We start from the raw sequence: 72089 nt of genomic DNA on the forward strand, positions 1-72089 counted from the left end.
TTTACCCCCTTCTTTTTTGTACCATGAACCTTTTATTCTTATCCTGCCTACATGTATTTACTGTTGCTACACTTGTCGTTTCTTTGCCTCATGCAGGATTCTTTTGGATGTTTAGTTTTTTTTTTGACTCACGCTTTAGTATCTAATCTTATTATTATTGTTATTTTTACACTGACCACAAATAAATACATTATCCATATAAATGCAATTTGATGATAATAATAAGCAATTCATCTTGACTATTTATATTGTTTTGCTTTGTGTTATAAAAAACTCCAAAATCAATCATTGGTTCTGAAAATTATTACTCTTATCATCTTAAGCCTCTAATTCTCTGTAATACTATGAAATTTCAGAATAAAGAAGGTGTTTTTCCCTGAGATGAAAAAAATTGGGTCATTACTAGTTGCAATTTACTTTGTAAAAGCTTAAAAGACAAATCAGGGGTTTTTTTTTTAATTTCACTAGAAATGCACTTAGTGCTATCGGTCCCAATTCCCAAAAAAGAAAAAAGGGCAGTTAGATAATTATATAATAATTAATGGTAAGAATTGAAGTTTTGGTATAAATTCATATACTAATATTTGAAGTCGAAAGTCGATATCTATGGTGTATTGTACTATCTCAAAATCTTTTGCCAAAATTGAAGTTTTGGTATGAATTTTTATACTTATAATATGTAGTAGGTTTATTCATTAGCTTCAATAATTAGATATTTACTTATAATATGTAGTAGGTTTATTCATTAGCTTCAATAATTAGATATCATAGTTCTTTCTTTTGCGTTATATAAAAAGAGCACATGTTTACAGCATGCTTCCATAAACTAAACACCCTATATTAAAAGATTACAAAAATAAGGTTTCCAATGTGTTAATTAACAAAAACAAGAAGAATATAACACAAAAGTGATAAGCTACGATAGTCAACTTTATGGGGATAAAAAGAAAAACAGTAGAAGCATAGAATAAACGCTACTTTTAGTTATATTTATAAATTTTCTTTGTATTCTTCTGTGCCATTTTATGTAATTTTTTTTAACTGGTGCCTGTTTACTGTTAGTAGTAATGATTAATTCTGCTATTAATTCTGCTACTGTGAAAATTCTTCACAAAGGTAAATGATAAATTACAAAAAGTACTTTATTTTTGTGAATGGGACTGAATTTTGATTTTTTTATTAGGTGAGTGATGTTAGTAAAGAGCCCTCTAGCAGGTTCCTGAAGAAAAATCAATAGCCGTCTGCTTGTATTACAGAGCACCAACCCACATTTCCGTTGTTCTCCACAATCCAGTACCGCACCTGTCTCTAACACCTCCTCCTAGAGCGACTCTATCCTTATTATTCCTAGTAGCTTCGTACATATTGACTTTAACCCTTATTATTCCTAGTAGCTTCGTACATATTGACTTTAACCCGACCACTATTCGCAGTCTGGTATTATTGTAAATACGGACAATAATAATATGTCGAGTGTAATTGAGTGATGATAAAATATTCTTATTAGTATAAGATATCAAGTCACGTATTAGAGTGTATTGGTAGAACAGTGTGCTAAGTTGATGTGCCGCTAGAGAAGGCTAAAATTTGACACAACATTCATGCTTGTTTAATGTATATGGTGGATCCAATGATTCATATATTTTAAATTGAAAAAAATCTATTTACTAATTTTACTAGTATTTAATAAAAATCTGCTAAAATGTAATTTATAAATTTTAAAATAATAAAAAATTTTATGTGTTGGCCTGATGGTTAGGGTGTTACTGTTCTAGGTATGGCCTGAATTTGAGTTGTGCTAGTCGCGTTGTTGTTAGGGTTTTGCTATTCCTATATCTCATTCTTTTATACAACTAAAATTTTTTCGCTAGCATCAAGAGAATTTTGAAACTATGTTTAAATGTCCTATTTCATTCGTTCCGACTGAGTGAATATAGTAAAGTTGTGGTTGCGACTTGTTTGTGCGTTGAAAATACTCTATCAGACTCGATCTTGTCTATTCATATGGGAACATTTTCGCACGTAATAAATTCGTAGTGTGGGATTGAAAATCCACCAGAAGTGTCCATTGCTATCATGCTGAACAAGGTTAAAGCTCCTAGCCATCATTAGCACAATAGTTCCCACACCATCAAATGATACCAAACATAGGGCCCAACCCATCCTTATTAGAGTTAACCATATCTAAAATTTGAATATTATCAACCCGAAAGCTGAAAAGAAAAGAACTTGACGGAAACAACCTTCTCCACGCCAACGAACCAACCTCTCTTGGAACATGCAGTACTTTCCCAACAGCTACCACTTATTTGACGCCATCCATCCTCTCACAGTCCATCAACATTTGTCAACAACTTCTCCCATAGAAACTGGCCAACATGCTAGGTAGAATTATCAAATTTTACAAAAGCAACAGGGGCCATTTCAAATTTTTGAGTGATGTGAGGGAGCAGACCAAGTTGTAAGTTAGTTAATTTCCACTTATTCGATACTTTTAAGAAAAAGAAAGTAAAAAGATTCTTCCCCGTGAGTTTCGTATTGAGAGTTTCAAAGGTTTTAATTTTGTTGGGCATAAGTTGGTGTTGTGTAAGAGGAGACTGTGAGAAGAAGACAAAAACAAATGTATGGTTATGTCGGTGGGAAGGACACGAGGGTGATCATTCAATATTCCCTGTCTCATCATCCCAACACATGGCTCCCTCTCTTCATCCATCTTTACTCTTCTTATTATGTCACCCTTTATTTTATTTTTAATTTCATTGAAATATATCAACTGATGGTATATCTTTACTGTTGTTTTTATTTGGCATGGGTTCTGACGGGATTTTTTAATGCTGGACTTAGAAATTATGATCACTTATCATGCAGACACTGCTAGAAATTCTAAACGTTTCACGTAATTCACAGTAACAATTTATGAACGCTGTTTGACATTTGAAAAAAAAAATTGATATCTAAATTCCAAATATTCTTACAACATTAAATTCACAGGAGGTATCATTAGAGGAAGTTTTGCTTGGTTCACTGCTCTCACAAACCTTTGTTCAACGATATCTACACTTTAAGACATCTGTTACAGAGCACCAAATGATCTAATGAAAGATATGACACTTTAGAGCGGACGAAGAAAACGAGCCAAGGTCATATTAGCCAACCATACGAAGAAGACATGGCGTGGCATGAGAACGTTAAGGGGATGTGGTTTAAGACTTCACAAAGGGGTCTTATTTAGTGGGAATAGATGTTTATGCTTCAATCTCAGGGTTTTAGGGTTCTAATTTTAAAAAGAGTTAAAAAGGAGTTCACCGAGTTCATCGAGAGAGCCTAAGGTCCATCAAGGAAATGTTTTATCATTTGGTTTTGATAGGGTTTGAACCAATATCCTTAAAGGATCTTAGTAGGTAGAAAACTACCAAGGCCAAATGATAAACCATTTTCTTGGTGGATCTTAGTCGCTCCTGATAAACTCTATGGACTCCTTTTAAGCTTTTCTCAGAGTTGAGAGATAAAACCCTTAGACTAAAATCAAACATAGACATTCTGAGTACAATATTTTCGCTATTTGAGGTCCAAATTGATGCTCAAAAAAGATACTTCAAAGACTTCTCCCAATTAGAAAGTCGATTCGCTCTCAACAGGTCTAAGAAGATCCTTATTAACGGTTAAGATTGAAAACTATAGTGTAAAGCAAGGAAATACATGGGCTTTTTTACATACATAATACAAACAAATTAAATATTTAAATGGTATGTTGGCAATAGTACCAAGGGGTGGAGGGAAAGAGATAGGCCGCACTTATTTTTTTCTGACACAACCATTGACACATCATTACAAAATGATATGTTTATATATATTTTTAAGAATGGAGGGAGAGAGATAGGTGTCACTAGTATTTTCTAGTGTAGAAATACTGTTTAATTGGTGGAGGGTGTGAGAGAGATGACATTGGTGAGAGAAAGGCGGCATTGGTGGCAGTGGAGGGTGAGAGAGAGACAGCACCCGTGCTGTACCTATTTAAAAGCAGTGTTTTCTTAATGTTTTTGAAGGAAGAGTAGAAGGGAAAACAAATTGGTTGTAGAAGAAGAGAAAACAACGAAGAATTTAAGGTTAGTATATATGAGTTTTTTTAGTATATATATATTTGAAATAAAATATTTAAAAATTTAATTATTGTTACAAATTTATTATTGAAGATAGATAATCAATTTTTCGTATGCGTTTATTTCGATGGAGTAACTCCCCTCACCCTTGGTACTGAGTATTTAAAATCTTTTCTTGTATTATATATGTAAAAAAACCAAATATATAGAAAAGGAGGAGATAGAGTTTTACTTTGCATTACTTTAAAACTCGAATATATTCAAATGTAGTCTATTAACTCTTAAATCGAAAATTTCAACTCACATATAACATTTGTGTATGATGAACTCGAAAATTTTAAAATTTCAACCATTACCGAGATGTTGAAGTTAGAAAAGATTGGGTGGGTCTGAAGGATTTGGGGTGATTTGGATGAAGCAAACCAAGTTTAAAGGAGTAAATGGGCTTTGTTCAGCCACTACTAAAAACCCTTCCAGTTCCAATTCATATATAATGGTATGTAACACATTATTGACCATCTCAATACATCATTGAATTAATATATATTATACACAATAATATTTTAATTAAGTACTCTAAAATTGTTTTAAATATATATTATTAAACAGATTTAGGGTCATATTTGTTTTTATTATCATCGATATTTTTACATTAATTACAAATAAGCATACCAACCAATGTGCTGCAAAATTGACAAGTGGAGGAATCTCTACTAGTCATTAAACAAAGACAAAGTCAAAAAGTTAATGTCTTAATAAAAGATGTAAGCTAATATTATTGTGTTGACTCAAAGCAGTTAAAAGAGTATGATGATCTTGTCTTGTACTTTATTAAATCAGTTGACATTTCTTTCTTTTAACATCAAAGGCCAGAAGCTTCATTTAGCTGAATTTCTAGGTTACATCTCTTGCTTATATATTATATTGTATCAATTTATCCTTGTGTGTGATTCTTGTTGAAGTATACACTCGGGGGTGAGTGCAGGGCGAACGATTTCAAAGCGGACTCCCCAATCATTAGATAGAGAAGATCGCCAAGATCTCGTGATCCGCTACCGAATTTATTCCAATTCAATGAGCATTTTCAATATTATGCCTTGAAGAGGACTCGAACCTTCACGCTCTTTAGCACGAGATTTTGAGTCTCTAGTGTCTATCGTTTCACCACCAAGACATCTTAAAAGTGAATCGTATTTCATGAGTATAATATCCATCTAATGTGATGTATGGAATATATGACAAAGGTGGAGTGTTGGAGTATTTCTATTGATATATCATGTTGAAACCAACTCAAATGTTTATTATTTAAGATAAACACATACTCCCAAGGAAAACATAAGGAAACTTCCTTTGTGATAAAGTGTTGATTACCCCTCTTTTTTTTTTTACTATTATTTATATAATTTGTTTTCATGTCCTTAGCAATTTAGTCAACTAGATACAATTTCCATAGAGATTGATGACTAAACCACGCAAATTATCTTCTCAATGGATTAAAATATGCCATATATATATTTGTAGTTTTTGTAAATTTGAAGTTTAGTCCCTATATTTTTATTTTTTAGATTTTAAATTTCAAGTTCAGCTGTTAATGTTGTTAAATTCATTTTGCTAAATTTAGGTTCATTACAATGTTGTCCTTTTAGTTACATGGTTATTAAGGATGGGTTTGGATGGGTTTGGATGGAGGTGGAGTGTGTTTAGCTTACTTTTTTGTCTCACGCTATAGTATCTAATCTCAACGCCACCACTATTTTTACACAAACCGCAGTTAAACTCGCCCTAAGTTTTTTATCTCATGCTATTGTATTTAATCTCAACGCCGCCACTGTTTTTACACAAACCGCAGTGTACTTTTGAAAATTTCAAAATTTAATCCTTGTACTTTTGAAATTTCATAGCAACTAATTATATTTCAAAATTTCAAATATATATTTCAAAATTTCATAGCAACTAATTATGCCTCCAATCTTCTACTCCTTGTACTTTTGAAATTTAATCCTTCTACTACTCTTAATTATAGGAATTTAATCCCTCTACTTATTTAATATCTATTTAATTAATTTCATTTAAATTTATAAATCAGACCTTTGAAAATGTTTAATTTAACAAAAAATTATTAAAATTTTTATCATTTGGACTTTAATTTTCACATCGAACGAGTAAAGGGGCTAAATTTCAAAATGTCTAAAAATATAGACCTGAAACAAAGTTAAACCAAAAAAAAAAGTGTTCAATGGTTCATAGTTGACCAATAATTTCTAGTGGAAAATGCCATTGGAAAACCTGCTAAAGGTCATAAGAAAACTTCCAACCAATTCCATGGTAGTTGCCAAATTATTTTCTAGATTGACTATCAATATTTTAGGTCTTCTTTATTAGGTTGATTTGTTTTAGCATAATTACTAATTTGATCCTTCAATTTTATAAAAAAATTATTTTAAATCCTCTATTCAAATTTTTTTGTCTCTTTTAATTTTTAAACTTATGTTTTTTTGTCAAATTACCCAAAATGAATGGAGAAGTTAACGTTTTGTTAACTTTGTTTGCGTGATATATACATAGACTGTCATGTGGATGATATATCAATATTTAATTAATTCTGTAAAATTTAAAAATTAAAAAAAATATAAGAACTATTTTTAAAAAATTAAGAATCATTAAAATTATTTTAAAAAGTTATAAAAACATGTTTTTTAATAATTTTATTTTTAAAAAATTAATTAAAAAGCAAATTTAAGTACTAAAAATGACGAAAAATTAAATGAAATGTTAAAATAAGTTTTTTTGAAAATTTAGAGGGCTAAAAACGTGATTATGTCATTGGTTTTATATATAATATATATTTACGACGGCAATAAGCACTTCAATTCAAGCTCCTTTAATGGCACCACCATCCCCAAAGGAATTCATAGAAGCAGCTCTTGTTGCCGCCACCACCCCTTATGCTTTATCCTACACAGACTCTAAACAGAAATGGGTTATATTAAGACACCTCCTTTCGTTGCTTCAAGAATTCCCTGGTTTCAAGCCCTCAACTGGTAGATTCATGCATAACGATGGCACCGAAGTTAACCTTCTACGAGCTACCGGCTGCGTCCATGTCGCCAATAGTACAACACCCACCATTCCTCTCGTCATTTGGCTCCATGAAAACTACCCTCAAAAGGCACCTTTGGTCTTTGTTTCACTCCACCCCATGACCCCAATTCATCGCCATCATCCTTTTGTGGATAACACCACCGGTGCCACTTCCCCACCTTATATCCTTACCTGGAAATACCCACCGTGCAACCTCTCTGAACTTCTGCGAAACCTCGTCCAACTTTTTAGCATCGATCATCCTTTCTCGTACACGCTGACGACTCCGGCGTGTCTCACTCACCCTTGGCTCGTTTCTACAAAGGAAGCTCTGGATAGACTCGTGGGTATGCTTCACTACGACATGGTTGCTTTGCGGGCAAGCACGTCTGATGAAATAGAGAAGCTGTCGTTATTGCAGGAAGAACTTAAGAGGCGTGATCGTTTCATCACCAGCATGGTTGCCGAGTTGGGTGAGGAAAGGATGAGGCTGGAAGAGAGAGTCAAGAATTGGGCGGAAGAAACTGATAGGGTGGAGAATTGGTTGAGAGTTAATGATGGAAGGTCGATAATGGACTTAAATGCAGGGGATGTTGAAATTGAGGATGCATTTGAAATGGACGAAACGTCAAGAGCCAGACTAGAATCCTCGGCTGCGGATTTGGCTATTGAAGAAGTAATGTATAAATTGGACAAGGCACTTGAACATGAAGCAGTAAGTTTCGATTCATATATTAAACAAGTGAGGAGCTTAGCCAGACAACAGTTCTTTCATAGATGTAATGAAATGGCCTCAACCTCATCCCCCACCTCTGTATAAACCTAAGGGACTATATTGATGGAATTTGCAGACTTTTTAAGTTCCAAGCAATAATGTGTTTGTTTTGTTTTATTATAGACACTAATTTTGTAATCAGAAAACTCGATAATACACATATATGTATATATATATTAAAGGAGAAATGAATGTTTATAACTGCTAATTTTGTAATGAGAAAACTCGATAATACATATGTATTAATTAAAAGAGAATAAATTGTATTAAACTGTGATTCCACGCTATTTTTATCTCTTTTCAATAATCAAATTTTTATTCCTAATTTTCAGCTTCTTTCTCCTGAACAAAATTTAAATCTAACTAAAAATGTTAAAAATTAGGAGAAAAAATTTGATTTCTTATTCTCCTAATGAAAAGGGATATGAATGATGTAGAATCACAGTTTCATACAATCCATTCTCTTAATTAAAATATGTTAAAATTGTTGATATTATAAAGAAAATTTAAATTTCTTATGACAAATTTTTTCAAAATAAATTATTCGGGGAAGTTTTAATATTTAAATATATTTTTATTAAATATTTGATTATTCAGATTTATTGTTTTTTAGATAATATAAATATATATAAAAATATTTTTTAAATTAATGATAAAATCTAATGAATAGATAAAATATGCAATAAAAAATTATTTCTTCTAAAAATGTGATAATATTTTTTAATTTTTTTATGTTAAATTCAAAAATTAAATTAAATAATAATATAGGTAATATAAAAATAAATAATGTAACGACCCGATTTTTAGTGATGCCAAAAAATGCGGTTTCGGATTCTATTTTTGTTAACCAAGTTTGTAATTATTAAATAAAAATATTTACGGAGTTATTATATAGGTGAATTAAATTTTGGGTAGTTAATTTACTCGAAGTTGTGATTAACTAGGGCTCAGAGATTAAATTGTAAAGTCTAATCGCTACACATTTTTAATTAGATAATGGCTTGAGGATGTAAATAGCAATTAGAACCTATTATAATGAGATTTAGTAGACGGTGTGTGGTTGGATGATTAATTAAACAAATAATTATAATTAACTTAATTAAGGTTAATTCTAAAATAAACCAAGTATAAAAGATAAAATGAATAGAATGTTGTCATCTTTTTCGTTTAGCAAAACCAAACAAGAAAGAAAGAAAAGAAGGGACGCCATATTCATGAAGTTTAAGCTTTTAGCTTAAAATTTCAAGTAAGTCCTTAATTATTTTCTTGTAATTTTTATAAATTTGAGTTCATGGGAGCTTGATTTAGCTAGCCCATCTACCAATATGTAAAACTATTAAAAATTTGAAAGTTGCCTTAGTTGAGAATCAAAAGTTTTAGGTGTTAAGATGATAGATTTTAAGCTTAGATGTGAAAAAGAACTAAATTGTAAAGCTAATTGATAGTTTCATACAATATAGGCTAAACTACATAAAATGTAAAATCTACAATAGGAATAAGAAATAGGAGGTTCCTAATGGATAATAGTGAAATTGTATTTCAATTTGGAGCTTTAAATTGAAAGTTATATTGTCTCGGTTCTAGGGGCTAAATTGAATAAATTGTAAAATTTTTATAAATTGACAATTGATTGTGAATTGGATGGTTTTTTATAGCGCCATATGTTTTATGTTAATCCGTAGCTAACATCGATCCGGATTTGTCGAGACGGAAAGGAAAATCCAAAGTTGTCGACGAGTAGCTCGAAATTCTAGTTTGTATTTCTATGATTCAAGACCTATTTAATTTCTGCAGAATCATGTTATTTTACATAATATATTGTCGAGGTGAGTTGTTACTGAATTATTGAATCAGACTGCTATGGTTTCGATTGAATATCGAGATAGGAACTAAATTGAATAGAATAGAAAGTGATATGAACTAATTGGTATGTGATAATTGGTTTGAAATTGAGTTGATATATATTGTTTAAACGGTGTTCTATAACGAATTGGATTGTGGTTGTGAATGTGATTGAGAACATGTATTGAATTAAATGGTGACGGTATTAAATGTCGAAACCATGTATTGATTAAGTATAAGAAAATTGAGTACGATACACCCCTGACCCATCTCTGTCATTGTATTAGGGTTATGAGATGCTACAGTAAATAACAAAACCAACGTAAACAATTTTAATTCAAAAAAAATTTAAACATTCATTAAAACCCAATTATTCAAATAAAACATGTAATATGTACGAGTTCAAGCTTAAATCGAGCTTACAAAAACTCTAAAAACAATTTGGAACTAACTAGGGACTAATTTGAAACTTTACATAAAAGTGAGGTAAAAACACAAAACATGGGTCATATGGTCGTGTTGTTAGGCCGTGTGACAGATTGAAGCCGTGTGGCATTGAAATCACATGGTTGTGTCTTCAAACCGTGAACAAGATTGATGCCGTGTAATGCAGAGTCACATGACTGTGTCACCAGGCCTTGTAACAAACAGAGACCGTGTACAATATACCACACAGGTGTGTGGCCAACCCGTGTAACCTATTGAACCCATGTTACCCTGAAATCACCTAATTCATTTAGAACACACAACCGTGTCATCTGCTCGGGTATGACACATGGTCATGTGTTAGACCGTGTGAGCAACAAAATGAACCTTTACACTCGGAATGACATAGTGAATATAGGTAGTGAAAGTCATTATTATCCGGTCACTCGAGATGATAAAAAAAGTATAAGATGATATGGAATGTTGATGAATTGGTGTATTGTGCTTATATGTGTGATATGATAAATAAGGAATTTTTATATGAATCAGTTGATAACGAGCCTTGGGGATCGAATGAATACGAAAGAGTCACAAACTCTAGGAAACGATTGAATGGTGGGTTAGGCTATATATATAAATAGATGTTAAATGAAAATAGAATTAAATGTATTGAACTTTGTAAATGATTTAAAGATAGGTTGCTAATACATAAATTGAATTGTTTTATCATTGGCATTATATACCTCGTGACAATTTACTAATGCATATGTTATTATGTCTTAATTCATGGATTTACCATTGAGCGACTTCACTTAGCGTACGATTTGTTTTCTTTGTGCGCCAATATAGTTGATCTGTGAGAGTGCTAGCAATAAGCCCAGCATCTAGGCGAAGATCCCCGACTCAACAAAGTTCGTACAATTCCTATAATGTTCAAAGTTTAGCATGTACCTAGGTTGAGTCTTTTTGATATTTAACTATGTTTATATGCCGTTATAGTTGTAAAGGTTAATGTATAAGCTTGGTTAATTGAATGTCTTGTAAAGAGAATTAAATTTGGTTTCGTGTGATATGTTATAATACTAATGATCTTGATGGAATAGTTAGAAATGTGCATGATTTGGCATGAAATGCAATAGGCAGTTAGCTTATAGTATATAAGGTGTAAGCTTAGTTTTGGTTGAGGTTTTGATGTGTATAATCTGATGCTAGTTATTGAATATATTGGATGAACGTAATATGAATGTATTTAGAATTGATTTGGAAAATTACAGGTTGTTAAATAATGAGAAATTGTAGAAACAATATGTGATGTCGTGAAGTCAAATGTACCACGTCGCAACAAGAAATAACCTATAATGTCATAGCAAGATGAGGAACCCTGTCGTCTCAACAAGGCCAAAATAATTAGTAGCTTGATGTCGTGACGTGACAAATTGTATGGCGACATCACAACGTCGAAGTGATGATGTCACGAAATCAACCATGTATTTTGAAGTTTTTACAATTTAGTCCTAATTAGATCTAGGGTTAGCTTTAAGGCTTTCGTAAGCTCGTATAAAACCTAAGAATAATTGTGTATTGTATCGTTTGCGTATAATTCTTATGGTTGCATGCTTTTTAATGAGAATTCATATTAAATTTGATCGTAGTTGCTCCGGCAACGAATGTGACACCTTATAACTTAGACCTGGCGATTGGGTCAAGTATGGGGTATTATAAATAATTTAAGTTAAATCAAATGGATAAATTATATAATTAATTTTTATTTAATTAAATATATTAATTATTTTAGAAATATTTTAAAATAATGATTAGATAAATTACATAATTTAAAAATTATTTTTAGAAATGTGGTAAATAATTTTAATATTTGTTATGTTAAAATCAAAATTTAAAATAGATAATAAATAAACATTTAAGTTAAATAAAATGAATAAATTATCTAATTAATTTTTATTTAATTAAATATGTATCTAAGTACTTGACACAATTTTAATATTTGTGTCTCGTGTCAACATGCAATCAGATTTATCACATTATGATTATACTCTCTAATTGGCCCCTCATTGATATCCCTAATTAATTTTGGTGACTACTAACAATATTTCTTTTAATAATGATTTATTTTACTATTTTTTATAATAAAATTTATAATAATAGTATTTTTTATGGGATAGATTTATATTTTGTAGATCAAACATATTTTGTAGATCAAACATAATATTAAATAAATAAATAAATTTTGGTATTAATTTTTTTTAAAAATTATTATTCACTCAAATATACAAAAAATAATTTATCGAGTTGACTTTAAAAAAATTAATTAAAAAAAAAGAAAAACAGAAAAAAGAGACGTGCCACTTATCGCACATTTAATTTATGTAGGTTGTTATATTATTTATATATATAAGATATATATTTTTAATATTTACTATATATTTAAATTTTATATAATATAAAATACATAACGTATAAAAATAAAAATAAAATATTTTAAAAAATAGAAAATATTCAAGTAGGTTGGGTAAGACCTTAAATATTGAAATTCAAGCCCACTCATTATTGAATCGGATTTTTTTTACTCAAATCTATTTTTTTTCATTTACATAACGGTTCTTAGTCTTTATTTTTTTAATACAATGTCTAAAACTATTCATAATTTCTCCCAACTCTTAAATAAGAGCATAATGCATTTCAGCGCACTCTAACTCACATCCTCTTGTACTAACAACATACTGATGCCAACTGAACTAAGATTCATCGACTACTCAAATCTATATTTTAGATATTATATTTTTCAAAATTTTCTAAACAAACTTTCGAAATTTGAATAAATAATCCAACCCTTCAACGGATTCAATTTATCATAGTTCAAGGATAATTGACAATAGTAATGGTAAAGTTTTAATATTCAGTAATCGAGTTTATCAAGTCTTTCTTTTAATTAAAATCTTAAATTTGTTTTATCATTTTATCATTCTCAAGTCCAGGGACTAATTTGGATAAAGATTTAGATTATAATGTCGAATCAATTGTCAAATTTAAAATTTTACTTGGATAAAAAATGTTCAAGTCCCAATATAAAATTAGTTGACAAATTCAGATCCAAAAAGTGATGTAACCTTATACGTTTTTATCATTATTCAAAAATATTATATTTATTTAAGCTTTGAAGATAACATTATTAATAAGGATAACTACAAACTAAACCGTAAAATGTAAAAGAAAAATGATAAAAATAAAAAGTATTTCCAATATAAATATAAGATAGGTTGATTATGTTTTTCAAATTATTGTTTTGTGAGATTAATTTTTTTAAATTTAATCGTTAATTAAGCCACGTGAAAAATTAAGAAATGTGATGATAATTTGAATTTTGTTAAATCGGCTATTAAATATGGCGTTTTTTTCTTTTTAAAAAACAATTTTTTTCCTTCTTTTAATGTTAAAATTAGTTGAATCGATTAAACAGTCAACTCATGTCTCTCAATGCAAATCTTGAATTAATATTTTTTTTCTTTTTTTATGTCAAATATTAATTTTAAAAAATCTAATCATAATAAAATATTTAAATTTATATTTAAAAATAATCACACCATGGTTGAACTTTTCTCAATTGACTTTGCAAGTCACTGTCAGATTAATTTTTTTCTTCTAAAATGATATAAAATAGAGACACCACATTTTGTTGTTAAGTCTTCTTTAACAAACAGTTTACTTGTTAGCGAAAATAAATAATATTTTTTAAACAGTAAAAGTTAATTCTATTCTTATTTGACCTAATTTGATTCCTATTAATAATAGGACTACATTGATCCAATTAATAGTAGAGGGACTAATTTGACAAGTTCCTATAATAAAGGGAGCTCTTAAGTACATTCACCTTACAAAAGTGTCAAACGTTATCAAGGTGCCTTCTCGAAAAGCACTTTCAAGTCAATAGTGGTTTTTTTCACCGTTGAAGTAACGAAGAACACTTGATTTTTAGAGTCAAAAGTGCAGTAAAAAATTGATTTAAGTGTTTTTGGCTTTTGTATTTATAAGTGAAAACGATTAAAATACCTTTATTTATATTAAGTATTTAAAAGATATATAAAAAAATTAGATTAATTTATATTTTATATATTATTATATTAAATTATTTATATCTTATTTATTATTATATTTATTTTTAAAATATTTTACATATCATTAGTTTTATATTCTATATTAATTACTTAAGAGATATTTAAAATTTATATTTCATATATCATTATATTAAATTATTTAAATATCATATATCTTAACTGATTTTTTACTTTCTACCATCATGTCTGAAAATGAGCTTTTAGCTTTCAACTGTAATTTTTGATAGCAATAAAGAACATTAAAAATTAACAAACGCACACTTTTCAAAGTACTTCTCTACCATGCTTTTCAAAAACACTTCTTCTAACATCACTTTTCGATTGCAACCATAGTGTTTTTGTCCTAGGCGGTAGAGTCGTAGTGCAGAGAAGTATCAAGCAAGGTTGTACTGCCAACTCCACTATTGAGGCCGAATACGTGGTTGCTTTTGAGGTAACAAAAAAAGCAATATCGCTTTGAAAGTTCCTTACATATCTCGAACTCGTTCTTGGTATAGAAAAACTATCCCATTGTATTGTGATAATTGTGCGGCAATAGCCAACACCAAAGAGACCAGAACCACAAGCGGACAAAACACATGGATAAAAAATATCATAAGATACGGGAGGCGTAGCAGATGGAATAGTGGATGTAGTCAAAGTTGCATGAGAGCGCAACCTTGCGGATTTGTTTACCAAGACTCTAGTGGTTAGGAGTTTTGAGAAACATGTAGAGGCTATGAGAATGTGAAATATGAATAATCTACTTCACTAGAGCAAGTGAGAGACTATTGGGATCTGGTGTCTTTAGTGTAGTTACATTGTCCGTATACTTGTAATTTTTTCAACAAATTGGTCTAATAAAATTCCATCATTATCATTAAATATCTTTTGAATAATGTCTTGAACTGTAGTTACATTGTCCGTATACTTGTAATTTTTTCAACAAATTGGTCTAATAAAATTCCATCATTATCATTAAATATCTTTTGAATAATGTCTTAAACGGTTTTTGTATACAAAGCAAAATGAAAGAAATATTGGCTCATTGATTATCTAATGTTTAACTAATACTAAGTTGCATTACATGGTTGAGTTATTGTTGAATTTGGTACCCTAAGTGTAGTATTTTCGTCTATGTACACCTGTATTTTTTGAAAAAATTTGTTTAATAATATTCATTATTTACATTAATATTCTTTATATATTATCCTCATTTTTTTGCACACAAAGCAAAATAGAAGCAAATTTTGTCTCACTAGTTATCTAATGTTTAATTAATACTAAGCGGTATTACGTAGTCGGATCGTAATACAAAAATACAACTTGTATTAATAGATGAACCTAAATATGTCTTTAATCTAATAAAAAATGAGCAAACCGATTGCAAAACTAATATGTTGTCTATCAAGTAAAATATTTTAGGTACCAGAGCGGAAGACTCCTAGAAGATAGAGATATAGAGGTGATTGACTGGACTGACTATACATCTAACATGACACAAGTAGAATAGATCCTAAACCTTTTTATAAATTTATTCACTTGTGACGTTCACAATGTGACATGCCTTAATCCTGAGTAGATAATAGGCTATGTATGTGTAACTTGTATACTTTGATGTAAGTAAAAGTTTGAGTTCAAATAGATAAGAAATTGAAAGTTGGTGCGTTGGATATACGACTTTTGCAGTATGTAGCATCAATAACAATAATGTAATTCATAGCTTAATTAATGGGTAAAATGATATCCTATCATTGACATTACATGGTAGATGACAAATAAACATGGTCATGGGTCGTTTGTCTTTGTGATAAATGACTCAATTACTATTTGATAGTAATTGACTTTTCATGAAGGAAGATATAATGGTTACCATGAGATAAAATAGGATCATATTGGAAGAACGGATTTATCTCAAAGTGATTAATGATATCCTATGAGGGTAACACTTTAATGACAAGGTCATTGGACAATCACTGATTGAGTAGCTTTCGTAATGGTTTGTAACTAGGGAGAGCTCCCTTATGATACTATATGACTAAATAAGTTAATAATTAATAGGTGAAAAGTTGAAATTTGATTATAAATTATTTAAGCCCTAATTATATATATTCAATTGGTCTCTCTGCTAGCTTGTTGAAACTAGAAATGGATTGCATATATAATCAAATGAACAGAAATGAATAAAATGAAGTTAGAAAAATGGGCCAAATTCACAAATAAATATGTTTTCTCACTAAGTATAGAAATGACTTGAGAATTACTTTAAGTTTTTCGAATTATTATTTAATTAAATAATTGAATTTTGAAAATGGAATTAAATTAATTAGTTATTGTGAATCTGTTGAATATGGAAATTAAATTTATTTCCTCATATATTCTTTTACGGTAAAGTTGTCATGACTTTAACGGTATTAAAATTGGATTGAAAAAATTATTTAATTGGAAAATTAATTTATCTAATTAAATCAATTAATTAAATAAAATTTATTTTAAGAAATAGAAAACATGTATTAGGTTGGATTAAATTATAAAGTGTTGGGTTAAAAATCTAGAAAACACATAATACTGGGGTGTGTCGCCCACCCCATTCTATTTAGAGTAAAATATTGTTTTCTATTAAATAAATATTATTTATGTTTTACTAATTCAATCAGGATTCTTCTATCTTTTCCTATAAATAAATGACACTGGTAGAGCTATTTACATAAGTTTTTTACACACGAGTTTCAGATATTGTTATTATGCTAGAAAGTAGTGAGTTTTTATTTTCTTAGAATATATATATATTTTTGGAAATGATAAATTTATCGATTTCAATTGAGAGAAAATTACTTTTCTACTAAAAGTAATAAATCGTTTTTGGTTCTGTGCTTGGTTCGTAATTGTTTGAGCCCACACTCGAAGCAATTCATGGTACGAGAATAGCGAAGAAGGCCATTCGGTTGAAAGTCATGAACGTTTAGGATCCGTCTCACACAAAGCACAAGTATTTTTCAGAAAAAAGTTTATTACTATAAATATCACAAATCGACTTAATTTTCAAAATTTTAATTTTCCACTGTGATTATTATGTTGATAATCTAAATAGTCCATGGTCTAATTTGAAATTGAGCAAGTTGATTAAAAGACTATTATGTTGTTTCTTAAATTCAATTAGGGAAATACCTTGTCTTGGACATTAGAACGGATGAATCTCTGAAGATAAAGACATATATGTGATTGTTTAGATTGACAGTACATTAGACAGAACCCAAGTAAAATGAATCCTAGATCGATTTATGAATTTATTCACTTGTGACATTCATAGAGTGGCTTATATCAATCCTGATATATTTTGATGAATTATTTTTGACAGTACATTTATGAATTATTTTTGTGTGACTTGTATATTTTGATGTATTAAAAGCCTAAGTCCAATTGATAATAGAGTTGAGAGTTGGTATGTTGGGTATACGACTTTTGCATGACATAACTTCACTTACAATAGCGAAATTCATAGCACAAATAAGGGTAAATGATATACCTTGATCAGCGGTAGATGATATATATGGAAAAGTAACACGATCACGGGTCATTTGTCTTAAGACGAATAATTTAATTACGATGTGTTAGTAATTAAATTTTTCATGAAAAAAGATGCAATAATTATCATGAGATAAAAATAAGATCATATTGAAAAAAACAGATTTCATTTTAAAGAGATTAATGATATCTTATGAGAGTAGAACATATATAGCAAGGTCATTGGACGAACACTTCATAAGTAGCTCTCATAATGGTATATAATGGAGAGAGCTCAATCATGGTACTTTAGTGGAATGATTACATGACTAACTAATTTTATAATTAATAGATAAAAAATCATAACTTAATTTGTAAATTATTTGAGCCTTAATTATATTTGTCCAATCGGCCCCTCCATTAGCTCAGTATAACATTGATGGTTTGCATTAAATTAATTAATTCATAATTAAATAATTGGAGTTCGATGTGAAAATTAAATTAATTCAAATCATCAAAGTTCCATAAAAACAAGTTAATAAAATTAATTTCCTCGTAGATTCTAGTATGGTAAAGTCATTCTGACTTTAATGAGATTAGAATTAGGCTGAGAAAATAATTTAATTAATTAAACGAATAATTAATATTTTAGGCATAAGAAAAATATTTATTGAGTTGGATAAATTATATGAGTTGATTTAAAAGACTAGATAACACATAATTGGACCCAATATATGACAAAGCCCAAACTAGGCTCTTGCCTGAGTCCCATAACAAGGAGTTGCTATTTGCAGCCGCCTTTATAAGCATTCCTAGTGGTGGTGTGTTTTTTCTATTTAAATATTATTATTCGGTTATATCTTCTTTGATTGAGACTCTTACTATTTTCTCTATAAATAGAGACTAAGGGCTTGAGCAAAATAGAGATTACTTTTGCATTGATATTCTATCAAAGTATAGTTGAATTATTTTTTTAAAAATAAATTCTATATTCTAATAGAGTTCTTCTTTCGGTTTAAATAACATTATACCAAATAAGGTGAACCACACATCCCCACTGCCTTACCTTGATTATAACAATATTATGAAACTATGCAAAACAATCCATCTTTATGTGCAAACCTATTTAAATAACATGCACGCATATAAAAATAGTAGGCTTAAACAATAAAATGGTACTTAAATTATACTACTTATTTCAATTTATTACCCAAATTATATCAATTTTTTCAGATTAATACTTAAATATTTTTTTGTCATAATCTGTATTTAAACTATTAAATGATGGCCCGTTTTATCCAATCTTTAGTCCTGTTAGTAAAATATCTTACGTGGCAAGTTGTGATTTGGTACAATAATTGTTTTTTTTTTGTTGTTGTTGTTAAATTTGCCATAAAGGAGAGAGACCTAGTTTTTTTATGCTTGAAAAACTGAGAGGGTGATTGAGAAATTCCATTCACACCAATTGATTCGTGCTAAACAAAGCCAAAAAATATCATTGTCATATGATCCCAAAAAATCACCTTGCTTATATATTATGAGATAACGAGGTTGGGAATAATTATATGGAAATAGTTGAATTTACTGAATAATCAATAATATAAAAGTTATGTTTAGAATCAGTTTTAAAGTAGTATGTAATTTTACCAATTGAGTTTTAGTTCGGTTAATATTTGTGTTGTTGATAATGTAAGAAAACGTGGGTTCGACTGTACTAAAGCGTGTTTATTCTCCTATTTAAGGGTTGAGATGGATTATGAGTAGTTCTAAACATTGTATCAATTTAGAAAATCAGAATATATTAAATATATACCAATCATCTTAATATATAGGGTAAATACACTCAAGGTCATCAAACTATTAGTATGTTTATGTTTTGGTCACTTAGCTTTAAAAAGTGACAAAATGGTCATTGAATTATTCAAAAGTTTTCATTCAAGTTATTGAATTGTTGAAATCTTTGATCTCCGACTGTAACCGTCAGATTAGCTTGAGTATAAGATATGTTCTTCTACTTATAGTTAGATACTGATCCCCATTAATTTATTAATAATTCAATGAATTTACCTTAATATATATACATACAAAAATCTTATTAGTATATATTAAATATATCTGCATCAGCTTCAAAGATGAAACAATCCACAAACGATTTATCATAGCTAACTAATTGTTGGAACCATTTTAATGGCATTCAACATGCAGTATTATAGAATTAAGCAATGTTACTAATTTATCAATATCGTAATTTATTAGAATAATATTACATTATAGCATATTTACTATTCATGCAATAAATATATGTAAAAATTAATATAAATTTTTAATATTTTTAATGAGATTTGTAAAGAAAAATTGAGAGAAGTACTTTAGTCAACTTACCAATAAAAACAAGACACGTATACATTTGACCTCCGAGTGTTCCCAACTTGACGGTTAACATCACCGTTAATTTATAGATTCCACCCTTCTTCTTTCATTTTAACCCTATTTACCACACCCTTCCACTTCCCCAACATAGAAAATAACAAGAAAAATTTGAAAAAAAATCTCTGATCCCTGAAGGCACGGATCCCCTGCTCTACACTCCAAATTTCATGTCCTGTTTCTTCATTTTTGTTTCTTTTGGGTTTCATATGTAGTTTTTCTCCCTGAAATTTCCTCTCATGCGGGTTTACGATGCTTAACGTACACCCTTCTACAGGGTCTTGTTAGATCCCATTCTTGCCGTTTCCTTTTTATGTCTTTCCTTTAAATCTTTCTTTCTTTCTTTTCATGTTTGCCTTATTCGTATAGTTCTTCTATCTGCATTGGGAAAATAGCGATCTTTGCTAACAATGGAGATTTCTTATTGGATCTTTGTTTTTTCGATCCTTCTCTTCTTTTTGGTATCTGGGTCTTCCTCAATTGATAATTTTCATCAACCGTAAGTTCCCTTTGTTTCTGTTTATTTTGTTTGTATTTAAACTTTGATGCTGTATTGAATTTGATTTTATTGCTGGGAGTAGTTCAAGAGTTGACTAGGATATGTTTTGTTTATTTATTAGCTTTAAAACGAGACACTTTCGTTTGCATTTTTTTTAAAGATCTCGTTGGCACATTGTTGATTTAGTTGTAGCTATTGCCGCCGAATAGTTTTTTTTTATATTCTTGGATGTGTTCCTGATTTGGTCTAATACCATTAGGATTGAACACGAAATAATATTCTGAGAGGCAATCTGTTGACTTTCTGTTTAGGCTTGATGTTATATGGGATGTTAAGTATTGGCAACTTCATGTTAAATGACAAAAACAAATCTTGAAAAGGTTAAAGCTTGATTTAAATTTGATATGCAATTGCTTAGTCAGATAGATCATGGTATTAATCCTTCAATGAAGCGATTCTTTTAGTATTGAGATTCTGGAATTCTTGTTACAGTTAAGGGTTCCTGCTCTGCGTGATGTTCTTGTGAGTGCCAGTTGTTTGATGGAACTAATGAGCAGTTAGTTCTTTGAGTCTTTAGATCACCTATTGCTTGTAAGTTCTTGTAAATGATTAATGCTGGTTTATGCTGACACTCCAAAGCTTATTTTAATGTTTTGCTGCTATATACGGGAAGCATAAGGAATTAAGAGGCAAATTTATTTTGGAAACTAATGCAGCTTTTATAGATTATAGAATTTGTGCTGTAGTAGTGCAGCTAAAGAAGTGAAGCTATAGAATGAAATCCATATGATCTTGCTTGGTTTGCGTCATGTCTAAATAATGTGCTTTGCTGCTTTAATATAGAGGAGCGTTTGTAATCCATTCTGCTGAATGAAAAATATCGTCATTAGATGCTTGGTTTCTAGCTCTTTCAAAAAGCATTGTGCTTATGCATAAGAAGTTGCTTTTTTCTATAAAACTTACTGTGGACTTGCGGCCCCTTTTTTGGGCATATGCTGAATATTAGCTAAAAATATTTGTGCTTTCGTAGGAATTTTTTTTCAGTTGTAAATTAAACGCAACAGCTAGCTGTTTGATTTGAATTTAGCTTTTGCCTGCTAGTTGTTTATGCCTTTCTAATAACTTCACATATTCCCTATTTGTCTTTACTAAATCTGATGCTGGTCTCTCTCTCTCTCTCTCTCTCTCTCTCTCTCTCTTTTACATAAATTAATACATACAGATTTCCTATTGTGGAGCCTGATCCTGGTCATACAAAGCTTCGGCTTTCAAGGGAAGGCTTGGAAGCCATCAGCAGAATAACTACCCCTATTTCAGCTGTTGCTGTAAGTTTTCGATTCCGTTCCCAGACATCTAGTATGGATTTGCAGTTTATTGGGTTTCTTCTGGTCACCTTACTCCAAATATCAATTAGGCTTAAAATATGAATTGCTAAGCATGTCCCAACAAAGAAATAAGAAAGGCTCTTAATATCATTGGGACTCAAAAAGTGAAGTGCTAAAGTTGGTGCATTTCCCTTTTCCAACTCAAGAAAGTAAGAAAAGAACGAAAAAAAAGGTTTGCTAATGTTATGGAAATGCTAGCATAAGTGTTGGGAAATTTATCCTGAGTATGAGTGTTGAAATCTTGATGGGAGGTAAATTTGAGAAATTTGATGCTGCAAATCATTAGTTTTGATAATTTATGGCTATCATAGTGGAAATATTTGCTACATATAAGATACAAACCATACAATATGTACCGATTTCTTCAATGGTCTCGAATGCTTTATTCTGGGTGAAAACTAGTTGACAGTAATTAGTTTGTTCCTGTTACATAACACATCAAACTTGAAATTCTACCTAATTTGTTTTTCTAGAATAATTCCTTTGGTCTTTGTTCCCCCACACATTTTCAATCTTTCTTGGATTTATATATTCAGGTCATTGGTCCCTACCGTTCTGGCAAATCTTTTCTGCTAAATCAACTTCTTTCACTGTCTTGTGATGAAGGTGGATTCTCACTACCATATGCTACTTTGTTATTTCATAGACCTTGTTGTGACTTTCAACATATTCTTATTATTTTGAATGGGATCTATTTGATGACTTGTTGTGTATGCTTTTTCCTGTTTATCCCTCAGGATTTGGTGTTGGACACATGCGTGACACAAAAACAAAGGGTAAGAGACAGCAGTGATATTACAATTATGCACAATGGTTACACAATTGATGTTTACACTCGTCTGTATTAGGGATTTGGGTTTGGGGCACCCCACTAGAAATGGATATTGATGGAGTAAGAACTTCTGTTTTCTACCTTGACACTGAGGGTTTTGAAAGTGTTGGGAAGTCAAATGTATACGACGATAGGTAAATCCAACATATGTACTTCAACTTTCTTTATATGGTATACATTTAGTTATATTACCTTTCTGGTTCCTGTTGATGCAGGATTTTTGCATTGGCAACTGTTATGAGCTCTGTACTAATTTACAACCTGCCTGAGACGGTTAGTTAATTTTCTATAATTTTCCTTGTTTTCAAATGCTCTTATTTGGAAAGTTGAGATATTAGAAGCTGAAATGATAGTGTTTTAACCCTTAAAATTCAAGTTAAATTCCATGAGGCTAAATGTTTTCAAAAAACAGTTTTCATAAGAAATTTTGCAAATCTGCATCTCGGCTAAAATTAAAGTGCTATCCTGGTATTTTCCAAGTGCTTCTCATACTATACACTTATAAAAGTGATGCTGGGAATTTTAGCATTTAAAGTCTTCATATAGAATTGCAGTCTATGCATTAGGTTGTGGACTTGAGGTTCAAAAGTGTTGAAACACAGAATTGGCAGCAGCCTTCAACGGGTTGATTCTTTATTGATGCTCTTGTTTGTGCATTCTGTCATTAGATTCGTGAAGCTGACATATCTCGGCTGTCATTTGCTGTTGAGCTTGCTGAAGAATTTTATGGAAGGTTTGTGCTTCTTCCATGTACTAAATTGAAAGTAATACCAATTTATTATATGCACTGAGCAAGCTTGGTGTATTTTACTTTTTAGTTCCTGTTAATATAGACACTAACCTTTCTTGTCGTTTGCTTGACTAATATTACATGGAGAACAGAGTGAAGGTATTTTATTGCTCCCTAAAATATTTTTCATATTTATGCTTGTGCAATGAAGCTATTTTATTGTGGAAGTTAACAAATAACTGCATTCTTTTAGGGACAAGACATTGCTTTTGAACCTGCAAAACTTTTGTGGCTTATCCAGCGTGATTTTCTGCGTAAGTTCATAATTGTCTTCCAGCATATGTTTTATGAAGTGTCATAAGGGCCTGCTACTTTAAATGTCAATGGACCTTGGACATGATAGCACTGCCACTGCATGTAATATTATATCTGCATCGGAGTTATCCCTTTCTAGCTTCTGTTCTATATCAGATTCCTATTGATTTTATGTGCTTGTATACATTTCTGGTTAAACTTTCATTTTGATCCATTCTTATACTCCTAATCTTTTTTTAGAATGCTGTGGTTTGAGAGACATTCCTTTCTTGGTGCATCTCTTTCCTCTTTTTTTTTCTCTATTTAGTTTGAATTTTTTGTTTGTTAAGGAGAGCAAATTTGAACTCAATGCTTTCATTTTGGAGTTGAAGCATGTTGCTCCAATTAGGCTATTGCTTCTGCCACACTATATAGAGGCAATTCATTGACATTTTTATGGGTTTTATACAGAAGGAAAATCAGTGAAAGAAATGGTGGATGAGGCACTTAGGCATGTCCCTAACAGTGATGGTTAGTTTACTCAGTCTTGCTTCATTGTTGGACCGATGCTTATTTATGTTAATCTTGATTTACTTTTCTGATGATCTTATGATGGTGTGTCTTTTGTATTTTCAGGGGACAAAAATATTGATCAGGTATTCCTTCTATGACTTTTCTTGTAGGCTCTATCTAGACTAACATTTTCTTGGATTAGAATTTGACAGATCCTGGAACTTTTTCAGGTTAACCAGATTCGGGACTCATTAGCTGTAATGGGGGATAACAGCACGGCATTTAGCTTACCACAAGTATGAGTTTCAACTATGTTTGTTTTGCTCAAATATTACCTTGGCTCTTTCCCTTTTCTCTCATTTCCACTTGCTGTTGTCATTCTGAACAGAAAAATAAATGGATGTTTGATGCGTATGATGTAAATGTTTTTTAGCATTTATATTTTGTTTTATGTAGTGGTATACGAAAAGCAAAGTCGTTTGTGTGTGCTTCTAGTGAGATTAATGATGATGGAACGCATATACACCTTTTCCTGTAGCTCTATGTTATTTGTTGGCAAATGGATGATTATTATTTATTTATTTTTGCAAAGCAGATAAAATTATTGTAAAATGTAAACATTTAATATCTAATTGCTTGAAATTCGAATTACAGCCTCATCTCATGCGAACAAAGCTTTGTGACCTGAAGGATGACGACCTTGATCACATGTATGTTAAGAAAAGAGGGCAATTGAAAGAGCTTGTGGCTAGTATTATACGCCCAAAGATCGTGCAGGGAAAGTATTTAAACGGAAAGGAATTTGTTTCTTTCCTCGAGCAGGTTAGTTTATGCTCAAATTCTGAGAATTCTTAAATTAGTCATTGTTAGAGATCATGTTTAATTGATGTCCAACTTAGTGTTATTAATATGCATTTTTATTTTTAATCTTATAGATACTCGATGCTTTGAATAAAGGGGAGATCCCATCAACAGGCTCTCTCGTAGAGGTTTTCAATAAAGGTATCCTTGAGCGATGTTTGAAGCTATACAGTGAAAGGATGGGAAAATTAAGATTACCTATGCCAGAGCAATCCTTACAAGATGCACATGAAAGGTCCCGAGAGGAAGCAATGAAGGCTTTTGAGGAACAACATTTTGGCCGTCACCATGCAAAGAAATCTGCTGACCAACTGGATGAAGAAATGAAGGAGGTACTGACTACTTTGAGGGGGCATTCACCTTTTCTTTTCATTTTTATCAATGATAATTTATCAATTCATACATTCACATTTTTTCTTACCTGGGGTATTCAATTTCTTGGTTTCATAACATTTCAAAATCTTGCTTAGTGGTAGGGCAAGGAAATTTTTTATAAGAAAATTAGTGGGAAACTTAAATTGGCAGTCGTATTAGAAGTTTGTCTAGTTCTTATCACATTTACCTTCTATGAAGTTTCTTGAGTTTTCCAAGGTTCCTTTTTGGATGGGAAATCCACATAGGGGTTTATCGGATTTCAGCTGTTTGATCAGTTGCCTACTCTTCAAGCAGGCAGAAATTTTACGAAGGCATTTTTGTGGTTAACTATTTATCATGCCAGCCGTATTCTTTTTTATCTTATATAAATGTCCATCTGGATTTTAAAAGTAATACGTCCTACTACAAGCTTTTGTAGTTCTCATGTTGTTAATGCTAAAAATTTTGTTTAGGTATTTAAGAATGTCATTATGACGAATGAATATCAGTCCACAAGGCTGTGTGAGGCACTATATACCAAATGTGAGGACAGAATGGACCAGCTTCAAGTTCTTAGACTTCCTACTATGGCAAAATTTGATGCAGGTTTACAGCAATGTAACCAAAGCTTTGAGCAGGAGTGTGTTGGGCCTTCGAAAGCCAATTACGAGCAACGAATAATGAAGGTAAAGAGGACACCTTGCAGTTTTATTTTCGGTTTCCTTTTTCTTATGAAATGTTACTTTCCTTCAGTTGCAATATTTAATGGGAAAGATGGAAGGATCATTCAATATTATTGACTAGGAGTGTTATGAAAACATTTCAAAATGAGCTCGAGTCAGTTTAATGCTTGGATCAGTAAGGTCATGTTCTTTGTCCCTGTTGAAGAATGGAGACCAAAATAATATCAATTAAACTCAACACCCTGATTTTGAAGGAATTGTGTGGGTGAGAAGGGTAACAGATAATTTGAAATTGCCTATTAAGATGGAAAAGATACATTTATGGTGCTCTGTAATGAAATTGCAACAATTTGTATTGTCTTGTGTCTTTGCTACTTAATATGTTTTCCTCGAATGTACCATAATATTGCAGATGCTGGGAAAGTCGCGTTCTCTGTTTATCAAGGAATACAATCAAAGGCTCTTCAATTGGTTGGTGGCCTTCTCCCTTGTCATGGTGGTGGTTGGTCGGTTCATCATAAAATTCATTTTGGTCGAAATGGCAGCATGGATACTATTTATATTCTTAGAGACATATACGAGGATGTTCTGGTCAGCGGAGTCTCTTTACTACAATCCTGTGTGGCACTTCATCGTATCCGCTTGGGAAACTATTGTTTACAGCCCCATCCTTGATTTGGACAGGTAAAATATAACATAAACACTTTGCACTTGCTTGTTCTTGTATAGCAGTTGCCGGTTCATTCTTAATAGAGTGTGACCGATTTTTGATTCGTAAATGTTTATATTTGTTTCGGCAGGTGGGCAATTCCCATTGCTTGTATGGCAGCATTGGGGATACTTTATTGCCGGTGTTATGGAAGACGGAAACACGGGTCACAGTGGCTTTTACCGCTGTACAACCATCAGAAAGGTGGTTCAAATAGACCAAGATCAGATTAATAGAGAGATGTCTATGCCATTTGGTTTGGTAGTCTGCTTTTGAACAATCATCTCCGGCGAGCTTTTTACATATCTTTCATTAACGTATGAAAGGCCGCCAATCGGTTTTTTGTTCTGGATAGGTTCCAGCCGGCTAGTCTGACCTGCGATTTGTCGAATCAAAGTCTGGGAAAGAATGAGAAGATGGTGAGGCAGGCAGGCAAACTTTATAGTATCTTTTTACCGTAACATTTTTAACACAAAATCATTTGTATTAATATATAATCTTTTAATTTGTTTAAAATGTCAATTATTTAATAGCTTCAGTTTCCCCTCTTGGTTTGCATAGAACAATCTTCTTCGCTGTATGGGTTTAAATTTCATTACCATATATATACAAACACACGAGAAATCGTTTAGATTTTACAAAAAAAAAAAACATTTTTAGGGAATGCAGAGGCTGCATGGGGATTTTATTAATATTATTACATATTCAAAATAAATTTTATTCTTATAAGGGTACTTTTGTATTTTTACATTTTAAATAAATCGAAAACTCTACTTTATCAGTTTTCACCCACATTCTTGGGACTTTTATAGTTGATTGAGTTAGTGTCATAGATTAATTAATAATTGAAAAATTACTAAATTAGCCTTATTTAAAATGAGTTATATTCTTATAAATGTCCTTTTGCATTTTAAATATGTAATTTTCACATGCATATGCATATGATAAAATTATTAGTATATATTAAAATAATAGTTAAATTTGATACACTTGACTGTGTACTTTTTTTTAATTCTACAAACAAAGTAAAAAAGTTGTCATGTATCTTATTTCTTTTAATATTTTATTATATTTTATAGGACACTTGCCATCATACTAACCCTGTTTGTAGAGTCTAAAAGTTTCACCCGTAATGTACCAAATATTGCCCCATAAAACTAATAGATGTCTGATATGTTGTGTATATTTGGTCAAATTCTTCTATTAGTCCTTATATTATGTGTAAATTATGGATTTAATCTTTGCACTTGAATTTAGTTTATTTTAGTTATGTACTTTTCAACTTTTGAATGTTTGTTTTGACCTAAACAATAACAGTTAAATTCGTTTGGTATGTGTACTATGCGTAAGATTACAATTTAGTTCATATGAAATTTATGTCTTGATACAAATGATGATAGTTACTTTCATTTGAATTTTTTTGAGTGATACATATAAGTAAAAAGCTAATATAACATTATACATGTGATAATATATTTGCCGCATTAGATTTTGAAAATAGTAGAACTTGAATTTGACAACTATCGTTTGGACAGAATTGAAATTTTAAATTTTAAAAAAATATAAAGACTAAAAATAATAATATTAAAGTATAACGATTAAATCCACCACGTATGGACCCAAAACGAACATTTGTAGCTCAAGTTATGGCCAAAATATTGAATCTACAATGTGTTGAAAATCCGAACCGTAGAAACTTTTCAAAAATAAACTTTAACCTCACTTTTCTCTAATTATTCCCTAAATACATAATAATAATATAATTAAGAACAAAATTACAAATAATTGAGAATTTAGGCACTTATCAAACTTCCACTTACTAAAAAAATTCCTCGTCCTATGTATCAATTTAACCCTTATACTATTAAATCAAATTAATCTCTCTATTATAAAAATTAAATCAAATTAATCCTTTTACTATTAAAAAAATCAAATAAAATAAAATTGCAATAGAGTTAAACATATTATTTATTTACCATTTAACTCAAAACAAAATACTTTTAAAATGTATTCATTTAAAAACTAATTTAAAAAAATTTATTGAATTAAAAACTAATTTAATACCACTACCTACCAAAAGTATCATACCTAAAGAATGTATACAAAAATATTAAAATATTTTTAAAGAAAATTCATAAAACTTAATAAAATTTAGGGTCTGTTTGATTGCCAGTAAAATATTTTCCGTAAAATGATTTCAGGAAAATATTTTACTTTTCTGTAAAATGATTTACTGAAAAATATTTTCTGTTGTTTGATTGAATTTGTGTAAAATATTTTCGGCTGTTTGGCAGATTTCCTGAAAATATTTTTCAAAAAAATTGTTTTTACATATATTGATATATATTAATAAATTTTTATATTTTAAATTATTTTTACATATATTGCAATGATTTATTTATAATAATACTCATTATTAAGCCACAATATTAATTGTTATAAATTGAAAAAAATTAATATCAAATAAATTATTTGTAATTGTGTTAAAAAAACAAGTATTGAATAATTAAAAAAACAAGTTACTGGAAAATCGATAAATAGAAGCAATTTTCTACCGAAAATGAAGGAATGAATGAAGGAGGCGATAGAGAGGAGGGCACGGAAAATGTCTTACGGAAATTAAAAGGGTAAGACATTTTCCCTAAAATGTAACCCATTTTCCCTTATTTTAAAGTTCATTTTCCAAATAAAAAATATTTTTCGTCAATTAAACGCTGAAAAAATTAAAAATAATTTTATGAAAAATCAATTCTTTCAAACATACTCTTAAATGCAAATGGATAACCAAGAAAGCAAGCAAAGCAGAGTCTTGCTTCCCACTCATCAGACAACGCACGAATCACAACGGTGATTAGTTGGCCGGAATTTATTAATATTACAAAATTTTAAAAGAATCGCCGCCGTTTTCTGACCACTGACTATAGAAACATGGACATGGTGACAAATCACAAACGGGAGACCAAAAAAATAAAAGAAATGGTTTCCCACGTAATTCTGATCCAACTCCATTCCCTTTTACGTAAAGAGTTGCATTTTCATCCACCATAAAACCCCTCTCTCTCTCTCTCTCTCTCTCTCTCTCTCTCTCTCTCTCTGGCTCGCATATATGTAGGTGTGGTAGCACTAACTCGCCAGTTCGACTCATGTTTCAACTCACTTGCTTTGCTATCTCTCCCACTTCCTTATGGCTAGTAACCCCAACGAGGCTCCCGCCGATGGTTTCCTCGACCAAATCCTTGGGCTGCCACACTTTGCGCATACTGACACGGGCTTAGCGGGATCCGACGGTGGCTTGGCTGGAGCGCCAATGTTTCTGCACCTCAACTCCGCTGATGGAGCAGGCCATCTCGGACGAATCGGCGGCGGTGGAGGCGGTGCCTTTCACGGACAGGTTTTTCCGTTGGGATTAAGCTTGGAGCAAGGCAAAGGCGGGTTTTTGAAGCAAGAGGAAGCTTCCGGTAGCGGCAAGCGCTTCCGCGAGGGGGTGGTTGATGGCAGAACTGCTTCTGTAAAAAACGTAAGAAACAATGGTAATTTATATTGTCAACTTATTCTACTAATCACCATCATACTCATCATCTAAACAACAGGTTGTGGTCTCAAATATTTACGAGCCATCGCCCATAGTGCTATCATATATTCTTTAAATTTTATCATTGGTGGTGGTGACATATACATATATATATAACTTTCCAGGTTTTCCATGGGCAGCCAATGGCAGGAGCAGTTGCTGCAGCAGCAGCACATCCACCGGCCATGCGTCCAAGAGTGCGCGCTAGAAGAGGACAGGCCACGGATCCACACAGCATTGCTGAACGGGTAAAGCTTAAATTTATTATAAACTATCATAGCAAACACTGGAATAACAAAAAATATCAAAGGGCATTAAAATTAGGAGTATCATGAATGTTAGCCGAGATAAAGTCATATATAGCAATAAAATGATATGATGTAAAGCCCCGTTCATATATAGCATCTTTTAGTAGGAGGGAATCTAGTAGGTGGTGAAGTTGCATTTGATTGCCTACTTCTTATGCCATGAAATTGCAAAAGTGAAGTGAATCTGCTCAACAAATGGTTGCAATTGTGACTAACCATGCTGAACTAAACCACAGTTGCGGAGGGAGAGAATTGCTGAAAGAATCAGGGGGTTGCAGGAACTTGTTCCTAGTGTTAACAAGGTCAGTTCCTTATGCTTATCGCGTCGTAAATTTACTTCTGTTACTCTAACTATGTGCAAATATTGAATGGGCTAATGTCCTAATTCCTCGTATTGTAATAACTTTACAGTTGATTATCGTTGTTTAACTTGGCTAAGTTGCAATCTTTTTGAAACATGGGTGGCTTTAATGGTAGATTTTATGTCTTGGGAAGAAAACCATGTATAATGCATCTTACTCCATTTAAGGTCATGTATGTTTCTTTGTGTAGACTGATAGAGCAGCGATGCTTGATGAAATTGTAGATTATGTGAAGTTCCTGAGGCTCCAAGTCAAGGTATCATTAACTATTTTACCTGTTTTCTCTCACATTTCCTATTCATATTTCTGCTTTACTGAATATTGTGTTGCTGCTCATGTTTATGGGATCAGTCTTTGATACCTTATCAGTTGAATATGCCTTGTACTTTCAGAAGTTTTCCTCTGTCAATATATTCGGGTCCGTGTTGGTGGATTCGTATTCGCATATTCCTTTTTTCTCTTTAGCTAAATACTGCTAAAGCATCACTGAAATTTTCCTGTGGAGGTCTTTTACTAGTTCTTCAAGGGATTCGAGTCAAGAATGTTATCCCTTTTAAGGAAATGAAGAGAAATAAATGGCCATTCTCATTTGAAGAACTTATCTATGAGATTATTGAACAGGTTTTGACCATGAGTAGGTTGGGGGGAGCTGCTGCAGTGGCACCCTTTGTGATAGACATCCCACTATCCTCAATTGAGGTAATGAATTGTATATGTATGGACATATTTTCTTATATATTTTGGTATTCGTTTAGGCAATTGAGGTTCCTGTATTCTACACCAGGATGAAAGAGGTGAGAGTGGAAGAAGCCAACCAGCATGGGAGAAGTGGTCAAATGATGGCACAGAGCGACATGTAGCTAAACTCATGGAAGAAAATGTTGGAGCTGCCATGCAATTCCTTCAATCAAAGGCTCTTTGTATCATGCCTGTCTCACTGGCCAAGGCCATTTACCACACACAACCACCAGATACTTCTTCCTCTATTGTTAAGCCTGAAACAGATCCCACTTCATAAACCTGAGAAAAAAACAAAAGAAAAAGGTAAGCATAGGGATCCCCACATTTTATTTGTCAGATTCTAACTCCCCTAACAAAAATAAGTTGTGTTGTGGGTTCAAATTGCAATCAAAGTCAGATGCCAATAGCTCTTGCCTTTTTGCCTTTCTTTTCAACTTTTCTTTTTTGGGGGGTCAAAACAGGGTCTAATGTCAATCCCTTAAGAAAATACAAGCAGGCCCTTATATGGTCAAAGCTCACTGGCTATGTCTTCTTTTTTGTATCAAAATGGTGAGGGGTAGTGGATGATGATGGAAGCACTTTCCTAGTGTGGCTCTGATTTTTGGTTGGCCATTTCAAAAATGCTTCTTACAATGGTCCAACTTATACTTGATGGTGCTTTTCCAGAATGTAATTTGACTTCCTTTTTAATTTCTACATAACCATAATTGGACGTGGGGAAAAGTAGACCGGGGCTGGGTGACGGTGACGACTCGGTTTTAGCATTGTTTTTGCTGTCAAACAGTTTGTGTTCAAATTTATCACACAACATGCTGGCATTTTGTGAGCTTAAAAGAAGATTAAGGTATTTCCAATGCCACAATTATGGCTTTGCTTCCATCAAAGAATTTTTATGCAAAACAGTGACATCAATCATCCGGTACAGAGACATTTTCGTGATCTAATAATTTATACCAAGTTGAAATTCCAAGGAAAATCCACCAGATGTTACATTGGCAGATAAAAAACAAAAAAAAAATGGCTGCTTGAGCTTAAAAAATTCAACAGGAACATGAAAACTCCATACTTTAGCAGGCATCAAGATCTCGGCAAGGGGGAGGTTTTGGATCACTTAACAAAGTGGTATTTCCTCCTTCAGGTCCACTCATGATACGTTTAGGATTTTGGGTGCCAACCTGATATATAGAAGTCAGATTAGAACAAACATTAGTGGCATGAGCATCATTATGCAAACAAAAAAAATGATAAACTCGAAAAACCCCCAAAGTACTGTGAGGAAAACCAAGCAATTTTCTGATCTAGTTGCTTACCGGTGGCTTCTCTCCTTTTCTTAACATCTCAACTATCTCAACAACTCGTTGCGTAGTAACATCTTCCTGCATTGTTTAAATATGGCAATGCACGTATTAAAATTCCAGTAGGTTATCAATTGAGCACACTGCCTAGTTATGGTTAATCAGGCAAGTTGAAAAGAACTGTACAGAAACCCACGTAGTAATTATACATATATCCTTCAGATCCATTGGTGTAATCAGCAACTGCAATCATAGGAGCATTTACAAAACATCCCTGCAGAAAACATTTACAAAGCTGTTAAATTTGTGAGAGTGATTAAGGAAAAAAAAGGTTAGCATAAATAGATTTTCTAATAAAATTTGGCATTATGGAGAAAAAAAGAAGTAAACATGTAAAGGGAAAGACTTACCATACATTCCATTTCTCCAACCGAGAATAAACCGTCCTTTGTTACCTCTGAATGATAAAAACAATAGATACTTCATATTCAATACAATCTAAAACTTCAAACTCTGACATGAGTTTTACATGATGTGTGTATAAACTGCAAGCACTATGTTTACAACACTTACCATTGCGCTCAGCCCCCAAGTGTTTCAATACGGCTCCTTCAATTTCTCGTGAACCACATATCATGCATGGTGTTGTGCCACAAACCAATAGATGATACTTGCCAACCTGAAAAGCCATTGAATAAATTCATATAGGTTTTGCAACTTTGATCATTGAAAAGAGGTCCCAAGGTGCAAAACATACACATAAATTCTAACCTTTGACCTGTTGAACATTGAATAAAAAGTTGCAACCTCATACACGCGAATAGGAGCAGCTCCCACAACCTTTGCCACCTGCACAATTCATTACATGTTTCATTATAAGTATAATTTATTTAGCTTCTGCTTTATAAAAGGACTGCACCATTCAATATTAGCTAAATGAAAATTTCATGGATTTCAATTATCGTAACAAAAGTTTCATTTCAGGCAGAGAGTAACAACTGAGTGATGCATAATGAAGAAATATCCTTTTATTACATGAATCACCCAAGTACTAAGTAAATTGTTTCAGGGGTAAACAGATCTAGCCACCTCTCTTATGTGATTTCAGATAAAGGAAAAATAGCTATTGACAAGGCCATTATTACAATTGTATAATTCTGCATTTCATTCTTACAATCAAATTGAACACCGGATCAAATAGTTCTAGAAGTAATTATCTGGTTTCCAGTCCTGTAGTTGCTAAGGCTTTTCTTCTTTTATAAGTCTTATATGTAAATCAACAACAGTGTGATACATTTCATAGAGTCCCTAGCATGGAATTTGTCTGAAACAATGATAAGAGTAGCCAAGCATATGGTAACATTGTGGGACAAACATAAGGAACTTGCTGGTGTGGTGAACGCTCTAATAATCCCTTTTTAGATATTAGTTGCATGTCAGCCATATCCTACAAACCAAAATGCAACATACATCACAAAATACGAGTTGGTGATGCATTTTGGATTAAAAACAGCATTTTACTGAACCAGAAACCAAATAGCAAGGAAAACATTTAATGTCACTTGAATTTGCCTCCAAATTTGGTTAGTTTCCATATCTAACAAAACTATAGGTCTCTTCATATAAACTATATATCACTAGATCTCTAAGCATTTGAAAATTACCAGTTCAGGAATATTAATGCATGTCATCAAATGAATTCAAGTTAACAGCATTCACGCCACATACTGCATTCATGGCTGATACAGGAAGCCACCCTCCATGCTGCTGCTGTGCAAGATCTAACAGAGGTATTACAGCAGATTGCTTGTAGTTAGATGGATAATGAGACAATATCCCCTTGACCTATGAATAATAAATTAGGATTAGGTTTAGAATTAAATTTGGATTAAAAACCGTTACAATTTACAAAGCTACTAAAAGTGAAATTAAAAACTGATTCAGATTACATAAAATACAGAAAAGCAATGATGTTACAAACCAATTTTCAACAACAGTACATGAAATGTGAATCTTTAAGATCATTTTAGTAGAGAAAGCAAATTAATGGCATTTGACTTCACTATATTACACTTCTGGGAAAATATAGGAATTCCTCAAATTTTAAGAATCTAGTCATGCATTTACTAACCTTTGCTTTGTTTGCCTCAGAAAATTCCCATGGAAGGTCGGGATTGTTATCTGGGCCATCAATGTGCTACAGCAAAAAAGATTGCGCCAAATTCATTCAATCAACCGTCTTTTCTAGTAGTATTACTTACGGAGGAAAATCCCAGGAATTTTCAGTACATTATGCAACTTAAATATATATATTGCTGGGAGGATTAGAACATACATAGTTCAAGGCAGTGGAGAAGGATCGATACACCTGTGGAACAGGGAAATAAATAAAATAAAATAAAAGAGCGAAAAAATGAGATGGAGAAGTGTTTGGTTGAGAGCGGGAAAATGGAAGAGAAAAGTTAGATGAATACCTGAGAAGATAGACGGAAAGCTTGACGGACCTCGATAAGACGCTGTGACGCAAGTCGAGAAAGCATTTCAAATGCAGGAGTTTTTAAGACCCTTCCTTGGTTAAACTCGATAATGAGAGATTTTGGGAAGAAGAAGATGATGAAAGACGGAAAGAACAAACATTTAAACCAATAGCTTATATAGCTTACTAGTGCGCTTTTCTGGGTGTACGAGGAGCGTGATTTGCTCGTCTCCCATTGACTGCGCCCACTTATTGGGCCTCAGTTTCGTCTTGGATTGGACCTGATTCAAATTTCTCCACGTAGTTCTTAACTTTATTTTGGGTAACCTACACTTAGTAAATTTATATTTTAAAAAATTACAATTTAATCCCGGGCCCATTACATTGCTAATGGAGGTCAAATATAGGGCATTTAAATTTATAATTTGAACACTCAATTATTAGTAAGTTTATATTTTGGTCATTTAATTTCAAAAAAGTTAAAAATTAATCATTAAACTATTATTAAGTTCACAGTATGGTCACTCAGACTTTGCACCATTATTTTTTAACTCGATAACCTTAACAATATCAACAAATCAAGCCCAAAACCTTAGCAAAGCCACTGTCAACCCATGTTTCACCTCTGGTCCAACCAACTTGACCACCTTTTATTCTTAACACACTCATCGTTTCCTTTTAAGCCAAAACCAAGGCCCAATAAAATTCACAACTAAGCTATTCACACACTTTATCTTAAACCAATAATCAAATAGCACCAAAACCATGATCAAAGTAAACAAAAAAGAACCCAAAAAAGCAAATAAAAATTTGAAAAAAGTCACATGTTTCAAAAAGCCCTCAAACAAGTCTTATATGAGCAAAGGGACAAAATAAAATGAGAGAAAAGAGAATCAAAATATTTAAAAAAGAAAACTCAAATGTACTAGATTCAATTAGAAGTTAGTCGAAGAGTTTCAAGAGACAAATGCTCAATCTAAAAGGTCAAAGAGAAAGTATCACTGAGAAGAGGAACATGTTAGAGTAAGACAACCATCCGATGACGGTGGATGGAAATCAAATAGCTTATTCATTAGGGCTTTGAGTTTAAATCAACGAAGTTTCTAGATATTTCAAAGAAAATTAAACCAAAAAGTTGAAAGATAAAGGAAAAACTCTGGTCCAATGGGTTTTTTTTCTTAGAGCGTGATTTGTTCTACCCTATTAATCGCATCCATTTATTGGACCTTAGAAAAAATAGGTTCAATTTGGGCTTGCTTTAAATTTCTCCACGCAATTCTTAATTTTATTTGAGTGAGTGACAATCAATATCACTCAATGACTAGTAAGTTTACACTTTAGTCACTTAATTTTAAAAAGTTACAAATTAGTCACTGAACTATCCGAAAGTTACAAGTTGATTACTAGCCTACTAAGTTGCTAGTGAATGTCTAATGTGGGTAATTGAACTATTATTAAGTTTAAATTTATCATTTGGTCACTTAATTATTGTAAGTTTAAATTTTGGTCACTCATTTCCAAAAAGTTACAAGTTGGTAATTGAACTATTATTAAGTTCACACCATGGTCTCTTAATCTTTGCACCATTACTCTTTAACACAATAATCCAAACAATGTCAATAACTCAAGCCCTAAGCTCTAGCAAAGCCATTGTCAACCCATGTTTCACCTCTAACCCAACCAACTCCAACCACCCTTCATTCTTAATGCACTTACCATCTTCGTTAAGCCAAAACCAAAACCTAATAAAATCCACAGTTAAGTTGTTCACACACTCTTACCTTGAACCAGTAACCAAATAGCATCAAAACCACAATCAAAACAAACAAAAAAGATTAAATAAAGTAAATAAAAAAGAAAGAAAGTATCATGTTTCAAAAAACCCTAAACATAACTTACAGGAGCAAAGAGATAGAATAAATGAGAGAAAAAAGAATCAAAATATTAAAAAAAGAAACTCAAATGTACCAGATTCGTATATGAGTTAGTCAATAAGTTTTAGGCGACGAAGGTTTAATCCAAAAGGTCAAGGAGAAAATATAGTTGAAAAGAGGAACATAATAGAGTTAGACGTCCATCTTATGATGCTAATAGAGATCAGTGAGCTTCTCTGTTAGGGCTTTGAGTTTAAATGTAACACCTTGTTACTTAACTCGGTCGCTGAAGCAACCACAATCAAATTGTGTTTGAAATATGCAATTTATTGATAATCAATCAATCAATTATACAATCAGCATGAAATACAATCATTTTCGGGCCTAGTACGAGCTTACAAGAGCTCTAAAGCTAATTCAAATTTGAAGAAGGACTAAAATGAAAAGATTTCAAATACAAGGCCAACAACATGGCGTGAGGGAGTTTCTCGTCACGACGTGACTCATTGTCCAATTTCATCCCGACAACCTAAGATTAGTGTCACAACGTGGTTGCCTCATCGTGACGACATTCGAACGACATCACGATGTCACATACTGTTTTAGCCAAAAATGTACTAAAGTGCACTCAATGTTATCCCAACATTCAATTTATTATTTCATGGGTAAGTTAAACATGAATTACATGTATTAGACAATTCAAAACACTACTAAAACATGCATAGATGATTCACATTCATTCTCCAATACTTACCAATTCAAATACCATTCAAACATTCTATGGCATGACACAACATATTCAACCATACCATTTTAAAATAAACATCAACAATACATACATGTCACAATGCTAACTTGCGCACACCTAATAAACTTTCCAACCATTACTCAAATCATACTTACATTATAAAGGTATTAACTATTATCACATATATTCATGCCAATTCACCTATTCATAGCGTACCATCTAACAATATAATGTTAACTTTTCAACTATCAACCATTCAAGCCATTATGCATACTTATCTAATTCACACTTCAAGAACTTCATTACGCATACATATGATTTATACCATTATCAAGATTACACTAAACATATATATAAAATGCATCAAACACCAATTCATCCTCCAAGTTTAGTAGAAGATAAACAAATGACTCTTTTAGGTACATGTCATTAAACTACAAGAAACATCACCAACTCGCTGAATTAGGGATTGCAGTTGAATGCTGATATTGACAAGCATACACATTCAAAACCTAACCTGCGCATGGAAAACAAAACCGTACGCTGAGTACAACTCAATGGTATTGCTATATTCAAACATTAGAACATAATATAAATCATATAATACAATGAATTAATGAACCAACAAACCGAAAATTCGAATGCAAGTTGAATGCAAGTTAACATGTCAATCTACAAATCCAAATGCATCACTTGATTATATAATGAATTTTTTATTATCTTGAATCGAGCTATCACAATTGCAGCCTATACATTTTTCCATATATCAATCGAATCGATTAAATTGTGCAATATCAAATTCACATTTCGGACTTATAATCTGACATCTGCCTTCCACCCTTATTTCAATTTCATTTATAATAAATTTCTTAATTCCACATATGTAACAACTTATTTCATCACAATACAGATTGAATTGCACATTTATAATAATATACAATATTTTCAAAACTATTCATTTTAGTCCTTATAACTAGCAATCAATCCAAATCAATTCAAATAAGCTCGTTTTATCATTTACAACGTACCTTATGATCTTACCATGCAACACAGTTCATAAATGCAGCAATTGAAATGGTTTAGATTATAGAAATACAAACCATAAACTTTGAGCTATTTATTGATGGCTTTATCTTTTCCTTTTTTTTCGAGGAATTTGAGTCGATGTTAGCTACAGATTAACACAAACATACCAAATCATCCATATACAAATAATTTCACATTCAATTGCTACTTTAAGAAATTTTTTTATTTTATTCAATTTAGTCCCTAAAACCGGGACTAACATAACTTTAAATCTAGAACTCAAATTTGCAAGCTGATTTTATTATAGTCCTAAATGGACCTCCCATTTCTCATTTCTACCAAAATTTCAAAATTTGTGCATTTTAGTTCCTATTACACAAAACTATAAATTAACTTCACAATTTAGTCGTTTTTCACTCTTAAGCTTACAATCTATCAATTTAGTACCTAAAACTTCAAGAATTCATCAATGACATCTTTCAAAAACTTCAAAAGTTACAAAAATTAACACACGAGTTAGCTAGATTAAGCTCTGAAGATTTAAAAAACATAAAAATTATAAGAAAAAGACTAAATTGCACTAATCAATTGAAGATTTATACTTTAAAACCCCTTGGCGGAGGTTTTCTCTTTTTCCCACTTTCATACATATGTTTTTTTTAATAATTTAATTTTAATAATTTTTTATATTATAAAGTATACATATATATACATTAATCATTTACCGCCCACTAATTCCATTATGGTATAATTATCACATTGGTCCTTAATCTAAGTTTTCACTTAAAAATGTATAGTAATTTAACCTTTACCACTTTTATAAATTAGTCATTATACTTTAATTAAACACTAATTTGATAAAATTACTTATCCAAAATTCAATTCATTTCTAATATAACTCCATAAATATTTAATAAAAATATTTACGGTCTTGGTTTACGAAAACAGAGTCTTGAAATCAAATTTTCTAATACCACTGATTTTCGGATCGTTATATTGAATCAACAAAGTTTTTGGATATTTCATAGAAAATTAAACCATAAAGTTGAAAGATTAAGTAAAACTCCATTTCGATGTGTTTCTTTGTAGGAGGAGGAGGCCAGATGATGACAAGATTATTGGAATACAATTGTGAAGGAGGTCCCTAAAACTCTAAAACATTTGAATAGTTTAAGGACCAACTTGTAACTTTTCTAAAGTTAAGTGACTAAAGTGTAAAATTTCTAATAATTGAGTGATTTTGAGTATAGTTTACCCCATGATGAATAGTAAGTTAACCACCATCAAACATCCATTAGCAACTTTAACAGCCTAATAACTTAAATGAGAAATTTCGAATAATTTAGTAATCAACTTATAATTTTTTGAAATTTAGCATGGTAGTTGGTACCGTACCTGTACTGGTCGTACCGGTTAGTATGTATTGTTTCAGTCTTAAACCAATACCAAGTAGCTTATGTACTGTTTTGGTCAAAATTTTGGTGTGTTTCGGCTCATTTTGATTAATATTGGCTTGTACCTGTGCGTACCGACCCATAACGGTTGGTACAAAATTTTGATATTTTAAAACAGATTTAAAATTTTTCATTTTAACCATTTTAACTTTTCTATAATCATATTTAAAATCCGAACCTATTAAATTAAATTAAATTATTCAACCTATTTAATACTTTTAAAATTTATATTTATATATAAATATATTTATATGAATGTAATTGAGATATATTTGCATGTATATATAATATATTTTTTTATAAAAATAATATATAATTTAATAAGAAACTAAAAAATTTGAGTATAAATATATATGAAAAATATTTAAATATATAATTTATCAAAAAATTAAAAATAAAAATATAAAAATATATGCGTGAAAAATATTTTAAAACGTTTATAAACTTAAAACGGTACATTGAAATATATCGGTGTATCAATATCAAGATAAGAATGGTATATCCAATGGTACGGTATTGAGTTACGATTACTTTAAAATTAATTGATCAAAGTGTAAACGTAATAATAGTTGAATGACCTTGGCAGCAATTTACCGCTTTATTTCATGTGCCGCTTTAACATTCTGAAAATCCAAATTACAATGGCCGGCGAAGAAGCCGAACGCATTTCTCTTTTCTACCCTTTCTGCTTGCTTTTAGCCTTCTTGGCGCCAAAAAGGAGAAAGTGCCGCTATGGCGTTTGGGCAAACCCTAGTATCAAGCCGAAACATGTTGTTCACCGTCGTCTCGCAAAACCCTAAACCAAACACCAAAACCCTGGCTTTTTTCCCATCTCCGACTCCCCTGAACTCATCTTCTGTTCTCGCTAAACGACAGCGTCTTCCCTTCCGAACGCTAAAATGCTCCGTCGATTACAGAGACCAAACCCACAACCTTCAAGTATCGTACCCAAAACCCTCTGAAATCCCGTGGAGCAAGGACCTCTGTAATACAGTGCACCTAATCGGCAATGTCGGCTCCCCCGTTGAAGTCAAGCACTTGCCTTCTGGTAAAGTCCTCGCCTGGACACGACTCGCCGTCAAAAAATCCCCCACCGACACTACTTGGTAAGTTTTCTTTACTTGCCTTTCTAGGGTAATATGAAAATTTATCCCCAAAATTGTACCTTTTGTTACCCATATTTTCTCTTTTATTGTTAGGATTAATTTGACATTCTGGGACGAGCTGGCCAATACTGCGTATCAGCATGTGGAGAAAGGAAAACAGATATATGTATGCGGTCGTCTGGTTTCGGATACGGTTGAAAGTGATGATGGCAAACAGCAGACTTATTACAAGGTAACTTAAAATCTCTATAACCCCCCCTTTTTTTTCCTTGGCTCATTGAAGAATTGAACTATATATTCTTATTGTTTTACTTATATTTGGTTTCACATTATAGATAGTTGTCCAACAAATAAATTTTGTCGAAAGGAACTCGCCTTCAATGGCTTCTAATGATCGTGGCTTTAGTGGGATGTCAAGTAGTAAGTCATATTTCTTGAATCACTGAAATACATTTTTGGATAAATAGCAATGTGACTTTGTTTTCTTATATTCGTAGTCTCTAACTTGGATTTATTGTTGCAGATAGGAAAGTTGGCTATAATGGTGAGAATTATGTGGGTTCTGCTATGGAACTATGGCAAGCGTTTTTCGCCAATCCTACTGAATGGTGGGATAATAGGAAAAACAAGGTAGCTGTTTAATCTCATTGTTGAAATTGGAAGTGCTTTGCAATCATATTTGATGTGGTTGTATGCTTTTGTATTTACTTGTTTGACCTTTAAAATTGAAGGAGATTTAAGAGTTAGCTTTAGTCATTGAATTGCCAATGCTTTACATGCATCAAGAAGATCATATTAGATTTTGCTTTTGAATCAGAACAAGAGTTTGCTTTCCTGGCTGAAAAATATTATATTTCTATTGGGATAGGTAGATGAGTTACTACTTTTATGCTTGTGGCACGATTGAACAACAGAATTAAATGATTTACTATTGAAAATTTGTGAGCACTTTGTGTTAGCTGTTTAACTCGATGTTGTTTCCTCCATGTACAGAGGAACCCAAGATATCCAGATTTTAAGCACAAGGATACTGGAGAAGCTCTATGGATTGAAGGTAGGAATACTCCCCATTGGGTGAGATCCCAGTTGGAGATACTAGATTCTAGAATGAGCTCTCTGCAAGATGAGGATGAAAGGATGTTTTCTTCGATGGCCAGTGACAATCTCCTGCCTTTTTAATGGTTTATATCAGTGTGTTTATGATGTTTCTATAAGTTGATTGCGCTTGGCAAGGTCCCTGCATTTTGTATGCAAAATTTTTTGTAAGTCTCAGTATGCTTCAGATGTATAGCACTTTGTCTGTTCTGTAAAATATTGCTTCTTCTACAAGTTTTAGTTTTATAAGCTTTGTTTGACCTTTTTTGAACATCTGAAATGTCATTAATTACCATGAAGATATTGATGATTCACAAATCAATTTGAATGCTTTAACCTGGTTTATTATTCTGATAATGTGGCAAGCATGTTATGAATGAACACCAGTACATATCAAAATAGTTTTATCTAAATTGAATAGTATAAAGAATAACTTAACCTTTTCCTCTCCTCATATCTGGATGATAGATCTCAGAACTCGACTGCATTCTGTTGCCATTTTTTGTCCATTTGATCTCAACTGCGATCTGTGATTAAATCTTGTGTTCTTTCATCCAATTTGTATGTAGGCGACTGACCTAATGAGCGTTGACCATTGCTTCATGAGTTTTATCTTAATTTTCTTTTCGATTTTTAAAAATTGAATGCTGTTTGGTGTAAGTCAAGTTAAATTAGAGTTACCATTACATAGAGAAGAGAATTTCTGGGTTGCTCTAGCTACTTGTCCTGCCCGTGTTATTAGTTTAGTTACTTTTTCTGAGGCTCTCATTGCAAATGGAAAACAACACCTCATTTTTCCACTTGTCTATCAGCACCTTCAAGTTCTTTGTTGGTGTTTATTGCATGAAAATTCTAATCCCATATCATCTAGCTAGGATTTGTTTACTCTAGTGGGAGCATCTGTATTGTGTGATCTTTGAAAATTCTATGCTTAACACAGAATTCCAATCCCTGTGTTGGCAAGTGTTCTAGAAATATTCTCTTCTTTTGACTAATCAATGGGTTTCTCTTTTTGTTTGGGGTGAAAGAAGGGGTTGCCTTTCTTTCTTCCCTTCTGTAAAATCTTGTTATAACAGAAGAAACAAAATTTTCAAATGAAACACAACTGTTTAGAAGTAAACCAATTAAACCTTAATAGTTTATTTCATTTCATTTAATCATCTTGTTACATATATGCTTAACCAGGGGAAAAAATTGTAAAGCAAATAGTATTTCCTTTGTACAGTTGGGTCTCTCAAGTATTTCTACATTGTTTTTCTGCCTTTTGGTTTTGTGGTATATGCTATTTATAAAGAAGTACATGTATTTGAAATAATGGAGGCTGAAAGCCAGCCATGGTTGGATTGAAAAGGATGCAGTCTCTGAATTTTTCCTCTAGCAAATGGCACCTCTCACTTCTCAGGAAGAGCAGGCTTCATCTTCCTTGTGGAATTTGGATTATCCAAGCCAAAGAAAATCTCCTTGTTTGTTCTTTTTTTGGGCGTCTCATACGCACCCCAACCCCCTGGCTTCTGACCCTTTCATGATTCTCAGCCTCTTGCAAGAGGAGATGAACATTCTGTAAACACAAGGAAATTAACAAAATTAATGAGTTTACTTTGGAAAGAACAAAGGGTATATGTATATATAGTTCAAGAGAAAAAGGTTTGGAAGAGGAACTTACTCCCAGGGAACATCTCCAACAAGCATCCAGTCACCATCTCTGTCTTCATATGTTGGAGCATAGTTAGATCCATTGTAGCCTTCCCTCTCTGAGTATGCACCTTTAAAATTGCAGATAAAAAAAAAAACCAATCAGACTACAGCTTTTTATCATGGGGTTAATTTCATTTGATTTGTCAAGGGAAAACAACAGTTGGGGATGTTTTGAAATCTTACCAATGGTAAGCTTGAACATGTTTTCCAAAGCCAAGAGGAGTTGAGGGTAGCTTCTATAAACCTTGAGATCAATCTTTCTGAGATAAGGAGCTCCGTCAACGCTTACTTTGACATACATTCCTGTCCCGCCTTCAACGTCATCTTTCTTGCCTTGTAAACAATTTTTCCGGTATGATCGGACTGGTGGCCATCCTACAATTTGTACCCTGCATTCATTCATATACATTCACCCAACCATTAGAATCTAAACTTTTGCTTTGGCTAAACGTTTCTAAAACACAATTATATATATATGTAGACATACTTGGCAGGAGGAGCAGTGTCTTGATGATCTTCCTCTGTGGTCGACCTTGATCCCTCAGAAACAATGTCAGATAAGGTTCTCTTGTTAGGCCTAGGGGTCATTTGTCTCTCGGGCTCATCACTGCCAGGTAATCCCAATCTCAGTTCTGTTGCCTTGAGGTTGAGATCATTCTCCATTGCTAACTTACAATGATATAATTGTTTGAAACGAAAAAGGCTTGGGGATATTGGTTACAGTGGGGTTCCTTTATATTTCTTTGTTTGCCAAAACCGTGAGTTGGAGTTGTTGATGATGAGAGATATGCGAAGGCAGATCACTAGTTTTATAGGGACGATAATCTAAGCTCCTCTTGCATGCGTTTCATTGATGAGAAATAATAGAGCCCCACGCACGCGGTGTCGTACGCGCTTCATCGATGACCAATGAAAAGGGGTTTTTGCTCCGTTAAGAGGCGCGTGGGTTGGATGGATGGATCCTAGACAGCAACAGATATGGTTGTCTTTCACATGTTGGGACAGCGTTGAGTTTGGGTGCCCTGATTAAGGGGGACAAAGGAAGGACAAGCACAGCCGATGGTATTGAAGACTGTGGACCAAAATGGACGGTGTAGATGGGGTGGTTTTGAGAGTGAATCCTGGAGCGTTGGATCACGAGAACATCCGCATGTGAATAAAAAAGGGGTCCCACGTGGATATCCATGATTGCTGTGGCTAGAATTCAATGTGGGACCCTTTCTTTTTAATTTGCTTGCGACACATGGCATGTGGCAAATGGGGTACCTCTTTGTTTCTGTTTCATCATCTTTTTTGGCTTCATATTTTAATTTAGTATTTAAGTTTTTTTCCTGTCCAATTAGATATTTGAACTTGGCCAAATGGATACTAAATTAAACATTGAAGCCAAGTTAAGGTACTAAAATGCATATTACCCATCGTTTTTTCACTTTCTTGCTAGCTTCCCCTTCTCTTAGTGGGAAAGGGTTCCACAAATTCAGCCATGGGACATTGCCAGCCAAGCTTTGTTGGGTAATGGGGGCAGCTTTATTTGGCGGTGCCAATGTAAACCGAGACACAGTTGCTTTAACCTAACCAAACCATACCCACAAACACCCATCAAAATACAACTCACATTTGTGAGCCGCAATGGACAAGTGGAGGTGCCACGTTTTGAATTTGGAGCAAACCATAATTTCGATTTGCTATCTTAGAATTGCACTTCAAAAGGACCAAAGAAAAATGGGTCCACAACCATTTCCACCCCAACCAAGCAGCTTTTTATGCAATAAAAATGGTTAATGGGAGGAAACACACGTGTGGTGTTTTAAATGCTGATGGTGATAGTAAAAAGCCTGTGGGCCTACGTCCACACGTGGTGGCCGGAAAGTAAAGCTCTAAAAAGAAAAAATTGGACTCTCAGATGGAGAAGAAGCCCAATAACCCCATCAAGATCAACTCCCCCACCTATTGTTCCCTTGTAATTAATGGGTTCGGCCTTTGCTTCCCATGCCCATCAACCATCTCATGCCATCATTTACATGTATGATGATAAACTTGGAATAGCTCAATGGATTTTGAACCGGTCCCCTTTAAAGCATGGTAGGATGGCGTTTTTTTTTTTTGAAGTAACTATAGCATTTGATTGTTTTGTCTCACCCATCTCGATATTTTAAATTTATTGTTTTATTATATATTTAACCTTTTTTTTTAAATCAAAGATGTTATAATATTGTTACCCAACAAACCCTAAAATATTCATACATTATTTATATGTTAAATGCATATTAAAATTATAAAAAATAACTAATAAATAATAAATGGACATATTTAATATTTATGGAGGTGATAGCAATGAGGTCTTGGTACAGCTAGTAAAACCGAAGGTCTTATGTTAAAAAATCCAGATTCAAGATTTATCATGTATAATTATATGAATAAATCTTCAAATCCATGTACAGTTGTCATGTATAAGTTTTAATTCAAATAGATTGATTCATCAGTTTTAGTATGAAAATACTTCGTAATTATTTAGATATATATACAAATTTAACCAGTAACCCATAGAAATTAGCCCACAACAAAAGGTAAAAACCTTTTCTTATATGACTAACCAAAATCAAAATTTCTTTTGCAAGCTCTTTTTATCAAACAATCATCCAAGAAGAGAATTGGGTTCAAATAATAGTTTAGGATATGATCATTTTAAAAGCAAAAAGTACAAATTTATGGCTAATCAAACCAAACCATTAACCATCTTTTCTATAAAAAAAAAGTACCCTTAGCTGGTAGCACCCATTCAAATTCAATTATAGGACACTAAAGTCATCAAAAAACAAAACCCAAAATGTAGATTCAAATTCAAAACCTTGACTTGGTATCAATCACACGTGAATGTGGGTACTAATTTTATTAATTGTCATGAGTACAACCCCCCTCCCCAACCCCCCTAATAATAGCATAAACTGGGCCATTCTCTTGCTAAGATTGGGCCCAATCTTGCACTTTCACAGCTCTTCCATCCATGGGGTTTTATGGTTTTGGCCCCTTATCGACGAATTTAATCTGCATGGTCCCTTTTGGCTACCTAAAGGTAAGACAGGATATCCGCCACTACCCATTCCCATATCCATCTCATTACTACTTTCTTGGTGTTTTCCTCTTACATATGTCAATCCCTCCAAAAATTTTGGTATTCAATAATCGAGTTTCGATTAAATTCATAGTCGAACTAAATTAAACACTTAAAAATAAAAGGTACAACTTTTCTAACATTGTTTTCTCTTTTTATATTATTTAAACCCAAAACTTTATTTAAAAAATCCATTTTAAAATAGTTGGTCTTTTTCTCATTTCCCCCCTCTCACCAAGAAAATAAAAATTGGATTACTTGGCCATAAGCATTGCCACAAATTTCAGCATCTATTGTTTTTCGTTTTTCTTGAAACCCTTCCTTATTTCTGCTGTTTCCCATTATGACTCTAAGTTCTAAGAAATTAAGATTTAGTCAAATATTGGGTTTATTGATTAATTAATTAATGGTAACATAACTTTAGGGTTTTGTCCCAAAGCACCAATTGCATTAAATTGGACGGTTACATGCAAATAATAATAATGATAATAAAAAGCATGTTTAATTAGTTTGCAAACAAGGAATCAGAATTTTTCGACCTCAGTACTAGTCAGGCACATTCATCAATTGCTAGCTAAAAGATAACAAATATTGAGTGGTATCATATGTTCCCAAAGAAACTAATCAGATTGTAGATCAGATTGCCAAGATCGTACACAGTGACTCAGAGAGTATCAATATGATAGCAGAAGCCCCTCAACTTGATCGAGGACCTTGCTAATGATAAGTCCAAGGGCTTGTTTCACATGATTACTTTTTTATTTTATTTTCTTTCGATAAATTGTGTTATTTGAAGAGGAGAGAAAAAAAAAGATTGATCCAAACAAAACTTTGAATTGTTGTTGTTGGGAGATTGAGCATGATTAATCTTAAAATAGTGAATGTGACACTTGATGTTGTGAGTGGATATGCATTGCATTTGAAACAATTTCCCCATAACTTCAATATCAAAACCCCAAACCTTATCATATAGCATCTAGCCCATTGTAACCATTTGAGTCTGCCCATATACATAGCTATATATTAAACACTATACTTGTTCTAATCTACTTTGCTAAATCAAATCACAACTTTTATTAGAGGGTTACAATCTATAAGTATTGAGTACAGTTATAAGTTACATTATATTCTTAAAGAGAGAATAGAGTTTGAATTTTGAAGATAATATTGTTGAGAGGAGCAATCATGAACTCCGAAACTGTAAAATGAACATTAAAAATACAAAAAAAAAAAGAAAAAGAAAAGAAAGAGAGGACTAGAAATAGAAAATTCCCAATAAAAGTTAAAAAACCTAAACCGAGCCAAAATGGTTAGGAGGAATTCCACTCAGGGATGAAGTGAGAAAATTTTTTGGGCTGAAATTATGTGGTATATTTTTACGATAGCAAAAACGTAATTTCATCATTTTACTAGCTTATATTATTATAATTTTTAAAGGACTAAATCAAAATTTTTTTTATCATTTTGAGAGACCAAAGTATAAACTAAAAGTTAAACTTTTCATTTTCCCTGACTCCATCCCTGAAGTGGTGAAGCCGAGGGAGTTGGCAAGAGCCCTGCCTCTCTTAATAGAAAACTTTCCATTTAGTCCCTTTTATAATTTATAAAATTTTAAATTAGTAATGGTAAAATTACACTTTAGCCTTTCCAAAAATGATAAAAAAATTGATTTAATCCTTTAAAAATTATAAATAAATATGATATTAAAAATTGTATTTTTTCTATCGTAAAAATATACAATTTAATTCCGCCTCAAAAAAATTTTTAACTTCGCCCCTACACTTTTGATTCCATATAATCATATTACCACCATCAAATAACACGGAAACAATGAAAAACTCACACCAATAATCTTAATTATTACGTTAAAGAATGTCAAATAATATTTTTTAGAGGGGAGAGAGGGGGTTTAAACAGTATCAAATAATATTTTTTTAATAATCTTATTATAGGTTTTGATTATATCTATTTTTTTACACAATCCCTAGAACTACCCATAGCTCTTCCCTAACCCATAAATAGGATGAAAATGCACTTTAACATATTCAAACCCATGTCTTCTTGTATTAACAACAATACCCACACTAATCGAGCTGATACTCAACCCGCGAAATAATTTAATGTTTTAAATCTTCATTAAAAGTAGCATCTTAAGGTGAGATGATTGCATGGGTCATAAGTGCAACCACAATCACTAGTTTTTCTTTTTATATAAAAAGATTCACATATTACTAAAAAATAATAATATGGAATGGATCTGTTCTTAAAAGCATTGAACTGAGATTACATTAATTAAGGGTAATAAAATATAGATATTAAAAGCATAAAATTTCCGGCATAGAAGGGTATGGAGGAGCAATAAGATTCTTTCATGTATCAGTTTTTGACCATTTTTCAGTTCTTTCTGAACCCTCAACCCTTACCATTTGACCCTTTTTTTTTTTAAATCTCGATGAACATAACCACCGCCAATAGGGAATAAAATAACAGTATCTTTGGTCAATAATGATGGAATTATTATTTTTATCTAGAAAAAAAGAAGAAGAAGAAATGATCATTGGATTATAATGATGATGATCAATCATGATCTATATTTTATATTCTTTTTAAAAAAATTTACATGAAGTATGTTATGGAAGGACCTTATTTTTTTAATATTGATTTAATTTTACATTATAATTGTATTTAAAAAAGTAAAAAAAAGTTGGTCGAGTGTTAGTTTGATTGGCACCGGTATTGTTGTCAATGCAGGAGGAATTGGGTTTGAGTAGGGGTGAGCGTTCGACCGAATTGAGTGAAAAAATTTCGAGTGAATTGAGTTCACGAGTCCTATTTTATCATCTTAACTCAATTGAAATTTTTTCGTATCGAGTCGAGTGAAATTGTTCGAGTTATATTAAAAAATTAAATATGTCAAATGAAAATATTATTACAGTATAACTAATTCCATGTTAGAGCATATAAATTTGAAATCATATATATTTAAAATTTTTTAAAAGTAAAATAAAAAAAAGATATTTGAGTATGATAAATTTGAATCATTAATTAGGTCCAAAATTATTATTTTAGAAAATTTTTAAAACTTTAACTTTTTTATGTATTTTTTAGAATTTTTATATATTTTTAAAAATATAAAATATAAATTTTTTATAAATATTTTGAATTCTAAAAATTATTTTGAATTTTTGTTGAGAGAGAGACTAATTTGCTTATTTTCAAAGTTGACAAGGACCAAAAGGGTATTTATACCAATATGTTATTCGAATTGTGAAATTCAACTCGACCCGAATTTTGATTACCCTTAAATTTGAGTACGCTAAAGCATATTATCCTCCTATTTAAGAGTTAGAGGGACTATAAATTGTTTTAAGTATAGTACAAAAAAACAAATTTACTTAGTACTATTTTTAGATGGACACAAAGTTGGAACCTACCTTTGATTCTTTGTAGGCAAACTTAGTGTCAAATTTTCATACCTAAAATCTTCATGTACTCAAAAACTAGATTTAGTCATTTAGATATTCTTAATTTGGATAAACAATATGATCATTTTCAATAGGGAGGGGGGACAACAAATTTTGTCAAATCCATGATTAAATATGATAATATTAAAATTTGGGTTTAATTCTGTTCCTAATCTCTTTATATTCTTTGCATATTTGAAATTTGTTCTTTTTATTTTATTTTTAGAAATTCTTTTATTTTATTTCTTTTAATTTAATCGATCAATTCATTTAATAAGACTGTAAATTATGTAGCATTGTTAAAATAAATAAATAAATAAAAATATTGAAAACCTTATTACCCCAAATTTAATATTAGTTATGTGAATGTTTTTTTTAGTGCCTAACAGTAACACAACTAGCGCGACTCGAACCAAGATTACATCTGGGACGATAAATACCCTGACCATCAGGCCAACACATGGGGTTCAATATCTTTTTTTTTTAACGGCACATAATCTAAATGGAAATCATATTTACAGTTTAAAAAACAAACTAGTAAAGGAGGTAAATTATTGAGATTAAAAAGTAGCGGGATTTAATTTCAAAAATATAAATTTAAAATAACGAATTATGATTTTTTTTAAAATTTCTCATATTCCGAAACTGCGAGTTGAGTTAATTAATCAGAGTCGTTTGAGTTGAATTAATTGATTTTAAAATCAACTGTTAATATAAATAACTATTAAAAAGGGAAAAGAAAAGAAAATTGGTATTTATTATGCAATATATGTATATAATTACTTACTAATTAAGACTTGATTAGGGTGGGTTATGTTTAAGGATATAATGAAAAATATTTTTTTTTAAAAATGCTCAATTAAATTTTATATATATATATTTAGAAGGAAGTGGGATGCCCTGTAGCGGCGCACATGGGATAGGGTTAGAGACAAAGGCGACACAGAGAACCATAAGCAAACAAGTTCACATGGCCACTTTGTGGGTCCCCCTAAATTTTTCCCCCTCCAATGAATCTTATCACATGCTTTTTTCTTACACTTGGCTGCCACTTTCTCAACCAACCGTTATTCATCAAATTTAATTAAATAATAGTATTTTTATCAAATATTTTTCTATAATAAAATTAAAATTAATAATAAAAATATTTTAATTCAGTCTTTAACTTAATTGGCATTAAAATTGTTGTTAATACGGGAGGACGTGAATTTAAATTATTTACTTTAAAACAAAAATCATGCATGCACTTAATTTTTAATAACAAAACCAAACAAATTTTTATAATTCAAGTTATTTCATTTAATTAATTTTTATAACTATATACATTATATTTATATTAGGATTTAATTAATGAAGAGCATGAAGTTAAAAAAAATTCAGATTTACCACATCATTAAAAATAAAGTCTACAATTTTTTTTATAATGACGTATATTATTCATTAATAATGTCATTGAGTCTTAGTTCTATTGACATGGGCATTGTTCCTAATATAGGAGGATGTGGATTCGAGTGTACTCAAATGAATTATCCTTCTATTTATTTGTTGGGGAAAAACTATGTATAGTTCTAATAATTATGTCAAAAAGAACAGATATAATTAAAACTTATAATGAGATTATTTAGGAAAAAAATCACACATATATATATACATTAATAATGTATACATTAAATATATCAACCTTCTCCCCCCATAAAAACTATATAACTATACGTTAGAAGTTAGAAAAGTTAAAAGGTGATATTTATGATGGAAAAAAGGTCCATATTATGTTGACGATTCAAAAAGATATGGAACTTTACTTTCTAGAAAGATATGAATGATTGCATAGATTAATAACTTTTATCACTTTTTTCTTGGACTAATCAAGATTTTCCTTTTTCTCTTTTATTAAAGTTCACGGCATAAAGATTTACTCAGCATATCAATCAATTGAGTATGGATATGTGGATTGAGTTTTAGTTCGATTGGTATAACATTGTTGTCAATGCAAAAAGATGTGAGTTTGAGTGCGTTGAAGTGCATTATCTTTCGTTGGAGAGGGATTATGAGTAGTTATAAGCATTTTGACAAAAAAAGAGCATATATGATCAGAACCTAATTTCATTTATTTAGTCTTACATATAAAATTAAAATTTATTGATAGAAGATGTCGCAATAATTATAAAATAAATTAAATCATCTCATCTATTAATAATAAAAAAATTTATTAAATTTTGCAATTACAAATAATGATGTCCGGATGATTATAATCACGATAAAACATAAATAAATGTGAAAAAAGTCTGAATGAAAATGGAACTTAACACCTTAAAATTTTTTTATCCTGATCTGGTCAGTTTTTATTTCTAGGGAAGAGGTAGGAAGGAGAGAAGGAGGAGTATATGGTGATGTTAAGGAGGCCGATTCACCTAGAGAGGCGAAGAGTTGGAAATAGACAAGTGGACAGGTTGATTGTTGGAAGAGAGGGAGATTGCTCAGAGTAAATTTAGGGCTTAAAAGGTTGATCTTTTCTTCATCGTTGGGAGGGTATATATAGGAGAGGTCCACTTATCTTATAGTGTGACATGACAAGCCGTTATAATGGATAGCGGACATACTGGAATAGTGTATGTGAGGTGCATACATAGTGGTCCTAAGCAGTACGAGGTTGTAGTTATTATTCTCTAGTGGTCTTAAAATTCTATTGTTTGAGTAACTAATGTAAGTAACAAGTTGCTAATATTTTTTGGTTGAGTAAACTAGAAATATCTTTTAACAACCCCAAGAAAAGAAGATCCTAGGCAATATCGTTATTCTTACTATAACGATCTTAACTACCTACCAAAGAATGGTGGGTGGGAGATTTTATGAAACGGGATCGTGGCCTCCATGTGTACATGCAATTTTGAAACATGTATTGACCAAACACGATCATATAATATAATATGTATCAGATTGCAATATATTAAAGATGGGAAAATTAAGCCATTTTGTGAGTGCCAATGCCATAGTCAAATTATTGTTCATGGTTTCCCCTTTTGAGCCCGCATTTCATTTTGGAAGGCAGTCTAATTACTGTAAACACTACCCATAACCCCCAACATATGCTTGTCTTTCTTTCCATCTCTATGCACTAATTTTTCTATTCTTGGATGTACATGGATATAATATGAAGTTTGACGTAATTAGACTCATAAACTTAAATACGAATTTAATACATTTATGCATAAAATTAAATTTAAATCGAGAAGTTTATAAAAGCGAGATTCAAATTTTGATTGTTGAAAAAATATGGACATCACATTATAGATAATTACATGTTATTATTACTATCATAAAATATTAGTCCAAGTTAAAAGTGATCTAATTTGGTTAAAATTTATTGGGCTTTAGTTAATAAATAAAGTATGAGTCAAATATGTGTAGATACTTTCGTAACTAATTTCTATTGATGATGGGCTGATTAGAAATTAAGGTTAATGGACAAACGTTATATATTAGGGCTATTGTCACCAAATTACACATATGTAACTTTTCTGATATCTCATCTTCAGAAAAGAGAGCCACCTCCTCTAAATTACTTATGTGTTAATTTGGAAAATTAAAACCGCAAGATCCGAAGATTTCAAGATATCAATGGATTCAGATACGCTTCCGCATTTAGTCTTGTTCTTCATTTATTATTAATAATTTGACATGACATATCCTGATTTATGATTTTAAGTTTTGTATAAAAAACTTTACAGTTCTATCACTGATTTCCATGGTTTTAACCTTAGCATTATTGGCTTCAACATACAGTATTATATGTGAATACTTAATATCTTAAAGTTCTTAAAGCTTTAATCTTGCCATTAAGTTAAACCCATATTCGCTTCAACGTGCAATATTATACTTGAATACCAAGTATGCAATTCATCCTTAATTTTGGTTTTAATCATGTCTATTCTTTTTGACATAATGCCTAAAATTACCCATAGTCTCTCCCTAACCCATGAATAGGAGTATAATCCACTTCAGCCACTCGAACTAAGTATGCCAATTGAGCTGAGATTCAATTGATATTTTTTATTAATATATTGTGCTCAATTATATAGTAAACAGATTGTTTGTCTATGTATTACTACCGAAAAAGTCAAAAAGCTAGGTATGTCAAAATCTATAAATTTTTACATATTAATTCATTTTAATTTAGATATTGGGTGTTGTGGTAAAACTGAGAGTTTGAACTTTAAAGATGACATTGTTTTAAAAAACAACCCGTAACTTGAAAGGTTTATCTTCATTGATCATAAAACGAATATGAAGATATCTAAATTATAAAATAAATTGTTTTTTAAAGTTTTTTTTGGTAACTTAATTATATCTAAAAATAATCAAATTTAAAGGAATAATTTTTTACTTATGATTGACAAACTAATCTCATTTCCCAATTATTAATAAAAGAAAAGAAATGGGAATTTAATTAAATAGGGGTGGGACAAAACCCTAGTTAAAATGGGGAGAGCAGCGGCAGCCAACAAGGGTTGTCGACTCCCTCTTTCTTTCTTTTTGCACACAGAAATAACACAATCATAGGATGCTAACCTCACCTTGTCGTCACCTATCCCAACAAGTTAGGATAAACCAGCTCACAGGTCTTGCCACGTGTCCACATCCCCAGCTTCATCAACCAACAGTAAAACCGATAATGCACTCTTACGTTATATTAAATACCCTCCTATGCCTCCCCTCCAACTCTCTCCTATTCCTCTAAACCTTCCTATATTCCTATTCCTATTCTTATCATCACTCTCTCAATCCTTTGCTTATTACAACAAAACCTTTTTCTTCTTTATTTTTCACCTTTCAGTTCAAATCATCAAACCCAGAAAGCGTGGCTACAACAAACTGCAAAAAAAGGAAACAATTAGAGAAAGAAGCTATGGAAGTTGGCTTAAAGATGACGATGAAAGGAGGCGGAGGAGATCATGTTGGAGGTTGCGACAAAGAGAAGATGGGGTTTGAAGAGACTGAGCTGAGGCTAGGGTTGCCTGGTGGTGGTGGTGGTGGTGGTGACGGTGAAGTTGTGAGGAAAAGAGGCTTCTCTGAAACTGTTGATTTGAAGCTTAACCTTTCCTCCAAGCAAGACACCTCTGGGATCGATCCCAATGATGAGAAAGTGAAAGGCTTGCACCAGGAGAAGAATCTTCTCCTTTCTGCCATTGATGCTGCTAAGCCTCCTGCCAAGTAAGTTCCTTTTTCTTCTTGTTTTTGTTAAAAGTAACTTCGGGTTTTGTTTAGGGAAATATGTAGGGTTATTAGGTATTAATCAACCATATTTTACATAATTATATGAGAAAAAGGAGGAAGAGAAGTAGTTTCCACAATTACCCCTTTGATGTTAATATTATCACCAACAACTTTGGATCTTTGAAGTAAATATATATCATAGTGTAAGCTTAGACAATTTTATTATATATATATAAAGATATGTTGGGTTTTTAATTATATATTAATTATGTTCTCATTTTGGAATGGGATGTGCTGTTGGTTAATACAAGTATCTAAGCTACAAATGGACAGTGTGTTTACATGTGGTTAATATAAAAACAGTGGTGACAATGAGATTAGATATTATAACGATGTTATAGCGTGAGATAAATAGTAAATTAAATACACCGCACCCTACTGTCCATCGAAACCCAAAGAAAGATGTGGTTTAAAATTATTCGTTTCTGGGAATAATATTGATTAGCTTTTATGAAGAATAAGAAATTGTACGATATGCGTTCAAGCACCGGTATATTCCATATATCCAATTAATTATCCTATTTCTACTTGTTAAATAGCTACCTTTATATAGATTTAAAAAAAGCAATGCAAAATTAGTACAAACAACTATTTGTAGGACTATATATATATATGTTGAAAGTTCAAACTTGTAAAATTAGGAACACAATTAATAGAAAGAAATACTAGAATGGATTACAAGTTACAACTCAATTATTGATACTTGAATAGACATATCATGTTAGAAATAGATGAAAGCAATAATGAAGTTGTTTTAGTGGTTAAAAAAGAGACCCTTCAATATTTTGATTCAAGAAAAATACTTAAATGATTATAGAGCGCAAGTTGTGGGATGGCCACCGGTCCGATCATTCCGAAAGAACATGTTAGCCACCACCACACAGAAGAGCAGCAGCGAGGAGAGCGGCGAGAAGGCGGCGCTGGTGAAGGTGAGCATGGACGGTGCACCTTACCTCCGTAAGGTGGACTTGAGGATGTACACAAGTTACCACCAACTCTCCGATGCTTTAGCCAAAATGTTCAGTTCTTTTACTATCGGTTAGTAAATATACGAATTTTGAGATAAAGTGTTAATTTATTGGTATGGTAGTGATGGATTAATTATTTTTGATGAAAAATGAAGGAAATTGTGGATCTCAAGGAATTAAGGATTTCATGAATGAGAGTAAGCTGATGGATCTCCTTAATGGCTCTGATTATGTTCCTACCTATGAGGACAAGGATGGTGACTGGATGCTTGTTGGTGACGTCCCTTGGGAGTATACCCCTTACCCTAATTAACTTCAATTTTCCGAAATTCCAAAATTGTTAAAATTATATAAATAATCTGGTGATTTTTTAAATAATCAGGATGTTCGTCGAATCATGCAAAAGGTTACGCATAATGAAAGGAACAGAAGCAATCGGACTTGGTTAGTATTTTTATATAATTAATCATTAAGCACCTATATAAAATAACAAAGAGAATTATATGTTAATAATTGCAGCACCAAAAGCTGTGGAGAAATGCAAGAAGAGAAGCTGAAGGAGGTAGGAGTTGTTAATAGAGCAACCTGCTCTTTTGATCTTGTGGGTCGCCTGCTGCATGCATGCACATCATCATCATCATCATCATCATGATGTGATGAAAAATTATTGCAAAGCCAGCAGATGGATGCATGGATGGATGGAGCAGTTTGGCTTTGTTATTACTATTAGGGTGTTTTTGTGTTCTTAAATATTATAAAAGTTATAATGTGAGATAAAATAATAGTAATTAAGTATTTGATGACTAATTTGTTATGGAATAGGGACAAAACATAAAAAAAAAAGAAAAAGGAACATGAAATATTACTGTATGTCTGTGGCAAGAACTTGGCATGTTGTCTTTGCTTCTTCATTTGTGTGTTTAAGCTTTGGTATTAGTTATTATTGATTACGACTTTGCTTAATATACAATTATAAATAAATAATCTATGTGTTTGTAGTTTTTCTTTTGTTGATTCAAATATTTTTTTTAAATATAATATCTTATTTTAATCTATAAATAAGAGGATAATACGCTTCAACGCATTCGAATTCATATATTCTTACAATGACAATAATGCCCGTACTAATCGAGTTAATATTTTATTTTTATGGAGAGAAGTGAAGAAACTGATGAGGGTAAAGGTAGGAAAGAGAGTTATTAATTTGGTAATGTGAAGGGAACAATATAAGGTGGGCATTTATTCATGCACATTGGCTTCTTTCATCTGAATTTTTTAAAAATGATTATTATTAAAATGAAAAAAAATTTGATGTGTGTACAATGCAAATAATATTTGACTTCTAATTATTTAGGTGAGTTTGGATGGGCGGTGCATTTACCTGCGGTTAGTGTAAAAACAGCGGTGGCGGTGAGATTAGACACTGTAGCGATACTGTAGCGTGAGAAAAAAAGTAAACTAAACGCACCGCACCGCACCGCACCGCACCGCACCGCACCCAATCGCCCATCCAAACCCACCATTAATTTAAAGATTGAATAAAGAAAGGGAAATTAATCAATTTCATAATAACGAGGTTAGTTATGGGAGTTATTGAGATTGAAAGTTTGAAGTTATTTTATTTAGTTCTTTTAAATTTTATTTTTATTTAAGTGGATAATATCGGAATATATTTTGATTATCATTTTAATTTGTATTAAAATAGTATTTTAATTATAATTATAAGAAGAAGAAGTAAAAGGGATAAGGAAAATAATATATGTCTCTTGTTTAGACCTGATCATGGATCGAGTCATTCGCTTAGGCTTGAAGGCTCATTTAAAAAGTGGAAGAATTTAGGTAAAAATATAGGTTCGAAAAATGGACTTGGACAAAAAATATGGCCCATTTTTTAAACGTACCGAGCCCTGGGTAGAATTTTTTTGCAATTAAAGTATAAATATGTCAACTTATTAATGAATTTAACTAAAAAATTAAAAATATAAGCAATGTTATAAATTTATAATCATAATTATTAAATGATTAATTTTTCTAAGTTTAAAGTGTAAGTTTATATATGTTATTTACTAGATTGCAATTAAATTGTGTTTAATATAAAATAAAGTTAATAATAGTTAAATTATTTTATATACAAAATTGATTTATTTTATACAATAATAGGGGTAGGAAATGATGGTAACACGGTTCAAATCTGTACTAAATAGGTGTCTAATAAGAATTTTAACCACCACTCCATTCAAGTCAAGACTTCAAAAATTAATTTTTGTAATAATTTTTAAATATTTCACACTTCTACCTACAACATTATCCATATCACAAGCAAAAATTAGTGAACTATTTTTTTATTTTTTTCATAAGTTAAATCTATATTTTTATATAATTTAAAAATTTATTTTATTCCAAAATAAATTATTTAAAAATTTATTTCTAAAATTAAAAAGTATTGTATATAATTAAAAAAATTAACTCTAGAAGTTATTTAAAATTAAAAATTTTAAATGTTTTTAAAAATTAAAACTTTATTTCTAAAATTAAAATATATTAGATATATTATTTCTAAAATGATTTATAACTTTTATTTCTAAAATTTAAAAAAATCAAAAAAATATTTAAAACTTTATTTCTAAAATTTAAAATTATTAGATATATATTATTTATAAAATTGAAGTTTTAAAATTTAAAATTATTTAACAACTTATTCCTAAAATTAAAATTAAAAATAAAAATTATTTTGACCTTTATTTCTTCTTTTTTTTCTGAAATAAAGTTGAATCTTTATTAATGGGTCAAAAAAATTCAAAACGACCTTACAATGAAACAATAATTCAAAATAGAATAAGCAAAAAACCAATAAACAAATGAAATCAGCAAATTAAAGAACTGAAAACAAAAGAACCCCCATTTTCCATACAATTGATCGGCTGCGGGCGTGCGAATTAAAATAATTAATTTATGAAATAATTTTTAAATTTCGGTTTTACGGTAAGCATATAGGTCAATTGTAATATTCCAAGAATCGAACCTAAAAGAAGAGGTGATTGAGCAATAACTAGCATACACAATAGAGGCTAAATGACTACTATTATGATTTTATATTACGGCGATTCATAAAAGATAAGTTTGCAAAGAAAATTCAATAATCTACTCTAGGGACTAAATTGCAAGAAATGTAAACTAGAGACACTATCTAGCAAATGACTAATGGGGGTTGGTAGGGGTGAGCGTTCGATCGAATGAAAAAATTTCAAGTTAATCGAGTTGATGAATCATATTTGATCAATCTTAACTGGATTTGAAATTTTCTCGAATCGAGTCGAGTGAGATGTAATTCAAATCGATTCAAATCGAATATATTTGTTCGAGTTAAATTAAAAAAATGATTTTGGGTCTTTATAATTACTGTCACCAAACGTAATCAAATTTGCTCACTATAATTAAATTTGTTATTAACTTTCATCCCTTCATAATTTATTTATTAATCTTTTATATACATGTTAACTTTTTTGCTTGCTTAGTTGCTTTAATTATCTTCTGATTCTTGTCACTATATATTTTGAAATTAAAAAAGATATTAAATGTAAAAAATGTGATTTTTTTAATAAAAGTTATCTTAAAGATAAAATGTGAAATTGATACTAACATAAAATTTTAACACGAATATTTTATAGCATCATTAATAATTCAATTTTAACAAAAGATTATAAAGGTTTAATATGATTAAACAATTCAATAATATAAATAGTACAAAATGTGAAATTTAATTTAATAATATAAATAGTATATATAAATAAAAGTATTACTAATTAGGTTTAGAGATTTTTTGAATGATTTTAATTTTTAATTTAGGGGTAAAAGGTAAGACGTAAAAGTTTTGAAGGGATAAGTTTGGAGTAGAATTTTGGGGTTGAGGGAGTAAAATTTTGGGGGGAGATAAATGGGGGGAATATTCAAAAAAATTGGGAGGGGATAAGTTTGGAGTAGAAGAGGGTAGGGTGGGATGGAAGGGGAGTAAAAATTTTGGGGGAAAGTAAAGAGATTTGAGAGTTTGGGGTAAAAATGTAAAATATTATAGTTTGGTATTTAGTTTATTTGAATTATTCGAGTTATTCAAATTTGAAAACTAAACTTGATTCGAACTCGGAATTCGAAAAAAATTTGAGCTGACTCGAATAATTCAATTAATTCGAATAACTCGATTTGTTTAACTCGAAATTCAAAACTTTTTTTTGATTTTTTTGAGTCGAATCGAGTTTTGCTCACCTTTAAAGGTTGGTTGACTTCGATGTGGTTCACCAAATTTTGGACAAGGGACATAAATCACGTAAATTACCAAGTGGCTCCATTTTATCTTCCTATCTCAATTTTACTGACTTAGATGAATTAAGTCTGGTTTATCTTCCGATCTCACCGGTTAATCTATGACTAACGAATAGGTATGCGACAAGATTACCTTCCGGTCTCACTTTATCTTAATATTCCCTTAGGGGCATCACTGCCTAAGTTCTTAGTTTGATTCAAATTAGTCCAATTTGTTACAATTTAGTCATTTGTCCAAAGATTTTAGTTTATCCACATCTCCACCAACCAACCTCCTTAAGGATTTAGCTACATATGCTTAAAGTCAAGAAAATAAACATAACAATAGAAAACAAAACAGCCATGAAAGCAAAGCTTAAGAAAAATGTGAAAGTTGAGACTTTTATATGAGAAAACTTAAATAGCATGAAACCGACAACATTTAACAAAGAAATCTAAAGCAAGAAACATAAAAGGAACAAGCTTTAACATATTTGAAGTGAAATAAACTCAAATAAACTAAACTAAAGCTTAAAGAGCCTTGAAAAAAAGGTATAGGAACTGGAAATGTAAATAAACCTTAGCTACAGTGTTAACTAACTTAACTAACATTAAGAACAAGAAGTAAATACAGAAAAATAAACTCTAATCTAAGGTAGAAGAAAAGAAAAATAAAAATCCTAGAAAAGTGCAGAGAAAAACTAAAAAAAAAAACTAAACCTAAAACTAAGCTAAATGTGTCTCTCTTCTCCTCAACAATTTTTGGCTGTTTTGAAGGGTGTTTTGATGACTTTTTGATGCCAAAATTTCCCCTACACATGCCTTGTATGATTGGTGGGTTGAGTAGACAAAGGTTTCCCTTTTTGTCCAAGTTTGTCCCTCTGACAAATGTGATATCACGATATCTCGAGTAGTATTGAACTTGGGGTCTTCCTTGAAAGGTGGATATCACGATTCGCAAGGAGGATGTCGTGATACCACTGAAGAGTCTTTTTGGTCTTCTATACTATTGAAGGTATCGCAATTCCAGGGGTTGGATATCGTGATACATTTGCCCTAGATGTCGTTTTTGACCTCCGACATGTCCCTACCTTACTCAAACACATATTAGACCTCCCAATGGCACTATAGGCCAATTTGGGTAAAAAACAGACAAAAGCAAAAGATTTTCACTTATTACCCAAAAAATATAAAAATACAAAAATAACAAAAAACTAAGCTGAAAACTCCATTTTGCTCGAGAAAAAGCTCATTAAATGTATCGAAAAAGCCTAATTTTCCAAATCAATTTGTGGCAGATCAATTATCAAGAACTAGCCATTGAATTGAGTCATCTCCCCTTCCATTGGGCAACACATTTGTTTTAGAAACCAGTACCCTCTTTTGACGATTATACTCCTCATCTCATTGATCGATCTTCCAATTACCTTTATTCTCCTTACCATTTCCTCCATTTCCAATTACTACCCCTGTAGATATAATATTCTTCTGTCTTATTCCACTATAAACTTCTTCGGTCCCGATACTCTTCCATCCAGGTAAGTCAATTCGTTTATCTGTAATCCTCCTTTTGCTACTACATGAGCCGTTACATTTGCCTTCCTTGATCTATTCTTGAAGATACATTGCGTAAAACCTTTACTAAACTATTTTATATATGAAATGCAAGAACTCAAAATTGACCCATCTTCCTTTTGATTTTGTATTTTCCTAATGATACTGAGAGCGTCTCCTTCGATAATCACCTGTCTAAGACCCAAACCGAGCCCTGTCAATACTGCTTGTAAAAACTCTAACACCTCTACCACGAAAAGGGTTTGTACACAATTGTTGACAACCACTTTCGAGCCTAGTACCTCCCCCACACAATTCCTACACACAACCCCCGACCCTGATCTATTCGACTGCTTGTTGAAGGCAACATCAAATTTGATTTTAATCAAAGGCGATTTCGGTGGTCTCTATCTTTCCTCCCCAATCCTCTGACCAAGTAATTTCCTATTAACCATTTCCAACTCACTTATGTATGATTGGATGAAACTTGCAGTACCATGTCGTGACTGATGTATTCCTTCATGCAGGGCCTTGTTCTTACCTCCCTAGATATCCCATATGGCACAAAGGACAATCTTCTGTTGAGAAATCAAAGTATTGGTAAGCATCGATCTTATCCACTGTCGTAATTACTATGAGTATCCCCCTAAACCCTTTGAACCCCTAACATAATGCCAAGTTTTATCCTTCGATAATGTAGATTGCTATTTGATGGAATGAAATTATTGTATACCCTCTAGTTTGTTATCTTGATTTTCCTTGGTAGATCTATCTACCATAGATTTTTTAGGAAGAATTTTTCTATATTTCCATTAGTGCCAAAACTAGGACTAGAATTCTCCTTCAAGATTCTTCTATAATAATTTCTTACAGTGTATTCTCCTGTTGCTTCAACACTCTAGACCATCCTATCCTCCTACGGGTACCTTGCCAAAGGAATATTCAAAATTCGTTTTGGATCCTCATTTGAAAAATACTGGTAATATACTTTTCCCTCCACTGTTTTAGGTTCGGTTCAATTAAATCAACCACTTTATCTATATTTTGATTTTTAATAGTACTCTAAATTCTCTGATTCTGCAGTCTAGGAATCCATACATCTTGCCAAATAGATATTAGGTTGCCCATACCCACCCTCCAGCACATGCCTTCTTGCAAAAGCTTATTTGTTGCCCAAACACTTTTCCAAGCATATGAAGGGTAATTTCCTAAGCCAGAACTCATAAAATTTCCATCTGAGTAATATTTTTCTCTTAATGTTCTTGCCAATAAAGAGTCGAGAAATTTGATCAAACGTCAGCCCTACTTTGCAAGAAGGGCTAAATTAAATTTGGATAAATCTTTAAACCCCAAACCTACATCCTTCTTAGACTCACATAACTTCTTCCAATCACACCAGTGAATTCCCCTCTTCCCCTTCTGCTTTTGCCGCCAAAATCAACAAATAAATTGCTCCATATCATTACATAACGACTTTGGTAACAAAAAAATGACATAGCATAAGTCAGAATTGCTTGCAATATACTTTTAATGAACACTTCTTTACCTTAATGTGAGAGTGTCTTAACGCACTAATTGCCAATTCTTTCTTGTTGGAAAAAAAATCCAATTTGAAAATGATTTTCTAGCACAGCTCAAAATAAAAATTTTGAAAATCGACCTGGTCTGTGATATTTATAGCAATAAACCTTAGACCAAAAACATAAATGTGTTTTTGGATAAACAGATCCTTGATTTTTTCGGCTTTCAACCAAATGGTCTTCTCCGCTATTCTTGTACCACAAATTGCTTTGAGTGTGTGCTCAAACAATTTGAATCAAAACACAAAACTAGAAAAAAAAATCTTTTTTTAGGTGAAAACGAAAATTCTCTCTTCTTTAATAGAAACTAGTAAAATTGTTATTCTGAAAAACATGTTTATAAGTTGAGAATAAATTCTCTTTATATTTCGGCAGAATAATAATCTCTCAAAAGTTTTATTCATAGCTTTACTGGTGCATCTATATAGAGACAGAGAAGATAGAACCCTTATAGAGTTGTAGAGGTTTATTTCAAATAGAAAAGGAACATTCTACATAAAGTAGGAGAGGGGAGAACAATTCACCCTTGTATTTCTACTAAGGTTCCCGTACCCTTCAAGTTTTATGAGGCATTTTGGGTCTCTCTCACATCGAGTCTAATTACAAGTACTTATGATCCAACCCGATTCAATTTTTCTATTTTCTAAAATAAACTTTAATATTTACATATTAAATAGTTTTCTCATCCCAATTTTACTCTAGTACAATTTTAACGATTCTACCCCTCAATAAAATTTTGACGATTATACCCCTAGTAAAATTTCGAGAAAGTTTGTTCAATATGTCAGAACTCAATATGCTCGCTATGACCAAATGATTTATTTTCATTTTTGGGCTTCAAAATAGTCCAAAAACATAAAGTCATTATTCCATAATTTTTTAAGTAATCCTATATAGGATTGCAAATTTCCATTTTCATTTCCATTTCTATTTTTGGAAACTTACATTCATTTCCAAATTATTTCATTTCTCCATTTCGGAGAAAACCATAATCATTCCTGAATGTTTCCCATTTCTTTTTTTCTATTCATTTTATTCATTTTTATTCAAACACGCAATTCATTTCTGGTTTCAACGAGCTAGCGAAAGGATCGAATGGACATATAAAGTTAAGGCTCAAATCACCCATTAATTATAAACTCATTTAGTCACGAATTCATTCAACTATAGTATCATGACTGGGCTTTCCCCAATAACATACCATTACGAAAGCAACCACTTAGTGCTCGTCTAATGACCTTGTCATTAGTGTGTTACCCTCATAGGATATCATTGATCTCTTTGGGATAATATTTGTTCTCCCAATATGATCATATTTTATTTCATGGTAACCATTAAATCTTCCTTCATGAAAAGTCAATCACTATCAATTAGTGATCAAATCATCCATCACAAAGACGGACTACTCGTTGTCACGTTTACTTTTCATCAACCATGTAATGCCAATAAGATGATATCATTTACCTATGTTTCGGGTTATAAATTCCACTATTGTGAATGAAGCTACACACTACAGAAATCGTACACCTAACGCACCAACTTTCGGTTCCTTATCTATTTTAACTTAGGCTTTTACTTATATAAAGTGTACGAGTCACACATGCATAGTCCACCATCCACTTAGGATTAATGTAAGCCACACTATGAAGTCACAAGTGACTAAGTCCATAAATGGATTCATGATATATTCTACTTGGGTTCTGTCTAATGTACTGTCAGTCTAGTCAACCACATCTATGTGTCTATCTTTTGGGAGTCATCTGCTCCGATGCCCAAGACAAGGCATCTCCCCAATTGGACTTGATAGATGACATAGTAGTCTTTCAATCAATTTACTCATTTCTGATTAGATTAATGACACATTTAGGTTTGTCTACTAATACAAGTTGCATTTTCGTATTAGTTAAACATTAGACAACTAATGAGTAACGTTTACTTCCTTTTTGCTTTGCATGTAAAAATCATGTGAGGGCAATTATACAAAGTATATTAATGTAATCAATGACTTTGTTTTATTAACCAATCTATTTGAAAAAAATTAGAAATGTATATTGACGAAAATACTACACTTAGGGTACCAGATCTAACATTTCTGTCTTCTTATCTTTTAGTACCTGAAAAGCTCTTCATTTCTACCTTCCCACCACATTTAAGAGCCCTAAATACTTTTCCAGATCTAAAGAATAATGCACCCTTAATACTTGAGACACCAAATTTCTTGCTTGACCAGAACTATTTGAACTGAAATATAATAACGATTTGTCATAATTGATGCATTGCCTTAAACAAACCTCGCACTCCTTTAAAATACCATTCATTGCAAATGAATAATCGAAGGCTTCATTCTACTATCATTTTCTCCCTTTACCTCTAATTCACTCTTCTCTATTCTCATCAATGTGGACAGTCCCTCACTACAAATAAGAAATAAATAGGGGCTAAGAGGATCACCTTGTCTAAAGTATCTTGTCGACTTAAATCCCTCTCTCGTTTCTCCATTAATGCATACCGAATACGAGATTTAAAAAATACACTGCATAATTAGATTGATCCACGCTTCTTCAAATCCCATATTCAATATCACATCTCACAAAAAAACCCATTCGGCCCTATCATATGCCTTGCTCATGTCGAGTTTAAGCGCAAACGACCATTTTTTACCGTTTCTTCTCTACTTAAAAGTGTGTAAGATTTTGTAGGCCAATAGCACATTATCAGTAATCATCCTCCCTGAAATGAAAGCACTCTATACTTTATCAACACAACTATCTAGCACTCGTTGAAAACGATTAGCCACTAATTTCGATATTAATTTATAAACTATCGAGCATAGACTAATAGGCCTGAAATCCTTCAAATTATTTGGATGAGCAAGTTTAAGGATCAATACTATAATATTTGAGTTAATAGCTTTCAAAGAATTACCTCTATTAAAATACTAAGGCAATAAAAGCCAACATCCCGTCCAACAATGTGCCAGTATTTCTAAAAAAATAATATTGGGAACCTATCTTCTCTAGCAGCCTTCAATAGAGCCATATCTTTTAAACCTGACTGAACCTATTCTAGTTTGTACTCCTCCATTATTAGTTCACGATTCATACCCTCAATGATGCATTTTTTTACTCTTAACAGAACATGTTCTGAACATCCGCCTCATTGTAATGTAAATACGTTGAAAAAATAATCTCTTGCAATCCCTGTCATTTCTACCTTATTTGAGGTCAACGACCCATCACTCATTCTTAGTTCTCTAATTTGATTTGTTCTTCCTCTTTACGAGAAGAATCTATGAAAGAATGTTGTATTACGATCACCCATCTTCAACCAATTAGCTCTTGATTTTTTTCTCCCAATATAACTCTTCAGTTTCTATCTCCAAATTGAGTTGCAACTTCGTATCAATCAAATCCTCTATAATCTCATTCTCTATAATCTCATATGTTCAGTCTTCATTTAATTTAGCCACCTGCCTCTAAAGATTTCTCGTTACCCCCACTTTTTGTTCCTTTATTTCTTTGGCCCAGATTTGCAAACCCTCACTAAAAGCCACAAGGCGATCTGGTACATCACCCCTACTACCTTCCCATAATCGACGGATTTCCCCTTCACAGGATTCTTCTAAAATCCACCACTTTTCAAATATGAATCTCTGTTTCGATGGTCTTAAGTCATAACAGTTTGTCTATATTAACAATGGACAATAGTCGGAAAAGGAAAGCGTTAAATGTTTAATGCTATAATTCGAAAATAGATCCCACAAATCCATATTTGCCACGCATCGATCTAACAGCTCCCTTACATTATTTTCTGCCAAGTTCCCTCTTTCCCACGTAAACCAGGGACACGAAAACCGCAAATCTTCCAACTGACATTCTGCCAAAGTTTATCTTAAAGCCGCCATTCTATCTCCCTCTCTTGCTACTCCCCTTTTTTTTCTCAAAAGAATACAAATTTTCATTGAAATTTCCCCTAACTAATCATGGAAAACTTTGGCCTCATCTTAGTGTTGGATCTGGTGCCCTGAGTGTACCATATTCATTTGTAAAATTATATTTTTTTCGAACAGATTGATTAATAAAGAAAATTCATTATTACAATTAATATACTTTGTATTTTTTTTCTTAAATGTTTTTGCACACAAAGCAAAATGGAAGCAAATGTTGCTCATTGATTGTCTAATGTTTAATTAATACTAAATAGTATTATGTGGTTGAATTGTAATAGGAAAAAAGATAACTTGTATTAGTAGACGAACCTAAACATGTCATTAGTCTAATCGAAAATGAGCAACTGATTGAAAGACTAATATGTTGTCTATCAAGTCTAATTGGGGAGATGACTTGTCTTGAGTAGGGGTGAGCATTCGATCGAATCGAATCAAATCGAATCAAAAATTTTTTAGTTAATCGAGTTTTCGAATCTCATTTTATCATCCTAACTTTATTTGAAGTTTTCTCGAATCGAGTCAAGTGAGATGGAATTCGAATCGAATCGAATCAAATATATTTGTTCGAGTTAAATTTTAAAAAATAATTTTGGGTCCTTGTAACCACTGTCACCCATCATAATAAAATTTGAACCACTTTCACCCATCATAATAAAATTTGTCCACCTTAATCAAATTTTTTATTAACTTTCATCACCTCATAATTTATTTATTAACTTTTTTATATATTGGTTAGCTTCTTTGCTTGCTTAGTTGTTTCAATTATCTTCAAATTCTTGTCACTATGTATTTTGGAATTAAAAAAATATATTAAATGTAAAAATATGATTTTTTTAATAAAAGTTATTATAAAAATAAAATGTGAAATTGATACCAATATAAAATTTTAACATGAATATTTTATGGCATAATTAATAATTCAATTTTAATATAAATATTCAATATGACTAAACAATTCAATAATATAAATAATATAAAATGTGAAATTTAATTTAATAATATAAATAGTAGATATAAATAAATTTATTACTATTTATGTTTAGTGATTTTTTTTGGATAATTTTGATTTTTTATTTGAGAGTAAAGGGTGAGAAGTAGTAGTTTAGGGGGAAAATAAAAAGTTTTGGGGAATAAAAGTTTGAGGGAAAGTAAATAGGGGGAGTAAAATTTTGGAGGGAAAATATTAAAAAAAATTGGAGGGAGGAGGGTTTGGGGTAGATGAGAGGTGGGATGGGAAAGGAATAAAAGTTTTAGGGGAAAAGTGGGAGGGAGTAAAAATTTTGGGGGAAAATAAAAGGTTTTGAGGGTTTTTGGGAGTAAAATTTTGAGAAAAAGTAAATGGGAAAGTAAAATTCTGGTATGAAATGGATTTTGGGTAGATTGGGGGGTTAGGAGGGGAGGGGATTAAAAGTTTTGGGAGGAAAGTGGGAAGGAGTAAAAGTTTTGATGGAAAAATAAAAAGGTTTGGGAGTTTGGGGTAAAAATGTAAAATATTATAGTTTGATATTCGAATTATTCGAATTATTCGAGTTATTCGAATTCAAAAACTCAACTCGATTCGAACTCGAAATTTGAAAAAAAAAAATCGAGTTGATTCGAATAACTCGATTCTTTTAACTCAAAATTCGAATTTTTTTCGATTTTTTCGAGTCGAATCGAGTTTTGCTCACCCCTAATCTTGAGCATCGAAGCGGATGACTCTCAGAAGATAGAGATATAGATATGACTGACTGGACTAGCAGTACATCGGACTGGACCGAAGTAAAATAGATCATGAAAGCATTTATGGATTTATTCGCTTGTGATGTTCATAGTGTGGCATACCTAAACCCTAAACCCAAAACATCAAGGACATTTTACAACACTCTAAGTCTTTTCTTTCTATCTAATTCCTCTATAGGAGTATCCTCTACATCTTGCGTCTATTGAAGACCTTTAGACCCACCTAGTGTCCCTCCTCCAATCTTCCTTCCCAATTAGGATTCCCTTCTAAATTAAATCCTAAAACAAGATTCATGATACGAGTCACAAAGGCCCAACCCAAGCTCAAGAAGGTGATGGGCTCAAATCAAGAAAATCAAGATTCACTTTCTTGTTTTCAAGAAAATCAAGAAACCGAATCTTGGCCCAATTATGCTGTTCAAAGAGATTTCAAGAATCAAGAAAATCAAGATTTCAAATCTTGGAAATCTTGGTCCAAGAAACCAAATCTTGCAGCCAACACGCATTGGATCTCCGTTACGAGCATCAACGACCCAATTTCGGAAGGAGATGGATCACGAGCCCAAATTCTTGAAGGCGAGGCCCAATAACCAAATTCCAGCCCAATCAATAACTTCTTTCATACTTAGTTGAAAATCAGGCCAAAATGTCAAAGGGCCCAATCTATAAACATTTTAATTGTTTAATTTAATTTTTTTAAGCTTTAGGAACATACATGTAAAATTCGGCCCAAAAGCAGCTAATATATATGCTTGGCCGAATTTTCCTTTATTTATTCTATTAATTAGGTTTAATTTTATTAGTTACTTGCATAGAATTGTTCGCCTGTCGAAATTACTTTCTTTTTCCTTCATTTAAGAGGTAGTATAACATCAACAATAACCTGCACTCTCATAAAATCTTTGAATCCCCTACTAATTTGCTTCGCATCATATTCCACAAAGGATTCGAAAAACGCCCCAAACTATTTAGCAATCTCTTCTGAAAACATACCTGGTGGCAAATCATGAATTTGAACCCATAAATAGGAGTATATCAATAGTACTTCCATCGGATCTTCACTATCTTTCAACCAGTGAAAAACCAACAAATGATTATTAAATGTCCACGATGCCCATTTATGACCCCTACTAATATCCAACTCATGGTAAAACTTGAACAAAAACCTTTTCTCCCCTAGATCTAATATTAAAACACCACCAAAAGGATGTCATATATTGGGTATAGTATTTCTCATCGTCGGGAAGTGAACAACACTTGCCGTCAGAAAACACCCTACCCAAAAATATTCATGC

At 31.8% G+C, this 72089-nt stretch overlaps 7 protein-coding genes across 8 annotated transcripts; 5 read left to right on the forward strand and 2 right to left on the reverse strand.

Annotated features, from left to right (window-relative positions):
* The first annotated feature begins 6979 nt into the window (after positions 1-6979).
* On the forward strand, positions 6980-8197 carry LOC107941651 (protein ELC). Its single transcript, XM_016875228.2, has one exon. It carries the CDS (start codon positions 6985-6987, stop codon positions 7999-8001), a length of 1017 nt encoding a protein of 338 aa, XP_016730717.1. The 5' UTR covers positions 6980-6984; the 3' UTR covers positions 8002-8197.
* A 12128-nt stretch (positions 8198-20325) lies between these two features.
* Positions 20326-27662, forward strand: LOC107941657 (guanylate-binding protein 5). Its single transcript, XM_016875232.2, has 17 exons — positions 20326-20763; positions 21986-22088; positions 22685-22754; positions 22886-22924; positions 22997-23114; positions 23196-23253; positions 23649-23713; positions 23863-23869; positions 23964-24024; positions 24476-24535; positions 24641-24660; positions 24748-24813; positions 25172-25339; positions 25453-25710; positions 26206-26418; positions 26828-27099; positions 27216-27662. Exons 1-17 carry the CDS (start codon positions 20675-20677, stop codon positions 27355-27357), a joined length of 1809 nt encoding a protein of 602 aa, XP_016730721.2. The 5' UTR covers positions 20326-20674; the 3' UTR covers positions 27358-27662.
* A 2420-nt stretch (positions 27663-30082) lies between these two features.
* On the forward strand, positions 30083-32512 carry LOC107941649 (transcription factor UNE12). 2 transcript variants are annotated; one of them, XM_016875225.2, is made up of 6 exons: positions 30083-30641; positions 30821-30943; positions 31240-31305; positions 31556-31621; positions 31987-32064; positions 32150-32512. In XM_016875225.2, the coding sequence occupies exons 1-6, from the start codon at positions 30309-30311 to the stop codon at positions 32381-32383; spliced, it is 900 nt and encodes a 299-aa protein (XP_016730714.1). In that variant the 5' UTR covers positions 30083-30308; the 3' UTR covers positions 32384-32512. The 2 variants fall into 2 exon arrangements, with proteins under 2 accessions (XP_016730714.1, XP_016730715.1); XM_016875226.2 differs by having other exon boundaries at positions 30091-30641; positions 30836-30943.
* A 439-nt stretch (positions 32513-32951) lies between these two features.
* Positions 32952-36005, reverse strand: LOC107941650 (NADH dehydrogenase [ubiquinone] flavoprotein 2, mitochondrial). The gene is made up of 10 exons (XM_016875227.2): positions 35876-36005; positions 35737-35769; positions 35533-35598; positions 35130-35246; positions 34173-34250; positions 33975-34080; positions 33812-33858; positions 33598-33675; positions 33417-33482; positions 32952-33281 (listed from the first exon to the last, which is right to left on the reverse strand). Exons 1-10 carry the CDS (start codon positions 35939-35941, stop codon positions 33174-33176), a joined length of 765 nt encoding a protein of 254 aa, XP_016730716.1. The 5' UTR covers positions 35942-36005; the 3' UTR covers positions 32952-33173.
* Positions 36006-41555: 5550 nt separating this feature from the next.
* Positions 41556-43502, forward strand: LOC107941655 (protein OSB2, chloroplastic). The gene is made up of 5 exons (XM_016875230.2): positions 41556-42085; positions 42179-42317; positions 42421-42505; positions 42609-42715; positions 43079-43502. Exons 1-5 carry the CDS (start codon positions 41712-41714, stop codon positions 43262-43264), a joined length of 891 nt encoding a protein of 296 aa, XP_016730719.1. The 5' UTR covers positions 41556-41711; the 3' UTR covers positions 43265-43502.
* Positions 43503-44304: 802 nt separating this feature from the next.
* LOC107941656 (auxin-induced protein 22D) lies at positions 44305-45819 on the reverse strand. Its single transcript, XM_016875231.2, has 4 exons — positions 45363-45819; positions 45059-45264; positions 44844-44943; positions 44305-44738 (listed from the first exon to the last, which is right to left on the reverse strand). The coding sequence occupies exons 1-4, from the start codon at positions 45536-45538 to the stop codon at positions 44666-44668; spliced, it is 555 nt and encodes a 184-aa protein (XP_016730720.1). The 5' UTR covers positions 45539-45819; the 3' UTR covers positions 44305-44665.
* A 10353-nt stretch (positions 45820-56172) lies between these two features.
* On the forward strand, positions 56173-58691 carry LOC107941658 (auxin-induced protein AUX28-like). Its single transcript, NM_001327452.2, has 5 exons — positions 56173-56662; positions 57543-57763; positions 57849-57984; positions 58076-58137; positions 58213-58691. The coding sequence occupies exons 1-5, from the start codon at positions 56358-56360 to the stop codon at positions 58248-58250; spliced, it is 762 nt and encodes a 253-aa protein (NP_001314381.2). The 5' UTR covers positions 56173-56357; the 3' UTR covers positions 58251-58691.
* The last annotated feature ends 13398 nt before the right edge of the window (positions 58692-72089 follow it).

The sequence above is a fragment of the Gossypium hirsutum genome, chromosome D07 (assembly GCF_007990345.1).
Source record: "Gossypium hirsutum isolate 1008001.06 chromosome D07, Gossypium_hirsutum_v2.1, whole genome shotgun sequence".
NCBI lineage: Eukaryota > Viridiplantae > Streptophyta > Magnoliopsida > Malvales > Malvaceae > Gossypium > Gossypium hirsutum.

Coding starts and splice junctions, on each gene's coding strand:
- LOC107941651 (XM_016875228.2), top strand. CDS start 6,985: ATGGCACCACCATCCCCAAAGGAATTCATAGAAGCAGCTCTTGTTGCC.
- LOC107941657 (XM_016875232.2), top strand. CDS start 20,675: ATGGAGATTTCTTATTGGATCTTTGTTTTTTCGATCCTTCTCTTCTTT. Junction 24,814..25,171: donor CGGCATTTAGCTTACCACAA/GTATGAGTTTCA, acceptor TTCGAATTACAG/CCTCATCTCATGCGAACAAA. Junction 25,711..26,205: donor TGGATGAAGAAATGAAGGAG/GTACTGACTACT, acceptor AATTTTGTTTAG/GTATTTAAGAATGTCATTAT.
- LOC107941649 (XM_016875225.2), top strand. CDS start 30,309: ATGGCTAGTAACCCCAACGAGGCTCCCGCCGATGGTTTCCTCGACCAA. Junction 30,642..30,820: donor GAACTGCTTCTGTAAAAAAC/GTAAGAAACAAT, acceptor ATAACTTTCCAG/GTTTTCCATGGGCAGCCAAT. Junction 32,065..32,149: donor TCCCACTATCCTCAATTGAG/GTAATGAATTGT, acceptor ATTCTACACCAG/GATGAAAGAGGTGAGAGTGG.
- LOC107941650 (XM_016875227.2), bottom strand. CDS start 35,941: ATGCTTTCTCGACTTGCGTCACAGCGTCTTATCGAGGTCCGTCAAGCT. Junction 35,770..35,875: donor CTTTCCGTCTATCTTCTCAG/GTATTCATCTAA, acceptor CCTGTTCCACAG/GTGTATCGATCCTTCTCCAC. Junction 33,859..33,974: donor CTTGGGGGCTGAGCGCAATG/GTAAGTGTTGTA, acceptor TTTATCATTCAG/AGGTAACAAAGGACGGTTTA.
- LOC107941655 (XM_016875230.2), top strand. CDS start 41,712: ATGGCGTTTGGGCAAACCCTAGTATCAAGCCGAAACATGTTGTTCACC. Junction 42,086..42,178: donor TCCCCCACCGACACTACTTG/GTAAGTTTTCTT, acceptor TTTTATTGTTAG/GATTAATTTGACATTCTGGG. Junction 42,318..42,420: donor AACAGCAGACTTATTACAAG/GTAACTTAAAAT, acceptor TTCACATTATAG/ATAGTTGTCCAACAAATAAA.
- LOC107941656 (XM_016875231.2), bottom strand. CDS start 45,538: ATGGAGAATGATCTCAACCTCAAGGCAACAGAACTGAGATTGGGATTA. Junction 44,944..45,058: donor CATGTTCAAGCTTACCATTG/GTAAGATTTCAA, acceptor GCAATTTTAAAG/GTGCATACTCAGAGAGGGAA. Junction 44,739..44,843: donor GTTGGAGATGTTCCCTGGGA/GTAAGTTCCTCT, acceptor TTGTGTTTACAG/AATGTTCATCTCCTCTTGCA.
- LOC107941658 (NM_001327452.2), top strand. CDS start 56,358: ATGGAAGTTGGCTTAAAGATGACGATGAAAGGAGGCGGAGGAGATCAT. Junction 56,663..57,542: donor GCTGCTAAGCCTCCTGCCAA/GTAAGTTCCTTT, acceptor AAATGATTATAG/AGCGCAAGTTGTGGGATGGC. Junction 57,764..57,848: donor GTTCAGTTCTTTTACTATCG/GTTAGTAAATAT, acceptor TGAAAAATGAAG/GAAATTGTGGATCTCAAGGA.